Genomic DNA, 72,089 nt, shown 5'->3' with positions numbered 1-72,089 from the left:
AATATTAAATGTAATGCATTAAAAGCTACAATATTAAAATTAATGCTTCAAAAGCTATAATTACATCAACTTAGATCAGTTTTTTTAATACAATAAATCGGCTATAATAAATTATTGTATGTATTTTCTGTATTAAAAGTTTGCAATTAAATTTTTTCCTGTTTATTTTGTAAAATATTAAATGTAATAACCTAGATCAGTTTTTTAAATACAATAAATGGACTATAATAAATTATTGTACTTTTCAAATGAAAAATATTAAAATCCCGATGCACGGAGTCTTATTTTCTAAAATATTAAATGTAATAACCTAGATCAGTTTTTTAAATACAATAAATTGGCTATAATAAATTATTGTACTTTTTTCATATGAAAAATATTAAAATCCCAATGCACCGAGTCGACTACAAGAGACAGGTGTAAGATAAAATTTAAATCTAAATATGAAAAAAATAAAATAAGAGATCACAAATACTAAGATTTTGTAGTATTTAGAAAGATTTTATAGTTTTGAAAAAAGTGTAAGCTAATCATAGGTAAAGATTAAAGACAAGTGTAAGCTAATCATAAGGAAAGATCTCACATGCTAAGGTTTTGTAGTATTTAAAGAACATAGGTCTTGAGTATTTCAGTCTGACAAGCAACGAAGTTTCTTACTACCCTGTGTCTTTCTTAACAAAGTTTTTCTCAGAGAAAAGATCTGATACGAGGAATTTTCAGTTCCAGAGAGCAGTTTCAAAAGGGTATGTATCTTCTCTCATGACTTTCCTTGCAAAGTTTTTGCTTGAAGAAGTTGAGCTAACCTTAAAAAAAAAGCTTTCTGAGGTGAATGTCATTTCAACCAGGGACTTGATAAGGTACAAATATATTTTGAAATAGTTTTTATACAATACATAGTGAGCTTTATTGTAGAGAAAATTACTATTATAGCATTATATGAAACGGTTACATCAAATTTTATCTAGCTTATAAGGCCATTGTGCTTCACATTTTTGATGCAGAAACATGGATAAAAATGGCGCTCAGAAGTTGACTGTGATGTCAAAGAGATGCAAACGTGGTGACATCAAATACAAGGGTGTTTACCAACTCTCACCGAATTGTTACACTGCAAAAATTTTAGATCCATCAACCAAAAAAAGAGTTGGTCTTGGAACTTTTGCAACCCCAGAGTCGGCTGCATATGCTTATGATTTTGCTGCCAGAGAATTGAGAGGTAACCGAGCAAGAACCAATTTTTTCTATGCAGATGACAATTCCCACTCAGCCAATTTCTCCAAATCTAATCTCAGCCAACTATTTAAACCCAATACGCCTAAGCTCCCAGGCTTCAATTCTAATTTGGCCTTCACAACTTCCTCCAACCAACCCCACTTACAGTTTGGCTCCAATGCCAGCTCTCCTCCATTCTCTCCACCATCCTCAATCTCATCATCACAAAATTTCTCTGTTCCAAATTCAAACGGCCAAAATACCAAACAGGAGCCTTCCTTAACTAACTTTTCTCCTTTTTTCAACAAGCCTTCTTTTCTCAACGCTACAACCACCATTAATGCAGTCCCCATTGGTCAAAGCTTTCCAAACCTAGTTGAAAGCTTTTGCTTACAGAGCTTCACAGAGCACAGGATTTTGGACCCTTTTAGTCAAGACTCTTCGAGTTCATTGAGATCCATTTCTGGCATTGAAGGGAAGAACGCTATAGATGGTATTTTTTCAGGATCAAGTTTGTTTGATCCGGCAGTTAAGATCTCAATGGACCCATTGAGCTCCAATGGTGAACATGAGAAGAAAAGCTCTTCAAGTAGTGTTGGTTTGGATTCAGATATCTCCCAGCAGAATAATTTTTTGTTTCTTACTGATTCGATCATTTCTTCATCAGGTGTTTCTGCATCCAACTACGACATCAGAAATAGCAACAGCAGCAGCAATTTGGATTGTCATTTTGTTGTACAACATTATATTGACAGTAATGATCTGCTCGATTCAGATAATGGTGATCTGAAAGAAATGAATTATGGATGTTTAGATCCGAATTCACAACAACACATACAAGGACATGAGCAACAACAAGAAATGAATTATGGATGTTTAGATAGGTGTGAGGGATGTGAGATCTGTCAACTGATAGCCTCCTATGATTCTATACCAGACTCTTTTCTTGAAGAGCATTTGGAGCCTTGAATTGCTGTGTATATTGTGAATACCCGGTTTGATTTTGGGGCATGATTTTATACCAGATTTGGCTAATATCATTATCAGTTTATTTGAATTGCTGTGTATATTTTGAATACTCGGTTTGGTTTTGAGACATTATTCCATACCACCATTTTAAAAATTAATTGGTTTTTTTCTTATTATACTAGACATCATAACCAGAAATTGATCTGCCTTAACCAAGTTACGTACATAACGATGAAATGCTATTCTCGTAAATAAAATATTCATATTTGTTTTTAGGTCATTCTAGAACATAGAGAAGTGGAGACGCTACTTATTATGTATTCCTCATAGATCTATAAAAGCAGAAATTATGCAAACATTCACATGTTTGTAGATCCATATGTCTATGGAGAGTAGTTCTATGTTCTATTTTTTTATTGATTAAATTCTGTTATTAATTTTTTTTTTTTTTTTCTAAATTATTAAATGTTATGGTTTCTGACAGTGTAAGCTAAATCTAAACTTAATATGAAAAAAAGATAAGAAATCACAAAAGTTAAGATTTTTTATTATTTAGAGATTTTATAGTATTTATGGATCATAGATAATATCTTAATTAATATGAAATTACAATGTACGACCTTTTACTAAAGACAAGTGTAGCTACATCTAAACTTAACTATGAACAAAAAATAAAGACAAGTGTAGTTACATCTTTAACTTAAATATGAACAAAAGATAGAAAGATTCCAAATGCTAGGTTTTATAATACTTCAACAACATAAGAGATAGGGGCAGATCATAAATACTAAGAGATAGTGATAGATCACAAATATTAGGGTTTTGTAGTATTTAAGGAACATAGGGCTTGAATACTTCTGTCTATTGACCTTTATCTAACAAAGTTGTTTTCAGAGGAGAAAAAAAATTGGTACAAGAAATTTTCAGTTCCAAACATAATCTTAAAAGGGTATATATTTTCTTCATAACATAAAATTCCAATGCATGACATTTTATTAAAGACAAGTATAAACAAGGTCTCAACTTAAATATGAACAAAAGATGAAGAAGATTCCAAATGTTAGGTTTTGTAGTACTTCTACAATATAAGAGATAGGGAGAGATCACAAATACTAAGACATAATGTACACAAATGCTAAGGTTTTGTAATATTTAAGGAACATAAATTGTGAATAGTTCAGCCTATCAAGCATATTTAGAGCTTAATATATTATATTTTTTTATAAAGAGAGATGTGGAGAGTGGTTCTATGTTATATTTTTCTATTGATTAAAGTCTGCAATTAAAGTTTTAAAATATCAAATGCAATGCTTTAAATGCTACAATTACATCACATAGATCAGTTCTTTTGATACAATAAATTGACTATAATAAATTATTGTACTTTATCCATACAAAAAAAAAAAAAAAAATTTTACAGCTGCTTATAACAAAAGACTGATATAAGCTAAATCTAAACTTAAATATCAACAAAAGATAAATAAAGATCACAAATATTAGAATTTATAATATTTACATTTTTTTTTTTGTAATATTTACTAATCATAGATAATAAATTAATCCTCTTCTTTAAGAGATGGGGACAGATTCGGAAACATCTCAAATACTTAAAAGAACATAGGTTCAATCTCTCAACCAACAAAGTTTGTCCTTTGTCTTTAACAACTACTTTTAGAGGGGAAAAGAGTGGATACAAGAATTTTCAATTTCATAAGCAATCTTAAAAGGGTATTTTATTTCGTATTCATAAGTAATCTTAAAATGTAGCCATGCAAGAACCAATTGTTTTTGTGCAGACAACAATTCCCAGTCAGCCAATCTCAGCAAATTATTTGAACACAAACCCAATCCGCTAAGTCTCCTGGGCCTGTATTTGGCCATCACAACTTCCTCCAACCAACCCCACTTACAGCTTATCTCCAATGCCGGCTCCCTTCCATTCTTTCCAACGTCCTCGCTCTCATCGTCAAAAAATTTCTATGTTCCAGTTCACACCAAAATGCCAAACAGGAGCCTTCCTCAACTAATTTTCCTTCCTTTCTCAACAAGGCTTCTTTTCTCAACACCGTCACCATTAACACAGTCCCCATCGCTCAAAGATTTCCAAACCCAGTTGAAAAGTTTTGCTTGCAGCCATTCCCAAAACACCCAGTTTTGTAAAGAGAAATGAAAACATCACAGTAAAACTTCTGAACCTATAATATCATGTCAAAACAGAACAATCGAATCCAGAAGCAGTTCATATCAATCACATGGATGGATTGTGGAAATCTACGGGTGACGCAGGCCCAGCAGGGATTTGAACCTCAGTGGCCGCTTCACCAACAAAATATTTTTAAACCGCAACACTACATGTCCGAAGACACTAGCATTAGATTATAACATGTTAATACAAACACATATTATTATATCATCAAACTGGAAACAGACAGTTGATTTCCCACCATGATTAAATTCTTAAAGAAAAGATCATACAATTTACAGAAGTAAGAAAATTCCAGCAGCATTATGGCAAACAGATTCAATAATTTAGAATCGTGAAATAAGAAGAAAGAGATGGAAAGAGAGCACAAATATACATGGGGAAAACCCTTTTGAGTAAAAAACCCCACACTCCAAAACATTGAGCCAATGTATTATTCAGCAACAAGTTACAATAAATTTCCAGGCTCTAAGCCTTTGCATGGAGATTTATATCATGTTTCATCCTAGAGAAAAATTGGCAGTGTAACCTGAAATAAACTCATCTCCTCTCACTTCAATCGACTAAGGTATCAAATACATAGGCACCCATGGTTTTTAAAACCATCTTCAACACCTAAGAAGTAAGTTGTGTCATAAACAACATCTTGCTAATCCCATGACACATTGCGCATAGTAACTTCGAAGGCAATAACATTGATCTCATCCATAATGGCCATATTACCAAAGTCCAACTCCAATACATAATAAAAATCAAAAACCAAGACTCTTTAATCAACATAGAAAATTGCTAAATCAATTTCCACTCGAAAATGAAAATATATGACAATATCTTCCCAAAACATAGCATCTTCCAAGCGGGTGCCAACTTCCTAAAAGAAGGGAATATGTCATCTCACGAAGAGGCCCCACAAAGTGAATGACAACTTAAGAAGTTAATGACTTAGGATAAATGAACTAGGAAACAATTAGTTAAATAATTCAACATGTTACAAATCTAAGGTTGAGATACCTCAATCCCAACATTCTCCCACCTTTTAAAGACTTGTCAAGAGTCTACAACATCAACTTCTAAGGAGCCAAAACGATGAAACCACATCATCACTGCCATCCATGAATTTTCATAGATCTCGAACATGCTCTCATGCTCCAATCAAGACATTTACAATAATATTTATGATGTTTGCCATCTCTTTTCATCCTCCAACGTGCCACCTATGGAAGAAAGGAATGAGCTAATTAGGTGAATATGCACTAGTCCAAAAAACACAAACATAAGATCCGAGTGATATCATGGGCTAAAAGATACTGCCACCACTCCCCTATGCTCACAAGCTATATAGAAGCATCAACAAAATCAACATCATAGCTTGTAACCAGTAAACAAGATAGAACTAAAACCAAAACAAAAATCAAACTAACTACTCTCATCCAACTGATAAACTAGTGCAGGAGCACCTAGTTTCAGGAGGTTACATGAGGTCAATAGTGATGTCATGAGTAATTTCAATAATGTTTGAGTTTATAAGGTCTATTTGAGTCATTGTAAATCATAATTTATGGCTATGTAAGTCATTTGTCATAAATTTTCTAAAAGGTCCTCATGAGGTTGAAGTGTTCCAAAGTGTGATAAAAGACCCAAAAAGGGGTAATAAGGATGTAAAATGCTTGTTTGGGTCCATTTCAATATGTTAAGTATGTTTATACCAAGTTGGAAGGCTATTTATGTAAAAAATGCAAAGTTGATTAAAAAGCTGTAAATGCAACATTTGTAAAAGTTGCACAAAGGTAGATTTCGGTCTTAAACCAATTGTAACTGTCAAAACCAATCATGGAGGGTATATATATTATGTATTGGTCGTGTTTGAGGGGTAGACATGATTAGAGGTGTGTTTGGAAGGAATTGACTATTAAACCCTCTAATTGTCACAGGGTTCCTGCAGGTTTTGAAAGTGGCAGTCAGAGTTTTGGTCATTAATTTGATGTATATATATTCATATGAGACTTTCTAAAAGAAGGAAGAAGGAATGTATGTATTACTCTCCACTGGTAAAATGAATTGAATGAAGAAATATTGTTTTGTGTAACCCTCTATCTGATGTTATGTTGACAGTCATGTTGTATTTGTTGCTCTAATGGATATTTGTCTTATCAAATGGATTGGATGGACCCTAAAATCGATTGGTAATATTGATACAATGAATCAAATTTAATTTGAACTCAATTTGAGCCCTTGTTGTGAAATATAAAGAAATTTTGAAGGTATTTCTTCAAAACTGTCACAAAACCCTTGTTGACAGGGTTGCAGCAAAAGATTTGATCACAACTCTTAATATAACTGATCAAGTTTTCTTATATTTTATATTCTAATATTAAATTTAATTCTCTTTCATATGAATTTGGTTTCATGTTGATTGTTTGTATAAATTACAAGAAATCTTGTGCCCTAGCAGGCTAAATATTGAATTTTTTGAGTTGTTTATGATAGTAAAAATGGGTTTCATTATGGGGGGCATAAATCTCAAATGAACCATTAGATCTGGCTATAGTTTTATATGATTTTGTAAACCTATTTCTATAAATCTTCACCAAGGCAATTTTCCAAATAGTTTTTGGAATGAAAGTGATCAATAACAGACTATAGTACTTTCAAAACTGTCTTAATCATGATAGTCATGTGATTGGAAGTTGTTGCTTGTCATTTTTGGACTCATAAAGAACTTGATGGATTGGAGATAGGTTATAGGGATGTTTTAACTTGTTAAATGGAAGATATTTATGTTTAAAGTGGTTTGATTTCCCATGTGTAACCTGCTAGTCTGAATATGAGGTAAAAACAGTCTATGAGCATGTGTGATGTTGTAGGATTATGGAGTTGTTATGATTGGGCAGATTGGACCATGAATTGATGGAGTAAGATGACTTTTGGAAGGAATTTGGAAATTGGTTGGGACTCATGATAGGTATGATGAAAATATATGCTCAAGGTATGGTTGTAATAAGTCGATGAGATATTGGGTATGTTGAAACTTGTGGATCTTGACATTGTTAATGTTCATGTTGGAGTTAATGGATCTTGTGTTAAGTGGATGGTTGAATGTGGATTGGTTAATGGTTGGTAAGTTGGATTGATTGAATTTTTTTAGATGCCTCAAACCTATCAAGGTTGCAGATTAATAATTGTTTTGCGTCATTGAGCACCTTAGGATTGGGACTCCAAGGTTGATTTGGGGTTCTTGATTGGTTTTTCATGATGCTCTCCATCATAAACCCACAGAACTAAAAATGGCACCTACAAGAAGTGATAATCCATTCAATCACCCATAACTCTAAGGTATCCAGTTCATCAGTAAATTCATGCCACCATCTAAACCAACACATAAACTATAACCACAAGCTCCATGTACAAACCGGACAATGAAGACCAAACACATCAAGAAACTCCCACTCCACATGGGTAATACCAAATCTTAAAAGATCAAATGCACACAGAGTCTACCAATCACAACATATAGAAAGTTTGATCATGAAGTACCAACGACCATCCACAAAGATATGCACATCTTGCAAACAAAAGATTGTTGCAAGAAATATCTCTCTCAGTAAGTCTCCATAGCTCTCCCAAGTTCTTTACATTCAAATAAAAAAGAGATAGAGGAACCTCCATGTTTTCACCCAAGTGACAACACATGACCACAAACTAGTGATCACTATAGCTCCACATAGAACCTCACATCCAATATCAAGTGAATCCAAACCTCTAGGAAGATCACCAAGACCGAAAAGAGAAACCACAAGCCATAAATATGTAGCATTTCCTTATTTGTGGTAAGACATCCTTTACAACCCCAAGAAAGAATCAATAACAAAATCCAAATCCATTTAACCTCAGGAGATCAAACATAACACATATATAATGCACCTATGGATGTAGGCCTCTCAAAGAAGATCATACTAAGTTCCAATTCCCATTTCAGAAAATCAACCTAATACCATCCCCTATGATCATTATAAATAAAAATGCATCCCAAGGAGATAACGATGCTATCCATCTCTAACAATGAAACCTCCAAAACTATCTAGCCATGGCTCAATATCAATTAATACAAAAGAAAAGCATAAAGAACCCAAGAAAAACAATGTGCTAAGTAGACGAGGAGTGTGGAATGAGAATCCTCCTCCAAGATATCCAAATCATCATGACTCATTCAAGAGCAATCTCCTCATAGGTCTCAATTGAACTCACACCCAACCAAGGTGTAGGCTACTAGGACTTCCTGCTAAAATATCATTAAGAGTAACCATCTCAAAAGTATGTCTCTCATCTCAATAGAGCTATAGCCTCACCTATGTCTCCATGTATCCATGAGTACCAACAAATGATCAATCCATGCTAAACTACAAATGCATCTCTACACTCTCATGAAGCTCTAAAGCATATGACCAATGCACCCAATACATCAACTACATCGAGTTTATTCAAAAATCTAACACATATAGGAAGCAACATCCATAGAAACATTGGCATTACCTTTTTTGGAAGACTTAGCTAATGAACTAGTAGAACCCTCCACCATCTCATCTCTCTTGTTCTTGGAATTCTTCCTCTAAAATTCCATCTGCAAAACCTACATCAAGAGCTTTGTTTTATTGACTATCTCCTTTCTAAACTCCACAATTTCCTCCATATTTTTAAACATTTTGTTCCACACTTCCTAAGATTGGCAATGCTCTTCTCAAGATTCTTCATGTCCTATATAGAGACTAAATTGGCCTTGAAGGAATTCACCTCTTCCTCTAGAGTACCCCACTTATCAAAATTTTCTTCCAACCCTTTTGCAATTTCCTGAATTAGCCCATTAGTAGTTGGGTATGTGCACAAAGATGGTGGTCAGAAAAGTGGACACCACCAAAAAAAAACATGGAAAAACATGCAGCATTTACGTGGTTATAAAATTTGAAATCACTGCGTACGCGTTGAGGTTCGTTGTTCCTGAGCCTAGAAAAGGTAATGCGTATGCGCTGCTTTTAGGAAAAGTGGCGCATACACGCTACCTTTAGGAAACTGAGCACGTATGCACTACTTATAGGAAAATGAGCGCGTACACGCTAATAATCCCTAAAAGACCACGTGCATGGTACCTGTAAAAAAAAGTTTTTTTTAAAAAAGTAGTTCTTATTTTTCGTGTGACAACTGCATTTTTACTACGTTTTTTCTTCATTTTCTTTGATAAACTACAAACAAGGTGCTATATTTCTCCTCCAAACTGTGAATGGGGTGCCACATTTCTCCTCCATAAACTATGGATCAAGGTTAGTTTTTGTTAAATTTTGTCTTTCTTTCCTATTTGTTCAATTTGTTTTATGTTTTAAATTTAATTTCATTAATTTTGATTAGGTTTTTTCATTTTTTGTTTCAAAAACTAGATTCTTAATCCAGAACAAGAACAACAAAATGCACCCCCTGAAAACCCACAAGATACACCCCCAATTCATCCTTTTGACCACACACCTAAAACACAGGAGCAATTAATTAATGAGTTGGGGCAAAATACGTCTAAAATCAATAAACTGATTGATAAATTGAAAACATCTGAACTGGAGCATCATAAATCCCTCACCACTAGCCTAGAAACATTAGCTAGTGGTGCCATAGCTGTTTCCACACAACTTACCAAATGGGGAAACTTTAGGGATAGGTGTCATCAGTTCTATGCTAATGGGTTATCATACAAGGGAATAAAAAAATAAAATTAGTAAACAAGAAATATGTGGCCTTTTTGTTGATCCTAAAACTGGTCACTCGTTACCGCTTAATGCAAAGAGGTTTCGCATACATTGGTGTACCAATGTGCAGATGAAAAATCTTTTTTGGGAGAGGTGGTGGATGGTCTTTGAAGATCCACCTTGTAATAATTATGAGGTGCCATTATATATTTTGAGAAAAGTATACTGTGAGTTTGTGGTCAATGTGCGGCCAAACTATTTTGACATGAGAGAGTTCCATGGTAGAGGTGGCAGCTCTAACCAAGATAGACCTGGAGCCTATAGTCAATTAACCTCAGAGAGTCGTCACCCCCTAGCACCCAAACCCAAGGTGCATCAAGTTGTCCCAGTAGAGTTGAAAGAGCTGATGGAGCTACAGACTCTTCAGGCAGCCACAACATTGACTGGTGCCATCATCCAGCATGGGATGTCATTAGCACACCCTATTGTACTAGATGATGAGCCATTAGTTGCTTCAGGTGGCGACAGAGAGCCCATTCAATATGTGTGTGTCAGTTACTCGGGGATATGCTCAAGGATAGATGATGTAGTTGGTGCATATGGATCGACATCTCATCTGTGCATGATTTGCGAGAGTAGATGTCAGGCCCACACAACTAAGGATTTCGCGCTGACAAATGAGTTGATGGACATGGTGTTTGCCCATCAATGATAGACACAAGTGTGTTGATTTGAATTCATAGCATTTTATTTATCAGTCACTTTAAATTTGTAATTACATAAATGAATTTTTTATTTATACATCGATTTAAATTGAGATAAATAATATGCATTTCAGGATTCTGCAGTGGTATCCCATACTTCTCCCCCAGTTACTAACTGCAACTGCAACTTTGATGCCTAAGGTATAAATTTTGTAACATGTTAAAATAGAATAGTACACTTTGAATTCAAAAAAATTACAAGATATACTAACTATCTTTAATTCTTGGTCCAATTTTTGGTTTGTAGGTGTGGACAGGGAACCAAATGTCCCAAATTGATGACATCACAATCTCAGTGATCGATTTTGGCCTACAAGGCTATACGGTATCATATTTTGTACAACCCTTTTTATGTATTGTTTTGATGGAATATGCAAGTCATTTCATTTTAGATTTTTAAAATTATATTTAATATATTATCTGTACTAATATCTCATGTTAATTTTGTTTTTTTAGGGTACCCCTCCACATCTAGGCCTCGTCCTAAGAAAAAGAATTCCTCGAAGATGCCAAAACGTGGGAAGAAGGTAATTGAACACATTTTTAGTTGTATAATTGTTTGAAAACATTGAAATCAAGTATTAGTTGGGGTTTATAGATTGATTAGTGTTTTTTGTCTATTTTACATGTGCAATGGCCATTGAGCTATGTGGATTTGTTGAATGCACCTGATTGGCCTGTTTTCTCAAGACCTAAATGCTATTAGACTCAGTTATGTTATAGTTCATTTATGTATACCAAAATCAATCACCCAATGGAAGGAGGCACTGATCATAGTGTGTTATGAATCCTTATAATCATTTATGTGATTTGTTCACCTATGTTTGGTGCATAATTGATTGCAATAAAAAATTGCATTATCTTGTATGTATTGTTGTATGTTTTGTCCATCTCAAAGCTCCATCTAGGTTCAGGATCACTGGAGGATTAGCCATCTTTGAGAATTCTCCTTCTTGTTGAGCATGTATTTAAGATTTTTTGCTTAAATTTGATGAAAGTATAAGTATGGCACAGAGATTATAAGTTCATCAAAGGATCACCCTCCAGGGTTTTGCAGAGCCCGAAGTGTAGAAGGATTAGCAAAATCCTTGTCATATGTTGGTCCAAGTCCTTGAAGCTTTTAAATAGTCAGAGATGGCTCCTCCTTTGATAAATCTTAAGAACTGGCTTGGTTTTTGCCTGCTTGCAGTGTGAAACCCACTTTGGGGTACCAACACCTTATTTTTAGTCTTCTACATGTGCATTATTGACCATCAACAAGTTGGTCCTTCTTGAGGTTTGAGTGTTTTTTCTTGATTGTGTTTCATATGTGGAACTCATTTACTTCAAAAACAAAAATCCATTCAACCCTTCTATGTTTTTCTCTTTCCCTCTAAAGTTCCTTGGTGGGCCAATACAATATTTGTCACCCTTTCTAGTTTTCCTTGATTCTTAATCATATCTCTCTCTCTAGTGTCTTGATCTCCCTAGATCCCTTCGACCATACATTGATATTTCTCTCCCTATCTCTCCCTCTCTCTTAATATATCCCTGAAGTCCTCTCTCTACATATATCTCACTATATTCCTCCCATCTTACCTATGTCTCTCTCAAACCCTTCCCTCTCCACTTTGACCCTTTCCATATTACCTTCTATGAATCATTTCTTCATCAATTTTATGAACCCATCCATAGCAATAGTTTGGATTGTATTGGTATTCTTAATTTTCTCTCTTCAAATAATAAAATTCTGAAAGAAATAATTTATCAATGTTTAGGTTCGAATTCAAAAAAATATATACAATAGTATTGAAAAGAACATGCTCTTACTTAAGTTGTAATGTATATTGTGAGTACCCAATTTTAATTTAAGGAATGATTGCATGTCATCACTTTAAAAATTAATTATATTCTTTTCTTACTCTAGACATCATAACAAAAATTGAATTTGCCTAAACAATGTACCTATATAATGAAGAAATTGTGTTCTCATTTATTTTTATGTTATTCTAAAACATACAAAGTGAGGACACTAATTTTTATGTCGTCCTCATAAATCTATAAAAGGATTAATTATGCATGTTTGTAGAGCATTAAAATCCCCATACATAATTTTCCACATGGCTGCATTGGCCCAGAAATTGCTTTAGATACAATGGACATGTTTTACTAAAGAAAATTGTAAGCCACATATAAACTTAAATAAGAACAAGAGATAAGATAGATTATAATGTTGGCATGCTTCATAATATTTAAAGAACACGACAGATCACAAATGTTAGGGTTTTGTAGTATTTAATGAATATAGGTGGGGAATGCTTCAATCTAGTTTATCAAGTAAGAAATTTTGAATAGGACTGTGTCTTAACAAAATTGTTTTTAGAAGAGAAAAGATATGATATGATATGATAAATTTTCATTTCTAAAAGTAATTTTAAAAGGATATATACTTTCTTTTGTAGTTTTTCTAAAGTAATCTAAACCTTGTAATTATTAGTGAACATAAGTAATAATAATCATATTATGTTGTTAATTTATAGTTGAAATGAAATTTTTACTTTATGTAATATAATTATACTGAAAATTAATAATATTTTTAAAAAATTTAACTAGATAGTCACTTAATAATTAAAATATCTATATTTATTTATTTTCATTTAAATAAACATAACAACAAAATGTATAAAGATTTTTTTTTTCATAAATATAAATATCTATATGTATGTATGTATGTATATGTATGTATGTATGTATGTATGTATGTATGTATGTATGTATGTATGTATGTATGTACACACGCACATGCCTAGTTGAAGATAAATTTTGACAAACCCTCTCATGGAAAATTGGGTCAAGTGGGAGGGGGTGGCATGGTCAGAGACTCATGTCGTGGCCTCATCCTTTCCTATGTGGTAAACTTTGGTATCCAAACCTCTAGCGTGGTTGAATTCATTGTGGCCTATCATGGGTTAATTGTGGTCAGGGATAAGGGACTTAGATGCATAATTGTTGGAGGAGATTCTCTCAATACAATCATGATGCTTAATGGGATGGCTCAACTAGATTGGAAGTCTTTCTCTCTCATCGCCAAGTGTCATTCTCTCCTTCATAGTCTCGACAATGTTAGCTTCTGCCACGTGCAGTGGGAGGGCAACTATGTGGTGGACAAGATGGTTGGGTTAGGTGTATTTTTTAATAATTTTAAAATCTAGACTCACCTGCACAAAATCTCGATTGCGGCTTGTGCCATGATTTTGAATGACATATCTATTGGTGATTTATAATCCCAATATTAGCATTTTGGTACTTTCATTCCTTTCCTTGTTGTATAAGGCAACGAGAGTTAAATTTTGTTGGTACCACCTACCATTGTATCCCTCAAACCTATCACTTTCTCAACCTAGCTTCATCTTCTACGGATATGGGTGGTAATTTGAATCAGATCGAACTAGAAAAATGATTAGAATTTAAGAACAATGGGGAGCTTTGGAGTAAGGTGATTCAAAGCAATCTGGATACTTATGTGGAGGGGATCACCAACCACGATCCTAAGTTTTCTACCACGTTCATTTAGACCTAGGATAATGGTGTTCTTAATATTGGGAGTGTTGTATTTGTGATTTCTATAGAGACCCTTGTGAAGGTGATTAGGCTAGCCCTCAATGGCATTTCCTTTCCCAAAAAGTCCAAAGGGAGCTATAAGGAGGATTTTGAATGTTTCTTTGAACCTGATGAAAGGGTTTCCAAGCTTCAAACCAGTTATAACAAGGAAGAAATTTTTGGTATCTAGAATGAGGCAGCCCTATTATTCATGTACTTCACCCTAGATTGAAGGAAAATATATTTCCACTTGCATATTTTTCCCATGTTAAATCATCTTTTCTATGGGGTAAGAATTAATTTTCCCTACTGGCTCTTGTCCTCTTTATCTCAATTTGTTTCTAAAGTTGTTGCTAAGGGTAAGCCCCCTCTTCATTAGGGCCTCATTCATATGTTGTATTATTTCCACTTGGCTTTATCCCCTTCTAGTGGAATCTCCTTTGTTGAGATTGGGTGCACTTATGATACTAGTTTATATATTGATCTTATTTTTACCCCTTCCAATTCTAGAGAAGTGTCACATTTGGATTCAAAAATGTTCACTAGGAAAAACGTTGTGAAAATGGCCAAATTTAAGGCTATTGCCACCTCCGAAAAGACCAAGATGTGGATACCCTGCCTAAGATGCAAAAGAATGTGGATATTATTGAGGATATTAGCTCTAAGTCTGATTAGTATACCATACTTCACAACAGTGCAGCATTATATGCGTAGCAATAAAGCTTATATATGGGTTTATGATAGGGTGTGCAAGAAGAGATGGCGGGCTACTATCTGAGTGCCTACGTCGGTTAGGGATAAGCACAAGACTCAAGTATCTACCTACGTCAACTTTATTCATCAGAAAGATGCATTTATCGCTATGAAAGTGGTGGAGCAATTGACTTTCCGGAAAGCGCCGGTGTACACAATACACGATAATTTCATAACAACAGCTATTTCTGCTGTTGTGCTTCCTACAATCTATACCAAAGTGTTGATAGGGAGATTGAGTGAAATAAGCCTAAATTGGTTTAATTTATTAAGTTGACCCAAGGATATTATTTTTCTTTTGTATTCAATTAGGGTTTGGAAACATCAAACTCCAACACCCAGACCTCTCCTCAAACAACCACCCAATTGTGTGTTATGCAACTTTGTTCTAGCTTGCTTCCTCAATGTTACTCAAATCATCAACCATAGGTCCATACCCAAAAATGATGTCTTTACTATCAAAATTGATTGAATTAGGCCCATTTGTGTGTGTTCAACTTTCTTTCAAAATTTTTGAGGGTTCTAGAACCTTTGAAGCAATCGGGTTCAACTTTTAGTGAAAACAGGGCTAAAAGGCTACTAGTCCGTGGAGGCCCAATTGAGTGAGTTTTGCTTACATAAGGAAATGATGACCATAACTGTAGCATCCTAAAATTGTGACACTTGCAATTTCAACCACATTTGGGTCTTCATGATGGAGATGCAACATGAAACCTGAATGGAGACCCTGAAACTTGCCCATGACATCAAAAACTGCATTTTTAGCACCCTGGCCTGATCCTCCTTGCACCCTGCTATCCCTGGAGGTGGGACCATGGTGCCCAGCGCCCTGGTCCCCCAGGACCAGGGCGCCCAGCGCCCTGGTCCCGGGCTCTATTTTGGGCCCAGTCTCTTATGGGGCTTCGGGTCTTTTAGTTTGCAAATTGGAAAATTTTGTTTCCTGGTCAGCCTAAGGTCGGAAAAATCAGTCTATCAACCCTAATTGGCAAGTATATAAACTACATTTCCTCTCCCATTTTGGAAGATGGAAAAAAGGCGGAAGCGACATTCAAACATTCAAACATTCAAGCATTCAAGCATTTCTTCAAGCAATTGAGCATTCTAAGTCTCCATTCAAGGCTAAGTGTTGCATTCAAGACAAAGGATTCAACCATTGAAGAGGAGATCACATACAACATACAACGTACAACAACATCTACACCTTCGCATGTAAGAATACAAACACTCTTACAACAAGGTACTAGTACTTGTTTTACATTACAATCATTTACATTTACAACATTTCTCATTTCTTGGTTAATTCCAAAACCGGGGTTTGACCTAAGGGCAAACCCCTAATCCCTAACCCCCCAATCGTCTTCACTTTTCTATTTGTAGGTTGCAGGTACATGACTGTAATTGAAGATCTAGAATCCTTGTGCAGAGACAAACAGATCCCCCTTCGTTTCGCGGATTTTTCGGAGGACCGTGTGCACACCGGGCGCCATCATCCCGTCAACTTTCGCTCAAATTTGCAGGATAGCGTCGTCTCGACATTTTACTGCTAATTCCAGGTCCGCAGCTTCATCCTATATCCCTATCTCAGTTTATAAGTGAATCTTTCTCACTTTTCATGCATTCCTAGCTTAATCCTTCTATCGACATTCTTCACAAAAGAGGGTAGCCTTGCTATCTTAACCCTTGAAACTCATTTAGAATCCACTCTTGCCTTGTGTGGGATTGGATCTTGTGGGTTTCAACCCCTCTTTTGAATGTAAAGTATCCCCTAAGTGAAAACCGTCAATCCTAAGTGACCTCCTTCCCCTCTCCTCGGAGTGGTGGGGGGAACGCTTAGGGTTCGCTCGCGATTTTCCGCTTTACATTTTGGTGAACCCGACGTGAACATCCTTTCTGATTATTCATGGTTAGAACTGAAAATTGGATGCCTTGATTACATTTCCATGTTTGATCTTTTGCAAATTTTAGAGGTTGATTGCATAAAAACCCTAAATTTTCTTTTTAGTAATTGAGCTTGCGAAATGTTTAATGGTTAATGCTTGTTTCAGATCTACCCTTCTATTACAAATTGTCAATTCATATTTGTGCTTTAATTTTGAAAATTAAGTGGTTAAGTGTTAAAACGCTAATTTTTAAGACCCTCTTGATTCAACCTTTGACCGACAATTGCACTAATCAAAACATTTCCAAATCAGCTGTAACTTTGGATTTCGCAACAAAATCACAATATCTTTCATCCCTAAAAATTTGGAAAAAAGTTGCGAGGACCGTGTGCACCCCGAGCGCCATCGTCCCCGACATTTTTTCTGAAATTTCGGGAGTTAGATCTTACTGTATTTTTCTGCTAAAATCCAGAATTTTGGTTGATTTTATCAATTACAACACTTTCAAAATTAAAGTCAAAGTTGGTCTAGTGATTGCTTGGATTAAGGCTTCTAATCATTCAAAATTTGTTGAAATTGAAATTTTGTGTCGAAATTGTGTTCTTACTGTCCTAAATCTGAAAAGTGTGCTGGCATTCATTCGAAATTTCAGTGCTTTATTCAAATTCTTGCAATTTGTGACTTTTGAAATTAAGTGTTTTACACCAACTTTGATTTCCGCTTTCAAAATTGAATTTTGCGTGAAATTGAGTCAACTTTTAAAATTCAAAACTTTCATTGCTTTTGGTATTCCCTCTAAAATCATAAAATTCAAAATTTCAGTTTCCCTCTCTTTTTCAAAATTCAAATTTTGCATTTTTCAACAATCTGGGTAGGGTTCAATTTTGAGATTGCAACTTTAATTTGGCCTATCTACAGATCATAAAATCACTCAATTTTTTCAGATTAGCTCTAAAATCATCATAACTGTCATCCCTGCAAATTTTGAAAAAAGTTGCGAGGACCATGTGCACTCTGAGCGCCACGGTCCCTGACATTTTTTCTGAAATTTCAGGAGATTGTCGTGATTGCATTTAACAGCTTAAATCTAGGAGATTGGCTGATTTTATTGAAATTTGCTACCTCTAAATTCAAAATCTTCTCTCTCTCTAATGCATGAGTTTTACAACCATAAGCCCTACTTACACTGTTCCTGTTAGACGAAGTCATAGAATTAAGTCTTTCCAAGGTTTAATTACCGAGGAGATGGAACCTAATTTGAATAGCCTTTTTAACGAGGACATGGGTAATTCCTCTAATCCTCTTAATGATGAAGAAGCTCTCCATGAGGTTTCTGTAGAACAACTTTCGAAATTGGATAACCAATTTGATGATTTTCGACAATGGATGTCTCAAGAATACCCCGATAGTCAAGCTCTTCCCTTAATTGAGGGTCTAAAACGTATGGTTCAAAGTGATAAGAATGGAATTGATATTTTGCATGGTATTGCACACATTGTGGATTCGAATGTGATGCCTATGAAGAGTTGTGCTGAAACTTTAGGTTATACACAACCTCCCACTCAAGTCAATCATTCTATTCCTCTGACAACTTCTATTGCTAGCATACCTACTTTTACATCAAACATAATGACTACTTCTATACAAGACATTCCCCCTATGATCACCAGTCATGGGGGCAATCCTTCCTCTTCAATTAACCCTCTTCCTTCATTTAATCCGACTTCTTCATTCATTCCTTCAATAAGTGTTCCTATTACATCTCCACAAATGAACCTGGTGCAAGGGGGAAATTTGTTTAACCATTCCATTCCTCCTTGTAGTGTTCCTCCTTTTCAATCCTCTCCTATGACTAATTATCATAGTGTCCCGCCACCTTACTCTCAATCAATACCTTCTTTCAATAACATAACACCTCCATCTCAATCTAACACATCTAATATGAACTCTTCGACTGAAGCGACCATTAACAATCTTGCACTAACTGTCTCTTCTTTACAGCAACAAATTGCCTCTATGAATCAATCTAAGTTTAGTGTGCCCACATTTGATGTTGCGAGCCCACTTTCTCTTGACATTGTTCGAGCTATCCCTCCTAAACATGTTGAAATCCCGCATTTGGAGCTTTATAATGGTAAAGGTGATCCTCTAACACATGTTAAGACTTTTCAAACAATATGTACCGATTTTGCTTATGACCAAAGGTTGCTTGCAAAACTATTTACTAGAACATTAAGAGATAAAGACCTACAATGGTATTGCTCGTTGCCTTCTTATTCTATTACTTCTTTTGAACAACTTGCAAATGCTTTTATTCAACAATTTCAAAACAATATAAGTCCTAAAGTTACTTTGATTGATTTAATGCATTGTAAACAAGGTGTTAAAGAAAAAGTGACTGATTTCATTGGTAGATATAAGCATTTGCATGCTCAAATTTCTTTTCCAGTGCCTGACAATGATATTCAAAGAATCTTTATTTCTAATTTACAAAAAGATATTCGAGATAAACTTCTGTTTTCTGAGTTTACTTCTTTCCAACAGTTGTGTGCAACTCTTCACAATTATCAACTGACTGTGAGTCAAATGGAACAATCACATCCTATGGCTCCGAGTGATAAGGGTGATAGTAGTCAACAACCATTTGGGAAGTTTAAACCGAACAGAGAGTCCATCAAATTCAATGAAAACATCATCAACAACAATGTGAATGCAGCATCAGGTGTGCCTCCTATTTCTAAGTTTTTCAAGAAAGAAAGAAAGTTTACTCCTTTGAATGAATCATTGCATAGTATTATGAATAAGTTATTGGAACAAAATGTGCTTACTCTTCCTCCTATAAAGCAAATAGATCCTTCAAAGATTAATTCACCCTATTTTGATAACAAATCTTTTTGTCAATTTCATCATCAACCTGGGCATGATACTGAAAAATGTTTTGCTTTAAAGGGTAAAATTCAAGATTTGATTGATAATAATACTATCTCTGTTTCTGGAGTGAATGATAAAGGCAATACATCTGTAGCTCCTCCTAACCAAAATCTTCAGATTTTTACTGATCCATTACCTTCTCATACCTCTAATGCGATTGAGGCTAATGATTCTTCTTTCTCATCTGATGGTCTTGTGTCTATGACTCCGAATGTGATTAACTTTGTAGAGCAGCAAGAAAACCCTAAAGAACCTTCCATCACATTTGATTCTAGTGAAACTATCAGGGCACCTGATGGTCCTTTATATATAGTTGCAAAAGTCAAGAATACACCTTTCTATGGAGTGCTTATTGATCCTGCTTGCATGGTTAATGTTATTACTGAGGAATTTCTTTTTACTTTGCAATTAAATCAAGTGGTCTATGACAAAACAGATGTGGTTGTGAAATTATTTGATGCATTTTCTTCTCCTACAATTGGTTCTATTACATTACCTATTGAGGTCCATAACAAATCCCTTGATGTGAACTTTGCTATTATTCCTTCATCCGAACAATTTCATGTGAAGCTTGGCTATCCTTGGCTATCTTCCATGAAAGCTATTGCTTCTCCTATTCATAAGTGTTTGAAATTTCCCCATAATGGTGAAGTTGTTACTGTCAATCATAGTCTCTTTAAACCAGCTAAAAGAACTTCTAGCGTTCCTATTGATTATTTTTGGCCTAAACAATTCCAATCTCTTCCTTCACGAAGTGATCATCTTTTCAAATCTTATCAAAAGTGGAAAACAGATATGATCCTATCTTTAAGTGAACCTAGAACACCCAAACTTGATATTCGTATCGTTCCTGAGAAGGAAGTTCTTCCTTTGAAAGATAAAACTAATGTCTTTCCTCAAGAAGATTCCCAACCCATCACTATGGATGTGACTATGTCTATGCCTAATAAACTTTCTAAAAGTAGACCTATACCTCCTCGTAATGATGGACTTAGTCTCCTTCCTAAAAAAAATATTCCTCCTTTATACGGAGCAATTCCTCCTCCTTCTTTTTATAGAGAGAAGAGACCTTCCTCTTCTCCTATTATCCAGCCTAAGAGACCACAACCTAAACACCCAAGTGATAAGGATGAGAACATTCCTCCTCCTCAATCTTCTCCACTTCCTACTAAGACTAGACGAAATCGTTCTGCACATGAACGCCGACGAAAGCGTCATCTTAGAGCTCAGGCAGCTACTTCTCAAACTTTGCAATCTCCAAAAACACCTTCAACAAGCATTATTCCATTTTCTCCAAAATCTCCAAAACATCAGATGCATGATGGTCTTGATCCTGTGCGAGTTAAAGACCCTATTTTTATAAATCTTGATGATGATATAGATGAAAAAGTTATTCATGATGAAAATGTTACTCCTCTTGCTTCTGATAGTGAATATGAACTTGTTGATATTGATAACCATCTATCTAACGAATTTTCTAAAGTACTTATCCTAGCTCCTAGACAAGAACAACGTGGCTTGGAACATGAACATAGCCCTTTTTTGGATCTTGTGATAGCTCCATCTGTTGTGTTGGATGTTCCTCCTCTAGCATAATCCCTGCCTTCTCGAAACATTGATCAGCAAGATCGGGGGGTAGATGGCGTGCTAGACTAGTTTCATTAGCATAGCAGATTCTCTCCTCCTCTTTTTCTTTTGTTACTTCTTCCATGTGTTATTCTCATTCTTCTATTTGTATTCCTTAGTGTTGTCTACTTGAGGACGATGTAAAGCATTGAGACCTCTTTTGGTCTCTCTCATGTTGACTCAAAAGACACATGTGTTCCCTTCTTCTAGGTGACCTTCCTTGATTGGGGAATGAAGAACAATTATGCATACATGAATTATGATATACATGAATTATCATATAGCATACTGACCCCGAGGAAAGCGAATTCACCTCGTGCTTGTGCTTTGTGTCTATTATCCTTGGGTTTATCTCACACTTGGGGGCTAAATCTTTGTGATAACATGCTCCTTTCCCTTCTCATGTATCACTACCTTAAAGCAATCACCCCCATTGAGGCATGTGCGATCGCTTTAACGTAGGGGGGCATACACCCCGTCTATCCCTTCAGGATACTTGAAAATTTCTTGGCGAACTTAGCTTTGCCTTGAAAATTTTTGCTATTTCTCTTGCATGACTCATAGTGAGGGAACCTTACTACTGATAGTCATGGTTCTCCCTCGTGATCTTCCCTTTTACTTTGTCAATTGAAGTCGTAAGATCCTTAGTCCACTGGTGGCTTGGTGTATCTTGCCTCCTTGACGTGGTGAAAGTTTTTCAATGTTGTTTCCTTGTACTTTACCGAAAGTATGAGCGTACGCTTATACTCCCGCTAAAGTGGGGGCTAAATGTTGCGTCCTAAAATTGTGACACTTGCAATTTCGACCGCATTTGGGTCTTCACGATGGCGATGCAACACGAAACCTGAATGGAGACCCCGAAACTTGCTCATGACATCAAAAACTGCATTTTTTAGCACCCTGGCCTGATCCTCCTTGCACCTTGTTGTCCCTGGAGGTGGGACCATGGTGCCCAGTGCCCTGGTCCCTGGCCCTATTTTGGGCCCAGTCTCTTATGGGGCTTCGGGTCTTTTAGTTTGCAAATTGGAAAATATTGTTTCCTGGTCGGCCTAAGGTCGGAAAAATCAGTCTATCAACCCTAATTGGCAAGTATATAAACTACATTTCCTCTCCCATTTTGGAAGATGGAAAAAAGGCGGAAGCAACATTCAAACATTCAAACATTCAAGCATTCAAGCATTCAAGCATTTCTTCAAGCAATTGAGCATTCTAAGTCTCCATTCAAGGCTAAGTGTTGCATTCAAGACAAAGGATTCAACCATTGAAGAGGAGATCACATACAACATACAACATACAACAACATCTACACCTTCGCATGTAAGAATACAAACATTCTTACAACAAGGTACTAGTACTTGTTTTACATTACAATCATTTACATTTACAGCATTTCTCATTTCCTTGTTAATTCCAAAACTGGGGTTTGACCTAAGCGCAAACCCCTAATCCCTAACCCCCCAATCGTCTTTTCTTTTCTATGTGTAGGTTGCAGGTACGTGGCTGTAATTGAAGATCTGGAATCCTTGTGCAGAGATGAACAGATCCCCCTTCGTTTCGTGGATTTTTTGAAGGACCGTGTGCACGCCGGGCGCCATCGTCCCGTCAACTTTCGCTCAAATTTGCAGGACAGCGTCATCTCGACATTTTACTGCTAATTCCAGGTCCGCAGCTTCATCCTATATCCCTATCTCAGTTTATAAGTGAATCTTTCTCACTTTTCATGCATTCCTAGCTTAATCCTTCTATCGACATTCTTCACAAAAGAGGGTAGCCTTGCTGTCTTAACCCTTGAAACTCATTTAGAATCCAATCTTGCATTGTGTGGGATTGGATCTTGTGGGTTTCAACCCCTCTTTTGAATGTAAAGTCTCCCCTAAGTGAAAACCGTCAATCCTAAGTGACCTCCTTCCCCTCTCCTCGGAGTGGTGGGGGGAACACTTAGGGTTCGCTCGCGATTTTCCGCTTTACAATAACCATCATTAAAATTGACTTGGAAGGTGTCAACAAGGTATAAAATCAATTATTTTCATGGTTTTAGCCCCTGAGAAGTTGGTATAATGACTGTCCACGTTTTTAGGCAAATAAGTAGGGTTTTGAGAGGGTTTTGTCCATGCAACAAAGGAAGTCTCTTCTAGACTCCACACAAAGCTTATAAAATATTGTAGAACCTCTTCCACATCATTTAGAACACTCCCTCAATACTTTCCTACATGACATTACATCGAACACTTGCCATACAACAACAAAATGACTATTAAAATGCATTATCACTGCTAATTCACTATTATTGCTACACTTTGAAGGGTTAGAACTTCATAAATAAATTCACCAAAGAATGTAAAAATATCCAAACACTTTTTCAATACTTGACACAAGATTCCAAGAATGAATGTGTTCATTTATCAACTTTTGATGCAAAAGACATTAAATTCCCAAAAATTGGGTACTTGCTACCAGTCACAACTCCACACATTTACAAGATGTAATACACACTATTTGGTGCTCTAAATACTTCTAAAAATCCAAGAAAACTAGTGCAGACCTCTGCCTAAATTTTTCTCACACAAATTGGTCTTTAAGCACAAACAAGTTTGATCTTATTCACATTGCTAGCCAAATCCATCTCCAACTTGCCTAGCATATGCTCAAAAGCACTTCTTTTTCACAACCCTGACCAAAAAATGAATTATTTAAACTTTACATGAGAAATAAAACTTTTCTAAGTCCATCCATGGGAGCCCAAACCTGGATTAGACAAGTTGATGCATTTTGGAGGCCAAAACCCTTGACAGGCCAAGGAGCAAAAAATGAAACTTTTTTGTACAACCAACTTCCAAATGCAAAACATGCAATATAATTACACAAATAGAATTGAATATACATTAAAATAACTTTCCAAAAGGTATAGTATGTAAATTAGGAGCCCCATTACGGATTGTTGTCCAAAATGGAGTCAAACCATGAGAAAAGGCCAGAAAATTGCTTGCTCTTGAATTGATTTTGATAGAAAGTACAAAAGACAACCCTATAAAAAAAAGAGGGAGGAATATAAATAGAATTTTTAAGGTGTTTATCAAGTCCTGTATGGACATAAGGCATTTTTGTCTTCTTTTTACAAAAAGTGTCCAAAATGACAACTTTTACAAACAAAATGACAACTTTTGTTGCTCCAAGTGGCAATTTGAGCAACCTAACACAACAAACCTTCCAAAACCACCTAGGACTGATTAAAAAAAAAATTATAAACATGTTTCAATGCTTTTCAAAGCATGGCTAAGCCTATAAGGCAATTTTCCACTTTTTAGCCCATTTGGCCTAGAAGCACAAAATGACAATTCAAGCCCTAAGAAGCAAAAATTGATCTCTCAAGCACAAAATGAGATCAAAAACTTATGAAATGACTAAAAAAAACCTATGAAAACATTAAAACCCTATTAAAATACTTACAAATACTTAAGCATGAAAATACTAAAAATGGAGAGTATAAGCAAAACTAGGTGCTCCTGCAACAGAGTCTCTCTCCTTGGATGATTTGGATTCTTTGGAAACCATGAGGTTGGATTGGTCCCCTAATAATAATGGTGCTAACTATAGCCCTTCCCCTATAAACCCTCCCCCATCTGCTAATGCACAATGCGTCCCTATTGGTTATCTAGGCCAAGATAGAAAGGAAAAGGGTGAAAAAAAGAAAACATGTGGAGTCCCTAGCTATGGGTTATGGCCCCACAGAATCTTTGGTTAACACCACCCCCAATTCCATGTTAGTATCTTCTAGTATTAGGATACGGTTGACCAAAACAATGTCTTTTTCTGATAAAGTGCTTAGTTTGTGCAAAGATTGCTAAGAAAAGGGTGCCCCCATGTAGTAGACCATCTCTTTATGTTTGTGTTGGGTCCAGTTGTTCTGTTTTTTGTGGTTATTTCAGTTCTCCCCTATTTTGTTGGTTTTTTAGTTTAGTTGATGTCTCTTTGGTTGCCCTGCTGAGTTTTTGTTGTGTTTTTTGTTGTTTGTTCATCCCTCATGCACTCTTGGTCTCTCTTTGTGGATATGTAATGGTACGGGACTATCTCATTTTTATTAATCAAAACATATACATATACATACAAAGAGAGATGTGTGGGGAGTGGCTTTATGTTGTATTTTTTGTATTCATTAAATTTTGCAATTAATGTTTTTCATCTCTATTTACCAAAATAGTAAATTTAATGTGTTAAACATTAAACAACTACATAAATGTAGATCAATTTTTCTTTTCATACAATAAAATGACTATATTAAATTATTTTACTTTATCCATACAAAAAGTCTTAAAATTCGCATGAATTTCTACCAGCAACATACATAAGCTAAATATAAATAAAAATATGATTAAAAGACGACAAGAGATTAGAAATGTTAAGAAATAATGATTTAAACCCACTTTCAAATAATCCATTTTCTACATATCCCATGAGATAAAAGCATGCATACAAGCTTATGAAATCACCATAATGCAAAGATCAAAATACACAAGCCACAAGATAACACAAGATATATCCTAGTAAAACCCTCATGAGAGAAAAACCTAGCCTTTGAAAGCATTCATACTCCATTGTATTAATCAACCATGAAGAAACATAGAGTTATAATCAATACCTTCGAACCATCAGGCCTCCAATGCATTCACATATGTCCAAGCATGAATCCAAACATCCCATGTCATGCTTCACATATCCAAACCTCCAAAGGACCCAATAAAATGACTGCCCACAACCACTAGCCAACCTTAACCATTAAACATGTTCTTACTTATATAGACAAAAGATCACACAAAAACAACTAGTGGTAAAGTAAAACCATGTGCTAACTACTCCTTGAACCCAAATTTAATATTGGGTACTAATTTTTCTCTTTTTAAAAAAAATACTTTTCCCCAATATTAAATAAATACAATATAAGAATCCCAATGTTATAATACAACTCATCAAGTAGCCCTGAGAATATTCCCAATGAATCTCTACATGTTACACATCCATGTGCAAAATCACAAAATAAATAATATATTACAATTACAATATTATTATGCAAGGCATAACACCTATTTTCCTAACATTATCCCACTTGTTGTATACATTGTATAAGGGTCAATAAATGAAATACATCATCATAACCATATATTTAACCACCTGAATCTCCAACATACTCTCATGATCCAACAAGATACTTAATATAAAACTAAGTGACAGCCATATCAAGCAAGATCTCCTCTCATCCTCCAACATGCCACCTATTGAAGAAAAGGAACAAGCTAAGGTGAAGATGCACCAATCCATGAACACAAGCATAAAACCCAATGTGAAACAAAGTCTCCAAGTTGAGCTTCCAATGAAGTACATACATATCCATGAACTCCCACTATATGGGTAATACCAAATATGAAATGAATCTCAAAGCATATAAATTCTACCAATAACCACTCATATCAAGGTGTGATAAGTGAATCAAAACATGTAGTACCAAGAGAAGTCACAATGATCCACACATGCAACCTAATTTCTACATATTCTCCCACAATTTATCACCATCATCCCAAAACATGAGAGAAAACATAGAAGGAAGAGATACAACCTGTAAACCATAAACTGTCTTCTACCAACACCTCAAATAAGCGAAATTTTGTCAAGTATGATCCTCTTCAAAATAGCACCCAAAAGAGAAGCCAAAACAACACCCAAAACTACGTTTGAACAATATCCTAGATCAAAACAATATAAGTATGATGTAATGCCAACATGGATGTAAGCCTCTCATAACCAAGAAGATCAAACTCACAATAAACCATGCCCAATAAAGGAAATCAGCCCACTAAACCATCTCCTAACATCCTCAAAATGATATCATAATATCAAACCATATGCACAAGGAGATAACCAATGCTATACATCTCCCAAAATGAACCCTCTAGAACTAAACATATCCATAGCTCAAGATCCATATCTATGAAAGATAAGCATAAACATAATGCACCTAAAAGGAATAATGGGCAATACCTCTCATGTAGTAAATTGTTTCAGAGTAGACCAAGAGTGGGGAATGAGAATTCTCATCAAGCTATCCAAGTCATCTTGAATCACACTAAGAACAAACTCCTCTCAAGTCCATACCAAGTAAATGCTCCTCAAACTTCCTACTGAAATCAATAACCATATCAACACATATCTCACAAGAGAATACTAGCATCACCTACATCTCAATGTATCCATGATCAGCTGTAACTGATAAATTGATTCCAAACTCCAAATGCACCATAGCACCATCATGAAGTCATCAAGAAAATGATCATACACTCAAGACAAAGAGAACCACCAAAATCAATATCAAAGCGCCAGCTGTGGAAGCAAGAAAATAAACATGACAACATGATCTAACCATCTCCTCCAATGAGATAACATGCTCCATATGAACATATCAAATAACCATAACATGCCAAAACACTAAATGCATATCAAGAGTAAACCATGACATAATAGAAAACCATGATAACATGTCAAATGGAAGCATAAAACCACACCTCAACCAATAAATCCATGAGTCCTTCAAGATGTCCACATCCTCAAATTCCATCAAGATCACCATCTTCTACTAGGGTACCTACAAATGTGAAGAACCCTTCTATAGCAATAATATCTAAGCCATCCTCCAACATTTTCACAGTAAGTAGATCATCAACTGTCCAATGGTGAATACACATCACTACCAACAACTCCCACAAAATTATGATACCAAGTCACACATGGCATCATAATAACCATCTCCTCAATGAAAAACGTCTAAGTCGACACACATACAACTAAAAGTCAATAACATCAAGTGTAACCATGAACTCCAAGCCAAGAAGATACACACACTCCCAATAAAACCACTAATCAGGAATCAATCCTATATTGCCAATACATCACTGTCAAAATATCCCACTGAAAGTGTAACCAATGAATAACCAAGATATCATGACATCTTTATAAACCACATGCTACAAGTCCCAACACCAACTATCTAGCTACAAAAAACATCATCCATCCTCTCATCTCAAAACAAACATACCAATGCACTAATGACCATAGACAAGGTCAACTAACAAGTATGCACTACAATGAATCAAACCTGGTGGATATAGACAATCCACATCTAAGTCATCCTACCACAATCAATAGGTCATGTATCCTAAAAATCACATAACTCGTAGATCCAATCACTGAACATGCAAACTCATTATCACATTAGTAAACTAAAATTGAGATATAAAAGAGAATAATCCTATAGATAACATGACTCAAACACCAAATTGACATCCGATGTGATTTTCCAAACATGTCCACAACCTAGTACCATAGTCAAGGAACCAAATAAGCATCAAGGAGATAATCAACAACCTCCTAAAATCAAATAAAATCACCACAAACATGAGTATATCGTGTCAATGCAAAACAGGTACCTACATACCCATGACACAATAATCATAACCATCATTGTACCTACACTCAACTATCACCCATACAAGACTCCAAGTCTCAAACCATGTCCAACCATGTCCTGAAATCAAAGACAACCTATGTACCTATCACCATCAAAGTCCAACTTAGAAAAATATATGTAAAATAATTAGTTGTAGCATCATATCTAATAATTAGTTGTAGCATCATAAATATATCATAAAAACATGTACTCCCTCAACGTTTTCCCTCATGAATCATCTAGATGCACTCCCACTCACACCCTAAATCTCAAGAACCTACAAGTCATCAATCAAGTACACATCTCTATGTACCCATTAAACTGATAAAATATTTGCACCACTAAAAATTCAATAGAACACTCTCCAATGCCTATTCAAAATCAAAAATCCAATTCTATATGAAAAGTTATGACCAAAATTGTGAAAAAGAGAATATTTGGCTTCCAGGATCCAAAAACATGTCAAAATAGAAAAATCAAGGAACCAAACCTATACCAAACTCTAGTGCTTAGTGTTAGAGTTATCTTGTATTAGCTAATAATTATTTATTTAATTATTAGTCTATTAAGTCTATGCTTAAGCTAAACTTAGGCATTTAATAAATATTTTAGGTATTTAATAATTATTCTAATTATTAAATACACATTATCCCTTTAGGGTTTCTTTTGGGTTGCATATCTTTAGGGTTTCTATTATCCTTTTATAAGGATTTTATTATACTTGTTCATTCAATTGATTCCCTTTCTGAATGATAATCTTCTTCTTCAGAGAATTTATGCTTTTTTGCTTTATGTGCCTCCATTATTCTCTTGTGATGGGTATTTGCATGTAGGTGTTCTTGGGATCTCTGAAGTTGTATTTCCTCAACTTCTTCATGGTATCAAAGCCTACATCTGCTGCTGCTTGTTCCTGATTTTTCAGAAGATTTTTTGGAGGAGGGTTTCAAGCTTTTTCAAAGTTTTTTTATTGGATCTGGGGTAGCTGTTTTGTTTTTGATCATTTTGGGCTCAAATGGACCTCACCATTGAGCTCAGAATCTTCAAAACCCCCCCATTTCCACATAAAATTTGTCAAATTTGGGTTCTGGACATTTTTTGGCACGAATTTTGAGAAATTCATTTGAAAAATCATTAAAAAAATGCAGAGCAGTTTGGGCCAAAACAGACCTCATTGTTGGCTTTCAAAGGGCATTTTCAGTCATTTTGATATATAATTCAACCTATTTCTGTGACAAGGGCATCTGGGCCATGATTTTTTCATTGGCACATTTTACGAGGCAAAAAATCCATATGACTGTACCTGCAATTGCATCTAAAAATTTTAGAAATTTTTTTTTTTTTTTTAAACCCTTTTTATGTCCTAAAAGAGGGGATTTTTCTTTTGGCCATAACTTGGTCATACGGAGGCACTTTTTCAAAAAACTTATATTGTCGGAAAGCTCTTTTCGAGATCTATCTAGATCTAGAGGTTTGATCTTCTCATTTTTCAGTTTTGATGGTTTTGTTTTTTTGTCAAAGCTAGAAGTTCCTTTTTGCACTCTGGGAGACATAACTTGAGCATCTGAACTTCATTTTTCAAAAAATATATATAGTACAAAAGTTTGTTCTGTACACTTTCCAGCCATATGAGTTTTCTTTCTAGGTTCTGCTCCAGAAATATTTTATTAAATTTTTTGTTTTTCAGCACTCTGGTAAATATCTTGGATGTTTCAGGTCCTGGGATCTCTTTCTCTGAGTAGGATGTCGCATTTTTTGGATGTTCTTTCTATTTCCAGTATTTTTATCATTGTAGTTTTTTATTTATGAAAACACAGAGATAAAGTGCCATCATTTATTGTTTACTTGGGATCTTGCACATCTTCTGCCTTATTGTACATGCACTACTTATAAAGTGCCATGGGGGGGTTGGTGTTTGCCTTTTGTTTGCCATCTACCTTTTTCATGTGAGTGTTCCTTCCACGACATTAGCCTCATGATGTGTGTCAAGTGAGTGTTCAATCCATGACACTATGTACTTTCTCTGCACCTTCGATGTTCTTGGTTCTTCATCATGCAATTCTTGTTGGTTGTTCTTTTCAGTGTACCTAGCACTCTCCCTTTTTAGCATTATGGGGAGGTTTGTCCTATTGGTTCTAATGCTTCCTTGGTTCGATTGATCAGCTCTTCAGGCTTTGGTGTCTCATTCCATCTCTATCGTCGAGTTTAGTTGTTTGTCTTTGTTTGCCATCTAATTCGAATAGGGTCATTTGAGGGCACTCATGTAGATTACAGTCTTCTTTACTTGGTCATGTTCTATTTCAGTGGAGGTTCTTCATTGTTAGCATTTTCACAAAGGGAGATTATTAGCATCTCAATAAGTTTGTTGGTATGAGGATATTGAGAAGGTTGTTGGATATTGTTGATATAATTGAGAAAGGATGATTACTATCTTAATAATATTATTTTGTCATTGATGTCAAGCAGTTGATTTTCTAATTCAGTATGACGTTGCCATATCATAATGAGTATGTTTTGATAAGTATAAAGATGTCGGTAAGAGACACAGAATGAATGTGAAAATAAAAGGGGAATAATAAGTTATTCAATGGGCAACTATTACCGTGTTAGACAATGATGAGATTATGTTGTTTTTGTGAGATTCTGCGAGAAGTGAGAGTCGAACCAAGATCTGATGTTGGTCATAGATCACATGCAACTCCTCACACAACAGATGATCGAAGATCAAAATAGCTGAATGAAGATAATTTCAATATGAGAGATAAATAGAGACAAATAAGAGAATTTGGAGAAGACTCTCACCAAGCTATCACTTCACCTGCTTGACTAGTGAAGGTGAGAGTATAGTGCTTATTATATAGAAAAATATAAGCATATACATCCAAGGGGTGCATTAACTCCTATTCCCCATAAAAAGTGGGAGGTTTTACCTTCTTGGTAAATGCCAAAACATGTGGCATAATCTCCTTACATGAAGACAAAAAAGGAGTTGAGAAAGTTGGCACATAAGGCCAAAAGAGGGTGTGAAACCCAACTACCCCATAACCCACTTAGGAAATGACAAAATAGTGGTTATGAGAGGTGGCACAATAAGCCAAAAGAAGGTGTGTAACTCAACTACCCATGTGAGGTGGAGAGTTACACATGTAGCTGAAGTATTTCACCACGTGTCCTCATATAAACCACTCCTATTAACCTAAGCAAGCTTAAATAATATATGTGTAGGAAAAACTAAATACCCCCTAATATAAGGAAAATAAAAAACCTACACTAACAGTTTTGATTGTTTTGATATCCTATATATGAGTATTCAAAGACTAAACAAGAAGGAGAAAATATTTCAAGCTATAGAATTAGTTAAGGCTTGATACTATTCTATGTTACCGAGCAAGATGCTAGTCGGTAAACCCTAAGGTTGTCACTATTGGTTAAAGAAGGCAGAATATCTACCAAGTGAAGTTCAGTATTTACCGAGTAATAACAAAATGCATTGGATGGATAAATACATTATTAAATGTAGAATACCAATGCGCTAGAGTTGATCAGATTTTTGGTATGTCGTGCGAGAAGTTTGTTGAGGATCTACGACATCAAAAATACAAGAGATAGATCTACAGTGCAGATTGAAAAGGTCATAACCTAGCACAAGTTCCAAGGCAAGGTAAAACATTTTTAGATCGAAGGATACAATGAACCTAGTCACGTTTTAAGATCTGATGGCTAAGATTTATCAGGGGAAATGTGACTAAGGAGATTAAGTGGTTAGGTATTGTTCATAAATAAGAAATTGTTAATGAACAATGAATGCGGGCAAGATAGAAGAACAGTGACACTATAGTAGTGATCACCAAGCATAGAAGATTGAAGATATGATTGAAGAATGGATTGAGAAGCCCAACAAGAAGCAAGATAAGTCTCATGAAAAGATTGTTTTGAGCACATAGAATCTACTTTAGCATTTCAAATGTGAAGTTGCAGATATATTTTATTACTGTTATTTATTTTGTAAGTGATAGGAAATCTCTTAACCGAGTGGACTTAACAGTCTTATTTGTAAACCCTCTAGCAAGCTAACATTCTAAATGAGTGTTTGAAATCCTTTGACAAGGTCACTTATAACAAAGTGCAAGACTCTAACAAGTCTGAGGGAAATCCCTTAACTGTTAGAGTAAAGTAATTAATTAACTTTGCTCTCCTCTTAAGATTTCCCTTTATGCACATATTAGTCATTTAATAATTAATATTTAATTATTAAATGCTCACACCTTAGGGTTAGGTTTTCCTTTTGGTGTTGATCTCCTTTATAAGGATTGATCTCTTGTATTATTCATATTCTTGATTCATTTTTTCTCTGATAATACATCTTTTCTCTTTGTCAGAGCCAAAACCCTTGTATTCGTTCTCTCTCTTTCTCTGTGACAAGTTTCTTGCATGCAGGTTTCTTTTGGGTTCTGTGGATTTCTATTTCTCAAATCCTACATGGTATCAGAGCTAGATCTGCTACAGCTTGTTTAGACTTTTGAAAGAATTTGAGATCCAGGTTTTGGTTGCATCAGATCTGTGTTTGTCTTTTGTTTTTTATTTTGGAATAGGGGGGTTTTTTTTTCGGTGCACTTTGAGCCCAAACGGACCTCACCGTTGAGCTCGTAGCGCCCAAAAACCCCTATTTCCATATAAAATTCGTCCAATTTGGACACAATTGCACCAGGAGGCAAAAAAATTTTGCCCTAAGGCCGTACGGCCCTAGGGCACAAAAACCGAGGCTGCAAAATTCAAAAAAAAATAAAAATAAATATTAAAAAAAGCGTTTTTTAATTAAACGCAGGGTGCAGCCAGTGAAATTGCCTGCACCGCCGCTAAGCAGCCCAGCGGCCACCCGGCGGCCACCGCCGCCGGTGGTAACCCGCCCACGCGCCGCCCTGCGCTACCCTGCCGCCTGCGCGCCGCCAGCCGCCCGCCCGCCACCATAGCGCCGCCCCTGCGCCGCCGCCCCCTGCGCCCGCCCCTGGTCGCCCAGAGGACCAGGGGCTTATTTTTTTTAAGCCCTTGAGGGCTTAAAGGGCCTATTTGGGCTTTTTTGGAGCAGTTTTACTAAATCGGGTATAACTCGGGCATTTTAGCTCGGATTTTCGAATGAAAATAGGTGTTGGAAAGCTGGTTCCAAGCCCGATCTAAAAGATGTAGATCTTTTTTTCTGATTTTTCCGTTTTGTAGTGTTTTTTGCCAGTCGAAGTCAGAACAAGTTTTTTGCACTCCAGGAGCCATATCTTTTGCCTACGGACTCCGTTTTTCGAAAGCGAATAGGCGTCGGAAAGGTGGTTCTGTGCTCTTTTCAGATCTACAGTCTATTTCATCAGAAAAATCTTCAGGTGCTCCAAATTTTGTCTCAACCCGTTATTGCTTTCTATCATTTTCTGGCTTTCAGTTTGTACTGGGGATTAGTTTTTTGCATTGTGGGGGGGTGTTTTCTCTTGCTTTCTGTTATTTACATCAGAAAACTAGAATTTACAAACACCAATACAAAAAAAAATCAAACCCCCTTCTGCATCTTCTGTCTAGTTCTGAAAGACCACTTAATAATAATTAAAAATTCAGAGCAGTTGAGGCACAGTTTACAGGATGGCAGACAGACCTATTGAATCTCTCACACTGCATAATTACCACACTTGGAAGGGTCCCATGATGACTCTTCTCCAGTCAAAAGGGTTATGGTCCTGTTTGGATGAGGTTCAGCCTCAGTTGACATGTCCTTTTGAGATTATACAGCACAGGAACAATATGGATCAGGCTATGGGATTGATGGCTTTACACATTTCTGACAGTCTTCAGTTTCATCTTGAGGGTTGTCTCACTCCTCGAGCCATTTGGACCAAGTTTGAGGGACTTTTTGGTATTGTCAACGAGTTCAGAGCTTTGCAGCTTGAGGTAGAGTTAACTTCCTTGGTACCTGATTCATTTCCTTCTATTGAGGACTTTCTGATGAAGTTCAAACAGCAAAGATCTATCTTGCAAGGTTGTGGTAAGACTAAGACTGATACAGAGTGCATTTTCCTGATTCTCTCTAAGCTTCGGGGTCCATTTCAGATCTTCTCTTCGACCTTCTATTCCACCATGGATGCCTTGGGTGCTCGACATGTCATGCCTTCTTTTGAGGTCTTTTGTGATCGTCTGACTCATGAGCAAGCTAAGCTTAAGCAGTTGGATTCACTTTCAGGTTCACAGAACCAAGCATTGGTAGCCCAGTCCTCCAAAGGAAAATAGAAGTAGAAACCGAAGCCTAAGAAAGATTCAGAGGCTAGTGAGAATCCCTCCAAGCCACCACCTAAGTCTGATTCAAAACCACAATTCAATTCTAAACAGGGCAAATCTTCAAAGTCTGGTGAGTCTTCCTCCAAGACTAAGAAGAAATCAGGTGATCCTTGCAGTTTTTGTGGCAAGGAAGGACATCCCGTTTCCAGGTGTTGGAAACGTTTAGAGGCTTTGGAGGAAGCCATGCAGCAGCATAATATCAGTGCACCACAGCCTCCTTCACAGCCCACAGGGAAAGGTCATGCTCTTTCTGCACGAGCATTGTCCTCAGCGTCCACTTGGATTCTAGATTCTGGTGCCTCTCACCATATGACACACACACAGGATTTGGTCACCGCTCTTGCTCCTACAGGCACTCGACATATTGCAGTTGGTGACTCAACACAACTTTCCGTTCAGGGTTCTGGTACTGTTTCATTGGATGGTGGTTGTCTTCAGGATGTGCTTTTGGTTCCTGACATTTCGACAAACCTTCTATCTGTTTATCAGATTTGCCACTCTGGCTTTGGTAAGACAGTTGAGTTCTCTCCACATGATGTGGTTATTCGAGATCTTCATGATCCTGACTTGGTTGTAGCTACTGGGAGTGTGGATTCTACATCTCACTTATATAGTTTTGATGGCTTTGAGAGTTCAGACACTGTTGGTTCCTCTCTTATAGCACATAGAGATTCAGTGAGCAGGCTTTGGCATGAGCGTTTTGGTCATGTCAATTACAGATATCTACAGCAGATGAGTACACAGGCACTTGTGATTGGGCTTCCACAGATTTCCTGTACAGATGGTGTATGTCGTGGTTGTGTCCTTGGCAAACATCATCGAGATCCTTTTCCTAAGGGTCGAGCCTCTCGTGCTAGGGCAGCCCTAGAGTTGGTACACAGTGATCTTATGTCCTTTCCGACTCCTTCTTTTTCAGGGGCCCGTTATGTACTCACTTTTATTGATGACTTCTCCAGACATACATGGGTGTACTTTCTCAAGTACAAGTCTGATGTCTTTGACTCTTTCAGGAAGTTTAAGACATTTGTGGAGAAGCAATCTGGACTTTCTATCAGGAGGATACGCATAGATAATTGGGGGGAGTATGTAAATCAGGCTTTGAGAGATTTTTACACTGAGCATGGTTTACAGCATCAGTTTACAATTCCTTATACCCCTCAACAGAATGGTGTTGCTGAGAGAAAGAACAGAACCTTACGGGAGATGGAAAATTGTATGATATAGTCTCGAGCTATGAGTTCTTCATTTTGGGCTGAGGCAGTCAATTGTGCCAATTATATTCAGAATCGGATGCCCCATAAGGCATTACGACATATGACTCCTGAGGAGGCTTGGACCCATGTCAAGCCTGATGTTTCTACATTTCAAGTTTTTGGTAGTGAGGCTTGGGCATTTATTCCTGATGCTCAGCGGATAGCCATGGAGAGGAAGAGTCGACCACTCATATTTGTTGGCTACTATGAGGATGTTAAGGCATACAGGTTGTTTGATCCTGATTCCAGAGAGGTCTTGTTTCGGCGGGATGTCCAGTTTGATGAGTGCTATCCTCAGATGGATTCTCCATCACCAGCTTCTCCCTCATTGCCTACTCCTTCCTCTTCATCTCTTGAGGATTACTTATCTCTTGAGGATGATGTAGATCATGATCCACCATCTCCACCACCACCAGTTGCTCCGTCTTTGCCAAAGTGGGCCCGTGATACTGTTGATGCAGCTGGTTCTTTGGCAGGTGATCCTTCAGATACTCGTCACACTCGTGCTCAGACATCTGGTTCTAGTCTTTTGAGTCATACCCTTTCAGATGATCCTCAAAAGTTTTCAGAGGTGACAGGACACCCAGAGTGGGATAGGGCCATGGATGAGGAGTATTCTTCTTTGATGAAGAATCATACTTGGGATCTTTGTCCTCTTCCTAAGGGAAGAAAGTTGGTTCAGTGCAAGTGGGTGTATCATACCAAGTATGCTGCAGATGGTTCTATTGATAAGTATAAGGCCCGTCTTGTTGCAAAGGGGTTTTCTCAGGTAGAGGGTATTGACTACTCCGAGACCTTTGCTCCTATCGCCAAGATGAATTCTATACGCCTGGTACTTTCACTTGCAGCTTCACAGGGATGGACAGTGTTTCAGATGGATGTGAAGAGTGCCTTCTTGCATGGAGACCTACATGAGGAGATCTATATGGAGCAGCCTCAGGGTTTTGTGCAGGACACTTCTTTGGTTTGCAGACTTCGACGTTCATTGTATGGTCTCAAACAAGCCCCCAGGGCTTGGTATGAGAAGATGGACTCCTTCTTGCTTTCCTCGCAATTCACACGCTGTCATTCCGATCACACAGTCTATATTCAGCGTCAGGATGGTGATCTTTTGATTCTAGTGCTATATGTAGATGATCTCATCATTACAGGTAGCTCATCCTCCATGATTCAGAGTGTTCAGAGAGCTTTGATGGAGCAGTTTGAGATGACAGATCTTGGTCTCTTGCACTTCTTTCTGGGTCTACAGGTTATTCAGTCTTCGGATGGGATTTCCATTTTTCAGGAGAAGTATGCTCTTGATATGCTTCAGCGATTTGGCATGCTTGATTGCAAGTCTGCCCCCACTCCATTTCAGTCAGGTGTTGTTTTGTCTTCCACTTGCTCTACTCCTTCAGTAGATCCCACCTTATACAGGTAGTTGGTTGGCAGTCTGTTGTACCTGACACATTCTCGTCCTGATCTTTCCTTTGCGGTTGGCCTTGTCTCTCGGTTCTCCCATGATCCTCATGAGAGCCATTGGCAAGCAGCCAAACGTATTTTGAGATATATTCGGGGTACCACACATTATGGCATTCACTACTCTTCAGGATCCCCTCACATCATTGGCTTCACTGACTCCGATTGGGCTGGTGATGTCAATGATCGGAAGTCTACTTCTGGCTTTGTTTTTTGCCTTGGTTCTGGTCCTATCACATGGTCTTGCAAGAAGCAATCTGCTATTGCATTATCATCTACAGAGGCTGAGTACCGTGCAGCAGTGTTAGCCAGTCAGGAGGTTTTATGGCTTCGGCAATCGATGACAGAGTTTGGGTTTCCTCCAGATTGTCCCACTATTCTTTGGTGTGACAACCAGAGCGCCATTCACATTTCTCGCAACCCAGTGGAGCATCAGCAGACAAAGCATATTGAAATCCACATGCACTTCATCAGACAGTTGATTCAGGATGGTTCTCTCATCTTGGAGTATATTCCTACAGAGGAGCAGGTTGCAGACATCTTCACTAAACCCTTGGCATCTCCGCGCTATCTTCAGTTGCGCTCAATGCTTGGGGTGAAGGAAGTTGTCCTTGGGGGGTCTCAGTGAGGCCTTCCTTCCTTCATATTTTCTTTTCAGCATGATTCTTTATCTCTTTTTGGAGAGGAGTTTTTTCCCACTGGGTTTTCTCCTTTACTCCGCTTTATAGAGATTTTCTTGTATTCGGGTACCTCATCAGGCCTTGTTGTCGGGACCCTCTTTTGCATTGTAGTTCCTTTGCTTTTTTCTGCATTGTTTGTAGCTGCATTATAGCTCATCTTAAGGGGGGGTGTTAGAGTAAAGTAATTAATTAACTTTGCTCTCCTCTTAAGATTTCCCTTTATGCACATATTAGTCATTTAATAATTAATATTTAATTATTAAATGCTCACACCTTAGGGTTAGGTTTTCCTTTTGGTGTTGATCTCCTTTATAAGGATTGATCTCTTGTATTATTCATATTCTTGATTCATTTTTTCTCTGATAATACATCTTTTCTCTTTGTCAGAGCCAAAACCCTTGTATTCGTTCTCTCTCTTTCTCTGTGATAGGTTTCTTGCATGCAGGTTTCTTTTGGGTTCTGTGGATTTGTATTTCTCAAATCCTACATTAACCGGGTCACATCTAGCAATGTGTTTTTGTAATTTGTAACTGGATTGGCTTTTAACCGAGCATACTCTAGAAGGGTATATTTCTTAGTGGTCTGAAATCCCATAGTGGTTTTTCCCTATTTGGGTTTCCACATTAAATCTGGTGTTAAATGTGTTATGATGTTTTAAGTGTATCTGTTTATGAGTAATGAATGATTTACAATCATAGTTGCATATCAGTAAAGGCTACCGAGGTTGAATCCGGTGAATATATTGTATTGTGTTTTTTATGATTCACACCCCCCTCCCCCTCTCATCTTAACTAACAATCGGTATTAGAGCTTTGGACTCCGAAAGAAAAGTTTAAAGGTACTTGAGGCAAGATCCGAAGATGTATAAAAGGGATGCACCAAAGTTGAACAAGTCAAGTTTCTCCACATGGCAGAAAAGGATGAAGCTGCACTTATCAGGAATTGGAGAATATGCAACATATTATCTGGAGAATGATTACATAGCACCTAGCACAAACCCGGTGACAATGGAAGAGATAAAGGAAAAGCAAGAACACATTCAAGCTATGATTTAAATAACATTGGCATTAACTGACTCAGAGTTTAATGATATAGAAGGCTGCAATGATGCCAAAGCAATGTGGACCAAGCTTATGTCTATGTATGGTGGTGATGAACATGTTCAGAGAGCAAAAGTAGACAGTCTAAGAGGTCAACTTGAATCCATGAGAATTAATGAAGGTGAGAACATAACCCAATACAGTACAAGGTTAAAGGAAACTGTCAATCAAATCAAAGGAGTAGGAGGAACTATTGAAGAAAAGGATGTAACAAGTAAGTTGCTTAGAACACTTCTACCTGTTTATGTAATTCAAGTCTCTGCAATCAATCAATCAAGGTCTATACCAAACATGCCAGTCTCTTAGGATGCTACTATTGGTAAGCTACATGCATTTGAGTTAAGTAATTTTGATAACAGTGGGTCCTCGGTAAATAAAGTTGAATCTGCATTCAGTTCTTTTCATATTGGTGAATCTGATGATTACAATGATAGACTGTATAAGTATACTAAAGGAAATCATAGTGGAGCAAGTGAAAGATTTTGCAAAAACATGGAAGACGTACACAAACTATACGAAGAAATCAGAAAGCAAGAAGAGTTTGAAGCATTATTAGCTAGAAGGTTATCGAGAGGCAAAGGTAAGTATAAAGGAAAGTTACCTTTAAAATGTTTTAACTATGATAGAATAGGACACATGGCTTCTAACTATCCTAACAAATAATCTAGTGAAAAGAGAGAATACCGAGATGACAGACAGAAAGACAACCAATACAGAAGACACTGAGACTTCAGAAGAAAAGATAGAAAGACATGCCTAGTATCTGATGAGGAATCCAATGATGATAAATCTAATGGGACTGATACAAAGGAAGTTATTTATGTGGCTATCAAAGATGGATCAAATGAAGAAAGGTATGAGGAAAAATCCCTAATATCTCACATAAATAAAAATGATTCTTGGATCATAGATAGTGGATGCTCACATCACATGACAAGTGATAAACACAAGTTTGTTAAATTAGAAGACTATGATGGAGGATATGTAAGATTTGGTAATGATGCACCATGTCCAGTGAAAGGTAAAGGATCTATAACACTACTTGACAATGCTAAATGTGATGATGTATACTAGGTTGAAGGTTTGAAATACAATTTGTTGAGTGTAGCACAGCTAAACAATATAGGATACTGAATAGAATTCTAGAAAGGATGTGTCAAAGTTCATGACAAACATGGAAAGCTGGTTGCTACCGAGACACAAACAAAAGGTAATACATTTCATCTTGACTCAACTCAGAACAATTGTATATATGCTAAACTAGAAGATACCTGGTTATGGCATAAAAGGTTTTGTCATGTAAATTTTGATAACCTGGTCAAAATAAGTAAGAAGCGTCGAGTAAGAGGTCTACCAAACCTAGAAAAACCTGAAAATGCAATATGTCGAGAATGCCAGATGGGTAAGATGACAAAGTCAAGATTTACAAGTAAGTCCTACACTTCTAAAGGAATTTTAGATCTAGTGCACACTGATCTTTGTGGTCCTATGAAAGTACAAAGTTATTATGGAGATAAATACTTCATATTATTTGTGGATGATTACTCAAGAATGATGTCAGTTATGTTTTTAAAAGAAAATTCAGAAGCCTTTCAAATGTTCAAATGGTATAAGGCTAGAGTTGAAAAAGAAACAAGAAGACAGTTGAAATGTCTAAGATCTGATAGAGGAGGAGAATTCATTTCTGATGAATTTAACCTATTTTTCAATGATCATAACATAAAGAGACAAGTGTCTATACCGAGAACACCTCAGCAAAATGGGATAGCTGAAAGAAGAAACATATCAATTGTAGATTTTGCCAGAACCCTGATGATAGAAAAGAGGGTACCTCAAACATTTTGGAGAGAAGCAATCAGCATTGCAGTTTACACCCTGAACTGAGTACAACTGAAGAAAGGAACTTTGAAGACACCATATTAAATCTGGTATGATAAGAAACCTAATGTAAGTTATTTTAAAATATTTGGAAGTAGATGTTATGTTCACAAAGATGACATAGATCGAAAGTTTGATCAGAAAAGTGAGGAAGGAACATTTCTTGGCTATTCTTCTAAAAGTAAAGCATTTAAATGTCTGATCAAATCATCTAACAAAATAGTGGAAAGTGAAAATGTAAAAATTGATGAATTTGCAGAAAGAAATGATGAAAGAAATTCCAAATGACCAGAAAATTATGAAGAATTTGTTTATGTTCAACCGAGAAATCCTATCGAGAAAGTTGATGAAGAAAATACTTAGTTACCAAGTGATGAAGAAGATTGAACAGAGCATACCGAGCCCATATTAGCCAAGTATGTCAAAAGAAATCATGCATCAAGTCAGATTATAGGAGATCAGGATGATCCAGTGATGACAAGGAACAAACTGAGACAAAACACATGTCTGATATGTGAATTTGAACTGAGGATAGTAAAAGAGGCATTTAGTAATGAAGAATGGATAAATGCTATGACAAAAGAAATTGAACAAATCAAGAAGAATGAAACATGGACATTGGTCCCAAGACCAAAAGAGAAAAATGTAATCGGTACAAAGTGGATTTTCAGAAACAAGCTAAATGAAAAAGGAGAGGTCATTCAGAATAAAGCAACACTAGTTTGCAAAGGATATGCTCAAGAAGAAGGAATTGATTATTGTGAGACTTTTGCACCTGTGGCAAGACTTGAAGGAGTGAGAACATTGTTGGCATATGCTACTTACAAAAATTTCAAGGTATATCAAATGGATGTTAAATCTGCATTTTTTAATGGTATACTAGAAGAAGAAGTTTATATTGAACAACCTAAAGGATTTATTGAAGACATGAATAAAGATCAGGTATGTAAGCTGAACAAAGCATTATATGGTTTAAAGCAAGCACCTAGAGCATGGTATGAGAGACTGCACTCTTATTTGATCAAGATTGGATTTATAAGGACAACTGAAAACAGCAACATGTATATGAAAAATGATGAAAACAATGCTATACTACTTTCAGCCATATTTGTTGATATTATTTTTTGTGGAAATGACTCCTTATGCAAGAAGTTTGGAAATGAAATGTGCAAAGAATTTGAGATGTCATTAATTAGTGAAATAAAGTATTTTATAGGTTTATAGATACTACAAATGAAAAATGAGATTTTCATTACTCAATCCAAGTATATAAAGGAAATCTTGAAGAAATTTGGAATGGAGGATTCTAAACCTATAAGTACTCCTATGACTACCAATTGTAAACTATCAAAGAGTGATGAATCTGCACCTATTGATGAGACAATTTACTGATCTATGATTGGAAATTTGCAATATGTGGTTCACAACAGGCCAAATATAGCACATGCAGTAGGTATAGTTGCAATATTTTCTGCAGATCCCAAAGAAACTCATTTGACAGCAATCAAGAGAATTTTCAGATACCTGAGAGGTATTAAAGATTATGGCTTAGCATATCAAAAGAGAAATGTTTTTGACTTAAAATTATATACTGATACTGATTGGGCGGGAAACATTGATGAAAGGAAAAGCACAAGCGGTGGAGCTTTCTTTTTGGGAGATAGACTAGTAAGTTGGCTTAGCAAGAAACAAGGATGCATTTCACAATCAATAGCTGAAGCTGAATATGTCACTGCAGCATTGAACTGTACCAATATAGCATGGATCAAACAATTGTTGAAAGGTATGAATGAGAAAGTTACGGAGCCAATAACTATATTCTATGATAATACTAGTGTCATTAACATTTCAAAGAATCTGGTAATGCACTCTAAGACAAAGCATATCTCTATAAAGTATCATTATCTCAGAGAAGAAGTTCAAGAGAATAAAGTTGTGCTGGAATATATCAGTTCAAAGGAACAAATAGCAGATATTTTCACAAAGCCATTGCCAAGGGATACTTTTGAGTATCTTAGAAGTTAATTAGGGGTCCTACCCCTATCTAGTACTCACTGACAGAGTTCAGTGAAAGCATAAATTCTATGAATCTAAAAGATAACTATTTATGAGTTGATGTTGCTTTACAAACTTTAGGAGGTTGTCTAAATTTGTGCAAGAAAAAGTGATTAAAGACAAAGATGCTCTGACCGTGAATGAGACTGCAAGGAAATTACTTCACAAAGGAAAAAATCATGATTTAGTTTTTCTTTTTGGCATTGTTGTCAAAGAGGGAGAAGACTAATTTGTAAGGAACTAACAGAAGAAGTTGGGAGAAGACTAGTGACTGGGGGAGAATTCCAGAAAATTTCAGAGAAGTTTAAACAGAAATCCGAATCCGAATCAATTGAAATAAATCATGTTGGTATTGCCATTAAAGTTGGTTTTGCCATCAATGCCAAAGGGGGAGATTGTTAGCATCTCAGTAAGTTTGTTGGTATGAGGATATTGAGAAGGTTGTTAGAGATTGTTGATATAATTGAGAAAGGATGATTACTATCTTAATAATATTATTTTATCATTGATGCCAAGCAATTGATTTTTTGATTTAGTATGATTTTGCCATATCTTAATGAGTATGTTTTGATAAGTATAAAGATGTTGGTAAGAGACACAAAATGAATGTGAAAATAAAAGGGGAATAATAAGTTATTCAATGGGAAACTATTATTGAGTTAGATAGTGATGAGATTATGTTGTTTTGATTGTTTTGATATCCTATATATGAGTATTCAAAGACTAAACAAGAGGAGAAAATATTTCAAGCTATAGAATTAGTTGAGGCTTGATACTGTTCTATGTTACTGAGCAAGATGCTAGTCAGTAAACCCTAAGGTTATCACTATCGGTTAAAGAAGGCAGAATATCTACCAAGTGAAGTTTAGTATTTACCAAGTAATAACAAAATGCATTGGATAGATAAATACATTATTAAATGTAGAATACCAATGAGCTGGAGTTGATCAGATGATTGGTATGTCATGCAAGAAGTTTGTTGAGGATCTACGACATCGAAAATACAAGAGATAGATCGACAATGCAGATTGAAAAGGTCATAACCTAGCACAAGTTCCAAGGTGAGGTAAAACATTTTCAGATTGAAGGATACAATGAACCTAGTCATGTTTTAAGATCTAATGGCTAAGATTGATCATGAGAAATGTGATCAAGGAGATTAAGTGGTTAGGTATTGTTCATAAATAAGAAATTGTTGATGAACAATGAATGCGGGCAAGATAGAAGAATGGTGACACTATAGTAGTGATCACCGAGAACAGAAGATTGAAGATCTGATTGAAGAACAGATTGAGAAGCCCAGCAAGAAGCAAGATAAGTCTTATGACAAGATTGTTTTGAGCACATAGAATCTTCTTTAGCATTTCAAATGTGAAGTTGCAGATATATTTTATTACTATTATTTATTTTGTAAGTGACAGGAAATCTCTTAATCGAGTGGACTTAACAGTCTTATTTGTAAACCCTCTAGTAAGGTAACATTCTCAATGAGTGTTTGAAATCCTTTGACAAGGTCACTTCGAACAAAGTGCAAGACTCTAACAAGTTTGAGGGAAATCCCTTAACCGGGTCACATCTAGCAATGTGTTTTTGTAATCTGTAACTGGATTGGCTTTTAACCGAGCATACTCTAGAAGGATATATTTCTCAGTGGGTCTGAAATCTCATACTGGTTTTTCCCTATTTGGGGTTCCACGTTAAATCTGGTTTTAAATATGTTATGATGTTTTAAGTGTATCTATTTATGAGTATTGAATGATTTACAATCATAGTTGCATATCAATAAAGGCTACTAAGGTTGAATCCAGTGAATATATTGTATTGTGAGTTTTTTAAGATTCACCCCCCCCCCTCTCATCTTAACTAACACTTCATATCAGCAGTTACTCTTTGACAGTGTTTGCAATTGTTTCCTGCTTCAATGGTGTTCTTCTTGCTTTTCCATCTCTTTTTGGAGTAGAGTTTTTTCCCATGTGGTTTTCTCTATTTCTCCAATTCATAGAGATTTGGTTGTGATTGGGTACCTCATCTAGCTTTGTTGTCGGGACCCAAATTTGCCTTCATCATGTAGTTGCATTTTTTACTTCATGCATTTAGTTTTTTAGCTACTCCCTAAGTTCATCTTAAGGGGGGTGTTAGAGTTATCTAGTATTAGCTAATAATTATTTATTTAATTACTAGTTTATTAAAGTCTACGCTTAAGCTAAACTTAGGCATTTAATAAATATTGTAGGTATTTAATAATTATTCTAATAATTATTCTAATTATTAAATACACATTATCCCTTTAGGGATTCTTTAGGGTTGCATATCTTTAGGGTTTCTATTATCCTTTTATAAGGATTGTATTGCACTTGTTCATTCAATTGATTCCCTTTCTGAATGATAATCTTCTTCTTCAGAGCATTTATGTTTTTCCTTTATGTGTCTCCATTCTTCTCTTGTGGCAGGTATTTGTATGCAGTTATTCTTGGGATCTTTGAAGTTGTATTTCTTCAACTTCTTCACTTAGAATCATCTCTCCAAGGAGTATAAGAAGTCCAAATTTTGACATCTTAGGTGAAAGTTATGCTAGTTGGAAGAAATCATCCAATTTCACTATATGAGCAATACATGGACTTAAAAAAATTGTCCAATTTCTCAAAGTCCAAATTCCAAAAGAATTTCTCCAATTGGACTAAAAATAATCTCAAAAGTTTTTATAAAATCATTTTTATTGGTGGGGCACGCTAGCTAGATCCCACCTCTCATCTCCCAATCATTGGCAATTTAAAATTTATTTATATTATTTGTATTGCAAAACATTAAAAATGTTTAATAACAAATATTTATAAAAAATCACTATTTTTTTATGTTGGCGATGGGGAGGGGGCCCACCCGAATGGGCATCAGTGGGGATCCCACCAGTTGGGCCCCAACAATTGTTGAGTACTCGCAGTATTGTGGATTCTATAGCTATAACTGCAGACCCTACGGTGATGGGGGTGGATTCTATAGGTATAAACATAGACCCTATTGTGATGGGGGTGGATTCTATAGGTATAACTATAGACCCTGTGGTGATGGGGGCAAAGGGTGGTGGCTTACCCCCCATCAAATATTATTTATTTATTTTTCAAAAGTGTAAACAATGTGCTCCCCCCCCGCCCCCCCTCCAATTTTAATTAATTAATTTTGCGAGATGAAATTTTTTTGATGGGCTGCATAATATTTTTTTAATTTCTATAAACTGTGCCTCTAAATCTTATGGTCATCATGGTCACAAAACAAAAAAAAATTGCCTTTTTTTTCAACTATGACCAAAATAAAAAAACATTTATATCAATTTCCATTTCTCGGCCAACCTAGACCCAATGGTGAGGTCCATTTTGTCCTAAGGGATCATTTCTGTAAACTCCCCTCAGAAACCCTCATTTAAATGCACATCCAAAGGAAACCCTTTTGACCCAATATTTTCCAAACCCCAAATCTGCAAACAACCCATCACAACAGCAAATTTAAAACTCTTAGATCTACAATAATAAAACCTACAAGTGTGTCTCATACCTTGTAATGTCCCAATCCTTTCATGCATAGTCGGGGCTTCCACTTTGCATCTCTTCCACACAAACTAGGGTTATAACTTCAAACCAACCATGAAAGCTCTAATACCACTTGTCAGGAAATAATTATTTAAGACCACTTTCAAGTAATCCATTTCCTACATAACCCATGAGAGAAAAGAATGCATACTGTTAGGCCCAATATGGAAAGCTAATGTACTGAGAGGGGAGGGATGAATCAGTACTCCAAAACATTTCTTTTGTAATAACCTTATTATTATACATAAATAGGATAGTGCAGTAACATATAACAAAACTATAATCAATAGATAACATTCATACATGATTCACTCCATAACACATATATTTTGGTCACGCAGAAACTCTTGGTTAGAGAGAAAAACTGGGGTGGGGATGGCACCCACAACTTCACTACTGCAATAATAAAGAATGCTTGGTTAGAGCTACATTTAGCTACTTCTAATAGCTTACCCTTTTAGGAGTATTAAGATCAGTTAGATCTACCTAGCTAAAGGATTTTACAACACTATATAAGTGCAGCACCTAGTTAAAGGATTTACAATTTATAGACTTGGTTAGAGTTTTTTACCTTGTTAAAGGTTTCTCTTACAACTTCAAAATATTACAATAGAATCATTACAAATTTCTGCAACTTTACATCTAAAATGTTGTAGCAGATTCTATGTGCTCAAAATAAGATTACCTTGCCTATAGCATACCTTGGTAACTCATAAAGTAAATCAGTAAACCCTTCTGTTTACTCTGTTCCTCAACTGTTCTCTGATAACCTTCTCAATGACCTCTGTGTCTCTGTAATAGTCATAATACTATGTGATTTCTCATGTATCACATAAGTCTTGCTTCATACACACATGTACACACATTTCTCACATTCACATCTCTTTTTTTTTTTTTTCTAACCCTAAATTCATGTTGTATAAATAGACTTCTTATGTCCGTGATCCGATTCATTGCTTCGATCTTCCAAATATGATTTCTTGAATAAATAACCATGCAAAATATTTCATTGGTTAGATGACCTCAAAATTATACAAAATCTGTATGTGCAATTTCCAATGTGATAACAGTTCTGTGTGCCTTGATCTTGTAACACATTTTCATATGTGTGTTCAGGTTCAATGAATCTAGTAACACGTTTCACTTAGTGTATATCAACTCGGTGTTTTATCTTTACCGCTCAGTAGACATGAAATAACACTTGATAGATAGCTCAGTGTATACTGGGCTTTGTGACTATTTTCTTTCTATAACCGACTAGACTGTTCATACCAACTTCTCTGTGTGTATTGACTGCATGATTCAGTAATACTAACCGACTAGAATATAGAATGACTTTGTATACAAAACTAATGGCAATTTGATAAGCAGTTGCAATCTCCCCTTTTGACATTAGTTGAGATGTTTGACAAAACTACTTTCAAAGTCATTACTAAAAAAAATCTGTATACATTACAAAATTGACTAAACATGCAGTATATACATTAGTCATTGAAATAGTATAATCAAATATACTCCCCTTATCAATATGCTATACAAAACTCTGTAATCACTGTTCTTTCCTCTATTCATGCTCGATTCACTGCTCTTGGATACTCTGCATATTCTACTCATTCTCTGCTTGGTATACTCCCCCTGTATACTACACTTTGGTTGTTTGATACTTTGAATACTATACACTTATGATGATATATTCTGATATACTCCCCCTTTTTGACAAACATCAAAATTTAGTTACCATTGGGAGGTGGCAACTGATCAAAAATGGATTTGTACTTTGTCTGGGCATCGATGAGGGCGACAAAAAGTGCATCCTTGACACTATCCATTAAAGAATTCTAAGCATTAATATCAGCCAATAAGGAAATTAAGCCATCTAAAGTGCTTCCTTCTTTTGTAGTAGAGAGAGAAGTGGCTTGGTTTAGCTATTCTTGAATGGATGAAAGATGAGGAAGGAATAATGTTTGAACTGTCATTATGTCCATTCTGATCTTGTGTTCTTCATTCCTCAGTTCCAATTGTTGAGCCATGAGCTGTTGTAGCTTAGTATAAAAGTTCTTAACTGAATTTGACTTGGGGGTCAACTTATTTAAGAGATCGGTGATCTCTTTCTCAATTTCTTCTGTTTTATTCTTAATGTCCTTAAGAAATAAAGAAAATGTGTAGAGTTTCTGAAATAATGAAAGAATGTGCTTAAGTTGAGGGGACAACTCAACAATAAATTTGACAACTTTTACCTTGCCAACAGCAATTGATTTCTGTACTTCCTCTATCATTTTAGCAGTTAGCTCCTTGTCTTTTAGTTTGCTCAAGTATTTGGATGCATCTACTCCAGATGTCTCAATCTGATTGAGGAGTTCATCCAATTGAATATGGATGGCGGCATCGGTTGATACTGTAGCTGAAGGTAGCATATCTGATAGTAAGGTCTTTACCTTCTGAAGTACTTTATTCTTCCTCTGAATGGCCAGTTGCTTCTCCTGTTCAGCCTTTGCTTTGCACAATTCACCGAATTCATTGAGTGCTTGCCCTTTCAGTTTGGAGATGTGTACATTGGGCAACACTATCGGTTTTGTTAAATCAATTTTGAAACTATGCTTTTTCAGCTTCTTTTCTTTACCTTTCACCGGGTGAACCACTACTATAGCTTGAGAGGCTTGAGGACCCTCGGTAGGTTGCTCGGTAGAGACAACACTTAGGTCGGTTTCTTTAGCCTTGGTAGTGTCCTTCAGTGTCTCGGTGCTTGGTGTCTCGGTTGTAACATTTTCTATGCTAGAAGGTGCTTGAGAGGTTGGTTTTTGTGAAGAACCTTCTATTGTAGACTTTTGACCTTCAGTGCCTTCACCTGTAGCCTGAGGAGCTTTGGTTTCAGCAGGTTGATTGATCGGTTGGTAAGGCTGAACTTGTTCCAAAACAGATTCACTGGAGACAAGTTTTGCATAAGCATTGCCTTCTGTCATTTCTTGTTCAGGTACCTCTGCATCCATGATATCTTCATCTATTTGAATGGTGTCTGCAGGGTCTTGCTCAGTGACATCAGGCCCTTGGTTGGTGACATTGACTATTTCCACTGTAGATTGTTCACCAGCATTCTTTCTTCGAAAGATGGTCTTCCATTGCTCTTTTGTTTCCTTCTCTACCTCTATATATAGGCCATTCATCAATTTCAAGGCCTTTTGTTTTAGTGTAAATTGAGTTTGGTTGTTTGTCAGATGTTCTTTTATTTCATCAACTGACATATTAGGAAAGAGATGCACCAAACTTCTTTCTCTGATTTATTTCTCCGAGTCTAGGGCATATTGCCATCTGGTTTCAATATGTGCATATAATTCCTTAGGAATACAATTACATACTTCTAATGGTACCACTCAGAATTTGAGAAGTGTGCAAATGACAGCTTCTTCAATTTGCCTCTTTTCATCAACTGACCTGGATTCATATTTAACAAATCTGAATCCACCAAATCCACCATATTCCTTTAGATTATTATAAAAAATTTCTACACTATGTACATCTACCTTCTTGCTTTTCACAATCTAAAATTTATTTGCATCTTCAGATTCGGTATCACTTGACTCTTTTCATAAAATGAGTCTTTGAGTAAATTTCTTGTAAGTTCTAGTTACCTTAGGAATGGCAACAGTCTTTTGTTTCTTACTCGGTGATGCAGCAGATGCCCTTGTGTTAGGTCTCTTTGTTGGAGGGGTCAGTAGGACCATTGTGTTGGCATATGGACACTCCAATGAGACATTGTGTGTGATTGAAGGTTTTGTCATTGATGGCAACTTTGCAATCCTATTGCACCGGCAAGACATTATACCGGCAAAGCATTACACAGGCAACCTTGCAATCTTATGGCAACCGCAAGACATTATACCGGCAAGACATTATACTGGCAAAGCTTACACAGGCAACCTTGTAATCCTATGGCATCAGCAAGACCACTCTACACCGGCACAGAAGAAAAGATGTACACTGGCACAGAAGAAAAGATGTATACTGGCACAGAGGCCGACAAGATTTTTGATATGTAATATTTTGTTTATTATTGTAAGCCGACTTGGCAAATTGTAAAATGACTCTTGTATATAAAAGAGATCATTGTAGACATTTGTAAGATATGGATAAAAAGCATAAAGAAAATTATTAGGCAAACCTAATGTGTGAATTATAGGTCAAGGGTATATGTAAAGAATAGAGCAAGAACCGGTACTGAATCTGGCATTGAAGATGCTATTGTAAAGCAGTACAGAATATTGGATTTGTATAATCCTCATTGTAAGTCAGTGTGACTTCTTATTGAGCAGTGTGCTCTAGGCAGTTGGCCTTCCTACATGTGCAGGCCCCTATTATAAGTAATATTCTCTTATTGGCCAGTAAGTGAATATTGTGGGTCACAAATCCCATCGAGGTTTTTCCCACAGTAGGTTTCCTCGTTAAACATCTTGTGTTATGGTGTTCTTTTCATGTGGATGCTTTTGATTCTGTTAATTACATTAATTCTTGCATACCGATATACTATTACTTTATGTTTTGCATGTTCTATCTTAATAAAATTTCATTATCGGTCAGATATTGATTCACCCCCCCCCCCCCTCTCAATATCTGTGGGAACCCTAACAATTGGTATCAGAGCTTGGTCCTCAATTTTCAAAAGCCTAACAGCTTGAGGAAGATCTTGACACTGGTAAAGATGGAAAATCTGATGAAGCAACTTGAAGGAGCTCTTACTGACTATGATGTAGAGAAGTTAAAAAATATCAAATTAGAACATGATTTAAAAGAAGCCCAGAATATTATTCAGGCACTTCAAGAAAATCTTACTGTTACAAGAAATAAGAGAAGAGAACTTTGTGAAAAATTGCAAAATGAGAATGATGAAAAGGAATCACTTAATGATATGATAAGCAAATTGAAACAAGAGATCATGACAACAAAAAATGAAATGCAAGATATGACTATGAGATTTTGCAAAGAGATTGAGGATAGAAAGAAGAATGAAGAAGAATTGACCAGAAGACTAAGTGATGTAGCAAATGAGAACACAAGATTTAGCTATGAAAATGACATATTGAAGACAGATCTAATGCATACTCAGAATGACTCGAATGAACTAATGAGACAAAAAGAAATCTTGGAAAGGGAATTGGAAACTGCAAATCAACACAAAGAAAAATTCAAGAAAAGCTCAGAAGAACTTGGTACCTTATTGAAGAACCAAAAACCCAAAAGTGACACTTTTGGAATTGGATTTGAAGTTGGAGAAAGCTCTGGTACTGCAAATACTCAGGATCATAGCAAACTGGTAAGACCTCCTAATACTTACAAATTCAATGGAAAATGCTTTAACTGTAATAAATATGGTCATAGGGCAAATGAATGTAGATCTAGGAATTATCAGAATATCAATCCTCCCACCAGTCAATGCTCCAAATGCAACAAAATTGGTCATAACTCTAAAAACTACAGAATGAATGTAAGATGTTATGTTTGTGGAAGATTTGGACATTTATCAAATCAATGCAAAACACAAATTGGCATAGGTTATGGGAAAGCTATTCAGAAAAATAATGTAACTTGTTATGCATGTAACAAAATTGGTCATATTGCTAAATTTTGTAGAAGTAAAGGTACACCTGTAGACAACAAAAGTACTAGCTTGAAAGGTAAAGAAAAGGTTGAAGAGGTTAAGCAAGAATTCTCAAAGCAATGGATTAGAAAAGCTGATCTAAAAATTGGCGATACTCCTCCACCGGTAGAACCAACAAATGCTCCACCGGTAGGACAATGTGATGCTCCACTGGTAGGACAGAGCAATGCTCCACCGACAGGAAGTTCTTCATCTAAGTGAAGAAAATTATCTTGAGGGTTTGGCAATCTAATGACACATGTGCTATTATTCTCTCGGTTAGAGAAAAGAAGTTGAAAATCACTCATTACCAGCAAATAAAGTTAAGTTAATACATTACTAGCAAGCAATTAATGTGGTAGGTAGTGGAAAAGACTTTATAAAATAAGGTTTTGGCTCCATTTCACTTCACCAAGCATTCAAACATTTGAAGAGTGCGAAATCTCCAGAGCTAAGGCATTTCGAGCAAAGAGGCAAAGCATTTCAGCGATCAATCCATCCAAAGGTAGAAAAAGGTATTTATCATCATGGCATCCTCCTCTGCACCTGAATTCATAGCAAACCCTATAGTAGTTGAGGTTATAAAATTCCCTAGGCCCGTATTTCAGTTAGTTCCCGAGGTAGCTAAGAAAGATGACAATATAGGTGCTTTTTCCCAAATTCCAAAAGGAGTTGTTTATGCAAAAGATCCTAGAATCTATATCCATTGCAACATAGAGGAATTAGGAGATGAAGAAATTAAAAACATGTATAAGACTGTTATATGTGACAATTCCGGAAATGTAAAACCTGAATATAAAGTTGTTGAAACCCTAGGATTCACTGAAATCCTCTGCATTCCTGAATTTCCCAAGGAAGTGATTAGGATAGTTTTAAGCAGGGTACATGGTTCATTCTTTTGGCTTGATTCAATTCACAAAATTACAAAGGAAGCTATGAAAGTAGTAACAAGGTTACCTTCCACCGGTAATAGACCCGACAAGACTAAGAAGGTCTCCAATGACCTAGTAATGAACTTAACTGGTGCAACATCAGACATAAGGTCTCTAAGGGTTAATGATGTGATCGATATAAATGTTAGATTTGTTAGCATGATTTTAGGGTACAAAGCAACTCATGCAAACAGACTTAACTCAGTTTCCAGTTTATGCATTAAGAGTGCTCATGATATGGTAAAAGAAAATGTGAAAATTGATGTATGTGAATGGTTAAAAGATGAGTTGATTGATAACTTAGGCAAAATCAAGAAGGATAAGAAAGGAACTTTTAGATTTGGAAATTTACTTGTATGCTTAATGCTACATATAACCAAATAGGTTCCTAGTATAGGCAACAAAGATTTTGGATTTGACATACCGGTAGGAAAACAATTATCAGACTTATTCAACAACATGGGTGAAAACAAGGAAAAGAATATCAATGAGTATTTTCAAGCACTAAAGGTCAGAATGAACAAAAGAATCAGACTATCACAGGAAATTTTCAACAAATACAAGGATGATATATGTTTTGTAATAAAAAAGGATGAGATCTGGATGGAAGCAGTCATCCCAAGAACAATTTGGGTAACAGAAATGGGCTATGAAACAGATGACCACATAGTGGAAACTTATGCCAAATCACTTTTGGAAGCCCCCAATGAACCTAAAGAAGAAGTATTTGGTAGTGCTAAGACCATAGAAATTCAAATTCAATCTAAGAAGAGAGTGAAAAAGGTTGAGGCATTTGTGAGAAAAGGATACAGACAAGCAAAAGCCATAAAAGAAGATATATTAAAGAAAACTGGCATAACTGAAGATGAGTTGGCAAACCCACAACCTGAAGCTCATCTATCACTAGTAGGTACTTCCTCAGAAGGAGATATACCAGCAACTTTTAAAAGAGTTGTTAGGAAAAGAGATCCCTCACTGGCAACCACTCCTTCACCTAGAAGGACAAGGCAGAAGCAACAAGATGTGAGATCTCCAATCAGAAAGGTCACACCTAAAAAGAAGTTGACCCTTAAGAAAAAGAAAAAGACAACAACTAACTTGGCACCTCTAGAGATTTTGTTAAATGAAATCACAGAGGAAGGTAAATTGAAGAACATAGAGAAAATATATGACACTTTAAGAGCCGATGAGAAAGAACAAGTAGAAAATAGTGTTATATTACATATGGATATGTACAAGAAGTTTTTGATGGAAGTAGTCAATGAAATTCTAGATGAATTATTTCAAAGACTAGAAGCAAGAAGACAGGCACTGATAGAATTGGATAAGAAAATAAAAATTGAGAAATTACTTGTTGTATATCCGGTAAACTCACCTAAAGAAATTGATGACCTAATTGCTCAAGCAAACTGGTTAGTATTCTCTACTGCACACCGGAAGATTTCACTAATGGCAGGGAGAGTTAATGAAGTGACAGAGGAAACAAAAGATGGATGGGATATATTCTTGGTTGAGAAAGAAAAACAAGAAGAGTTCAAGAACCCCAAACCTATCAAGGTTTATCAGAAAGATAGAGACAAGGGGAAAGATAAAGTTGGTGGACCACCAAGTATCAAGGTTAGAGACAACTTACCCCGACCTCCTTTAAATACTCCACCAGTAAAATCAATAACTACTGAAGATCAATCAGCAACTGAGAGCATGGATACAGTGGATGGAAATACTAATCCTGAAGTCCTATATACTGTGAATGTTGATACTCAGAAGATCAACATAGTGGTAGATAAAGATACAACAGATAAATCAGATATAGCCAAAGAGCCTCCGGTAACAAGAAATGCAGAGCAACTGACAGTGGATACAGGGAAAAAGATGGAATCTGAAACACAAACAGAGAAACCGACAAAGCTAAAGGCTCCAGAACAGATGCCACCGATAAGAAATGAAGCAGGAAAACCAGTGCTTAAAGAAATGCAAACACAAATAGACATACCAGAGGTCAATACAAGCATGGTCACTTCCACCGGTACTCAGTTTGTTGGGTCACCATCAAATGTGACTGAGGTATTACTTGAATCTATCAAGAAAATAACTGACTATAGCTCACAAGCTTACAAAGCAATAGATGATTCAATCCCATTTTTGAAATCAATAGCTCCTAATTGTAATATAGATAATAAAGATTCTTTAGGACAGTTGGATACACTTTGTAAATACATTTCTGGAAATTTTGAGCAAATAAAGGTAGAATCTGTAAAGGAAATTGTAGAAAAGGAGAAACAGAAATTCTTTGAGGAAGGAATAAAGAAGTGTAACAGAGATTTTGACACACTTCTACCAGAACTGTGTAGTTTGTTAAAAGAATACAAGAATCTGTATAAAGATACATGTAAAACAAAATTTTTTGACTGTAGATATTGACAAGAAAATAAGCAAGGCACAGGATGAGATAAATAAACTTGCAGACAATTTTGTCAACTCACCTAATTCATTATCAATTTTTGAAGAGAAGATAGCAAATTTTGAGGAAGAATTTCTCAAATTGGAAAGAGAGAAAGAGAGAATAATAAACAAGGCAAAAAATTTGAGATCTAAACTAAGTCCAAGATTGGACTATTTAGCATCTCTATGGAAGGAAATTTCAGAGGCATTAACACAAGGAAGCAAAACACCGGCAGAGCATTTGCAGTATCTCACCGGTACAGTTAAAAGAACTGAGACAGCAATAAAAGACAGTAAGAAGTTTATGGATGGTATAAACTTGATTTTGGGAGATCTTCTTCAGATAATAACTACCCAACTACAAGGTTGAGGTTATGGACCGGTACAACTACAAACTCTACTAACCTTTGTCATTGATGCCAAAGGGGGAGTAGTAGGATCAGAAAATTCAAAACACAGGGATCATATGCTCAGGGGGAGTCACTCACTTTTTTGGTAAATTTTTTGGTCTACACATTTTTGGATATCTTTTTGAAATTTCTCATGAGTGTTGCCATCAATGCCAAAGGGGGAGATTGTTGGCATATGGACACTCCAATGAGACATTGTGTGTGATTGAAGGTTTTGTCATTGATGGCAACCTTGCAATCCTATGGCACCGGCAACACATTATACCGGCAAAGCATTACATAGGCAACCTTGCAATCCTATGGCACCGGCAAGACATTATACCGGCAAAGCATTACACAGGCAACCTTGCAATCCTATGGCATCAACAAGACCACTCTACACTAGCACAGAAGAAAAGATGTACACCAGTACAAAAGAAAAGATGTATACCAGCACAGAGGCCGACAGGATTTTTGATATGTAATATTTTGTTTATTATTGTAAGCCGACTTGGCCAATTGTAAAATGACTATTGTATATAAAAGAGATCATTGTAGACATTTGTAAGATATGGATAAAAAGCATAGAGAAAATTATTAGGCAAACCTAATGTGCGAATTATAGGTCAAGGGTATATGTAAAGAACAGAGCAAGAACCGGTACTAAATCTGGCATTGAAGATGTTATTGTAAAGCAATACAGAATATTGGATTTGTATAATCCTCATTGTAAGTCAGTGTGACTTCTTATTAAGCAGTGTGCTCTAAGCAGTTGGCCTTCCTGCATGTGTAGGCCCCTATTGTAAGTAATATTCTCTTATTGGCCAGTAAGTGAATATTGTGGGTCACAAATCCCACCGAGGTTTTTCCCACATCGGGTTTCCTTGTTAAACATCTTGTGTTATGGTGTTCTTTTCATGTGGATGCTTTTGATTCTGTTAATTACATTAATTCTTGCATACCGATATACTATTACTTTATGTTCTGCATGTTCTGTCCTAAGAAAATTTCATTACTGGTCAGATACTAATTCACCCCCCCCTCTCAGTATCTATGGGAACCCTAACACATTGAAGTGTCCTATTTCTTTTTCTTCAACACTTTTCCCTTAGGCAATTTAGTGCTAAGTGTTATGGCTACTTCTTGGGCTTCTGTCTCCTCTTCGGTGATGGCTAGAACTCCTTTGACAGGTGTGGAGGAAGACTCTTCTCCAAATTTCTCAATTAATGCCTTAATCATCTTTGTGGCTTTTCTTGTATCCTTAGGTACTACAATGCTCATTTTTACTTTTTCTCTCCTTTCTTCATACGTTCCATACCTCAGCTCGGTAGTATGCCTTGGCAATGATAGATAGGCATCAATTTGCTATTGTGTGATATCAAAATCAATCTTGTAACCCATAGGTGACAAAGATTGAGTCCTTGGTTCCACAGCATTCACATAACAGTAATCGATGTCTACCTCAAAACATATTTCATCTTTGTATTTTTCTTCCAGCTGTGGTGGAATTTAATACCTGTTATGCATTTTTTCTTGGAACTTGCTGAAGTAATCATCCATTAGATCATTAAAGTTATCACCTAACTTCTTGATGAAGCCATTGATCTGATGGGTCATTGGTCGGTGTATTTCCCAAACAACTTTACCGACTGTTGGAAAAAACTTCTCAAAGTAGAAAAACATACACACAAGTAGTGATCCAAATTTTAGAGTGTTTGCCGAGTTGTTCTTCTTCGGCTTCCTGATTGTGTTCAGATTTTCAAACAAGTTCTTCAGTAATACTTCACACAAGTCAACTTTCATGCCTTTCTTAACAATTTTGTATGCTAAGTCCACTACTGCACAGGGTACATTGTTTTCCCTTGCCAATAGGAAGAAACAGTAACCAATTACTCTGATGGCGAATTTGAGTTCAGGATCAATAACATTGTTCAACTTCAGACCTCTATAATCCGATTCAACTCCAATCAAACTGATCAATTCCTTCTATGATATCATTTTCTATGCTCGGGCATGATCATAGATAGGGTAACCGGTGATCAGATGAATGATTTCTTTAGTGATCTTAAATGGTTGCTCTTGTAGCCACATGAAATCATCATGCACTCGGCTTAGTACAAACTTCACCCACTGGGGTTTGAACACACGGGGATAGGTTAGGGCTTCAATCAATCCCTTGATTTTGATATGCTCATACTTGTTATCCATTTTACCATCTATGCACAATTCATCATATGCATCTCTGATCTCAACATGACCGAGTTCTTCAACACGACATTTTGTGAAGAATCTCACATCCTTGACTAACAAGACTCGATCTGGGATGAGTGAAAAAGTAGTCTTTTCATCCAGTTCAGATGCAATTTTGGGAGTCATAGAGTATTTTAGTGAGGTATTTTCTACATTAGTGACAACAATGGGGTCTTGGATCTTAGATGCCATTTTGATTTCAGATAAAAATTGACACAGGAACCTTAGGGTTTGAGAACTTAACAAACGGCAGACGCTTCACACTCAACAGATAACAACTTAATGAGTTTGGTAAACCAACTTAGCAATGTGATGAGATTCGATGTAAATACCTTGGATTTTGCTTTGAAGATGGTTTGTTCTCCTTGATTCGCTCTGCTCTGCTTCTCGAAAACATGGTGAATGAAAATGACCGCGAAAAACCTTTTAAGCACTCAAAAATACCTTATCAGGCTCCGTGCAAGTTAGGTCAAAGACATTAAATGCACTCGGTTCACTTAACTTTCTTTCCCTTTTTTTGTGCTTTAACCGGGTAACTAGATTTCCTTCATATACCGACTTGACAAGCTTCCTAAATTCACCGACTTAACAGTTTTCCTATAAAGTACTTCAAAAACTTTGATAGAATTTCAAACTTACTCCTACATCTTACTATGCAGATTTTGAATTCAGTACATACTTAAATAGGAATTGTTTAAGATTTAACCTTGTGAGAATGCAGTCCCTTCATACCTTTACCGATTAATTTGGAGTGGGGGCACCTAACTCGGTAGATAAGGTGCTTTCTTCATTTGACACAATTTCCTTCTTTCTCCAAATCATCTTTAATTTCTCTTTTATTTCCTCAGTGTCTTCTCTAGGTTGATCTCTACAATCTCTAGCTAAATGTCTAGCTTTGTGACAATGAAAACATGCCATGCCAGGATTTCTCTATGATCTTCGGTTATTCATTCCAAACCTTATAAAGTAGTTGGCACTTATATGTCCATATCTTCCACAACATTCACACCATATCCTTGTATTGTAATCCCATGGTACTGCAGAATATTGTCGATAAGGATCTGTGTGAGTTCAGTAACCTCTAGTATTTGCTCAGTGTGCAGACCATGTGGTTCTTTTGCTTAAACCAACACTTCTCGGTACCATGTCCATAACTATTGCAGTTTTTGCAAAACCCTTTGAATTTTGCCTTCTAATAATTGTTAACAGACTTTGTCCTACATTGATTAGATGTGTGACCATATTTATCGCAATTGTAACAATAACCATTGGTCTTAGTGGTATTCGATTGCTTACCTTTTCTGATTTGACACATATTGGCATTATGACCTTGATTTCCATAGTAGTAGCAAGTAGGTTTCTTCCTTTTGATGTTATTCCTTTTTCCAGCTTGTTTTGATGATTCTCCTCTCTCGGTAGTGCAGATTCCCTTCTCGGTAGAGTCTTTTCCTTTGTAACCGAGTCCTCCTTCTTTGTAGGGTCGTCTTGTGTTCAATTGCTTATCCAACATCTTTGATGCTTCATAACTCTTCTTCAATGTTTCCTTGGATTTCTTTTTTGTTTCAAGTTCATTGCTCAACCTTGATACTTCAAGTTTCAATATTTGATTCTCATCATCTTTCAGATTTGCTTCATGATGTGTATAACCTTGTTGATCTATCAAATTTTGTTGAATACCAGTTATCCTTATGATTTCATCATTCTTATCAGATACTAAGACTTCAAGTTGTTGTTTCTCTCTTTGTAGATCTCTTGCTTTATCCTCGGCTATCCTTAATGCATCTAGATTTTCAGTCATCTGTATACTGAAATGTTCATGTTCTCTTTTCATTGCTTTTAGTTGATCAGCCAATGCTTTGTTCTTTTCTTTCAACATTCCAATCATTTCTTTAGTCTCTTCAGATATATTGTTGTGAGATGATGTCTCGATTTGTTCCACTAACTCTTGAGAATCCTGCAAGTCATCAGATAATCTTCTCCTTACTTTCAGAGATTTTTGCATTTGCCTTTGCATGTCTGCAATCACTTGATTTGCATGATCCAGCTCTTCTTGTAGATACACAATCCTCCGAGATTTCTTATAGCCTTCCATTGATAAGATATTTCTCTTTAGGTAGTTAAACCCTTTTCCAAGATTCAAGCTCTGATACCAATTGTTAGGCCCAATATGGAAAGCTAATGTACTGAAAGGGAAGGGGTGAATCAGTACTCCAAAACATTTCTTTTGTAATAACCTTACTGTTATACATAAACAGGATAGTGCAGTAACATATAACAAAACGATAATCAACAGATAACATTCATACATGATTCACTCCATAACACATATATTTTGGTCACGCAAAAACTCTTGGTTAGAGAGAAAAACTGCGGTGGGGATGGCACCCACAACTTCACTACTGCAATAATAAAGAATGCTCGATTAGAGCTACATTTAGCTACTTCTAATAGCTTACCCTGTTAGGAGTATTAAGATCAGTTAGATCTACCTAGCTAAAGGATTTTACAACACTATATAAGTGTAGCACCTGGTTAAAGGATTTACAATTTATAGACTTGGTTAGAGTCTTTTACCCTGTTAAAGGTTTCTCTTACGACTTCAAAATATTACAATAGAATCATTACAAATATTTGCAACTTTACATCTGAAATGTTGTAGCAGATTCTATGTGCTCAAAATAAGATTACCTTGCCTATAGCATACCTTGGTAACTCATAAAGTAAATCAGTAAACCCTTCTGTTTACTCTGTTCCTCGACTGTTCTCTGATAACCTTCTCAGTGACCTCTGTGTCTCTGTAATAGTCATAATACTCTGTGATTTCTCATGTATCACATAAGTCTTGCTTCATACACACATGTACACACATTTCTCACATTCACATCTCTTCTTTTTTTTTTTCTAACCCTAAATTCATGTTGTATAAATAGACTTCTTATGTCCGTGATCCGATTCATTCCTTCGATCTTACAAACATGATTTCTCGAATAAATAACCATGCAAAATATTTCATTCGTTAGATGACCTCAAAATTATATAAAATCTGTATGTGCAATTTCCAATGTGATAACTGTTCTGTGTGCCTCAATCTTGTAACACGTTTTCATATGTGTGTCCAGGTTCAATGAATCTGGTAACACGTTTCACTCAGTGTATATCAACTCGATGTTTTATCTTTACTGCTCGGTAGACATAAAATAACACTCAGTAGACAGCTCGGTGTATACTGGGCTTTGTGATTGTTTACTTTCTATAACCGACTAGATTGTTCATACCGACTTCTTTGTGTGTACCGGCTGCATGATTCGGTAATACTAACCGACTAGAATATAGAATGACTTTGTATACAAAACTAATGGCAATTTGATAAGCAGTAACACATACAAGCTTACAAAATCACCACAATGCAAAGATCAAAATTGACAAGCCACAAGATAGCACATATCCTAGGAAAATCCTCATGAGGGAAAAACCTAACTTTCAAAAGCATACATACTCCATTGTATTAATCAACCATAATGCAACATAGAGTTACAATGAATAGATTCTAACCATCATGCCCTTCAATGCATTCCCATGTGTCCAAACATGAATCCACACATCCCATGTCGTGCTTCACAAATGCAAACCTCCAAATAATTCAATACAATGACAGCCCAAAACCACCAGCCAACCTTAACCGTTCAACATGTGCTTGCTTATATAAAAAAAAGCTCACACAAAAACAACTAGAGGTAAAGTAAAATCACGTGCCACAAAACAGTGGGACAAAAGCATGTGCTAACTACCCCTTGATCCCACAATTAATATTGGATACTAAGTTTTCTCTTTTTTAAAAAGATTTTTCCACAACATTAAATAAATACAACATAATCCCAATGTTACAATAAAACTCATCAAGTGGACCCAAAAATATTCTCAAGGAATCTCTACATGATACATGCACGTGTGCAATATCACATAATAAATAATACATTACAATTACAACATTACCTATTTTCCCACCAAAAAAATGCTAAGATTTTGTAGTATTTATAGATCATAGATAATAAATTAATTGATCTACATTTTCTATAAAAGGAACTTAAAATTTTAATACACGGCCTTTTACTAAAGCCAAGTGTAAACTACATATAAACTTAAATATGAACAAAAGATAAGAAAAGTTCCAAATGCTAGTAATATTTAAAGAGCATAAGAAATAAGGATGAATAACAAATGCTAAAATTTTGTAGTATTTAAGAAACGAGGGTCATGAATAATTCAGTCTATTTTGTTAATCAACAAAGTTTTAAAACCTTGTAATAGTTAGTGAACATAAGTGACAATAACTGTATTATGTTAATAAATAATGTAAATGAAAATTTTACTTTTTGTAATATAAGTATATTGAAAACTAATAATATTTTGAAAATATTTAATTAGATAGTCATTTGATAGTTAAAATATCAAAATTTTATTTATTTTTATCTAAATAAACATAACAATAAAATGTGTAAGGATTTATTTTACTCATAAATATAATTATTTGAAGAATTTCAAAGCACATTTGGTTTAATGGCCATGTCCATGTTGTAGGAACCTAAATGGTGTTGAGTTGAAATCTTCTTCAATGATCATATCATATACTTATTTACGACTATGTCATATTAAGAACTTAATAAATTATAATTATAATTTTATACACACACAATGTGAAGAGTGGTTCTATGTTATATTTTTCTTATTGATTAAAAGTTTGCAATTAAATTTTTTCCTTTCTATTTTCTAAAATATTAAATGTAATGCATTAAAAGCTACAATATTAAATGTAATGCTTTAAAATCCCAATACACGGACTTTGCTCCAAGAGACAGATGTAAGCTAAATCTAAACTTTAATATGAACAAAAAAGAAAAGATCACAAATACTAAGATTTTGTAATATTTTAAAAAAATATATAATATTTACAGACTATAAATGATATTATGATATTTTTTTATATGAAAAACTTAAAATTGCAATACATGACCTTTTATTAAAAACTAGTGTAAGCCAATCATAGGTAAAGATTAAAGACAAGTGTAAGCTAATCATAGGGAAAGATCACACACTCGAAGGTTTTGTAGCATTTAAGGAACATAGGTTTTCAATACTTCAGACTGACAAGCAACACAGTCTCTTACTACCCTGTGTCTTTCTTAACAAAGTTTTTTCAATAGAAAAGATCTGATACGAGGAATTTTAAGTTCCAGACAGCAATTTCAAAAGGGTATGTATCTTTTCTCATGACTTTCCTTACAAAGTTTTTCCTTGAAGGAATTGAGCTAACCTTAAAGAAAAAAGCTTTCTGAGGTGAATGTCATTTCAACCAGGGACTTGATAAGGTACAAATGTATTTTGAAATAGTTTTTATACAATATTTAGTGAGCTTTGTAGAAAAAATTAGTATCATAGCACTATCTGAAACGGTTTCATCAAATTTATCTACCTTATAAGGCCACCCTGTTTCACATTTTTTATGCAGAAGCATGGATAAAAATGGCGCTCGGAAGTCGACTGTGATGTCAAAGAGATGTAAGCGTGGTGACATCAAATACAAAGGTGTTTACCAACTCTCACCGAATTGTTACACTGCAAAAATTGTAAATCCATCAACTTAAAAAAGAGTTTGTCTTGGAACTTTTGCCACCCCAGAGTCGGCTGCATATGCTTATGATTTTGCTGCCAAAGAATTGAGAGGTAGCCGAGCAAGAACCAATTTTTTCTATGGAGATGACAATTCCCAGTCAGCCAATTTCTCCAGATCTAATATCAGCCAACTATTTAAACCCAATTTTTCCAAATCTAATATCAGCCAGTTATGTTCTAATCTGGCCTTCACAACTTCCTCCAACCAACCCCACTTACAGTTTGGCTCCAATGTCAGCTCTCTTCCATTCTCTCCACCATCCTCAATCTCATCGTCACAAAATTTCTCTGTTACGAATTCACACCAAAATGCCAAACAGGAGCCTTCCTTAACTAACTTTCCTTCCTTTTTCAACAAGCCTTATTTTCTCAACGCCACCACCGCCATTAATGAAGTCCACATTGCTCAAAGGTTTCCAAAACCAGTTGAAAGCTTTTGCTTGCAGCCATTCTCAGAACACCCAGTTTTGGACCATTTCAGTCAAGACTCTTTCAGTTCCTTGAGACCCATTTCTGATAATGAAGAGAAGAAAACTGTAGATGGTATTTTTTCAGGATCAAGTTTGTTTGATCCGGCAGTTAAGATCTCAACGGACCCATTGAGCTCCACTGGCAAACATGAAAAGAAAAGCTCTTCAGGTAGCGTTGGTTTGGATTCAGACATCTTCCAGCAGAATAACTTTTTGTTTCTAACCGATTCAATCATTTCTTCATCAGATGTTTCTGAATCCAACTACAACATCAGAAATAGCAACAGCAGCAGCAATTTGGATTGTCATTTTGATGTACAGCATTATATTGACAGTAATGATCTGCTCGCTTCAGATAATGATGATCTGAAAGAAATGAATTATCGATGTTTAGGTTCTAATTCACAACAACACATACAAGAACACCCAGTTTTGGACCCTTTTAGTCAAGACTCTTCGAGTCCATTGAGACCCATTTCTGGCATTGAAGAGATGAACACTATAGATGGGTTTTTTTCAGAATCAAATTTGTTTGATCCGGCAGTTCAGATCTCAACGGACACATTGAGCTCCAATGGTGAACATGAGAAGAAAAGCTCTTCAGGTAGTATTGGTTTCGATTCAGACAACTCCCAGGAGAATAACTTTTTGTTTCTAACCGATTCAATCATTTCTTCATCAGGTGTTTCTGAATCCAACTACAATATCAGAAATAGCAACAGCAGCAGCAATTTGGATTGTCATTTTGATGTACAACATTATATTGACAGTAATGATGCACGCTTCAGATAATGATGATCTGAAAGAAATGAATTATCAGTATTTGGGTTCGAATTCACAACAATATATACAAGAACAGGAGCAACAACAAGAAGATAGGTGTGAGGGATGTGAGATCTGTCAACTGATAGCCTCATATGATTCTATACCAGACTCTTTTCTTGAATAGCATTTGGAGCCTTATACCAGATTTGACCTGATATCATTATCAGCTTACTTGAATTGTTGTGTATATTGTGAATACCCAGTTTGATTTTGAGGCATGATTTTATACCAGATTTGAGTAATATCATTATCAGTTTATTTGAATTGATGTGTATATTGTGAATACCCGGTTTGATTTTGAGACATTATCCCATAACACCATTTTAAAAATTAATTGGTTTTTTTTAATTATGTCATCTGCCTTAACCAATTTACTTACATACGAAAAAATGCTATTCTCGTAAATGAAATATTCATATTTGTTTTTAGGTCATTCTAAAACATAGAGAAGTGGAGACGCTACTTATTATGTATTCCTCATAGATCTATAAAAGCAGAAATTATGCAAACAAGCAAATGTTTGCATAACCATATTTATAACTTAATAAATTATATATGTTTGTGGAGAGTGATTTTATGTTGTATTTTTTCTGTTGATTAAATTTTGATATTAAATTTTATCATTTTTATTTTCTAAATTATTAAATGTAATGCTTTAAATGCTACAGTTACATCAATCTAGATGAATTGTTTTATACAATAACTCTATTATAATAAGTTATTGTACTTTTTCAATGTAAGCTAAATCTAAACTTAAATATGAAAAAAGATAAGAAATCACAAAAGCTAAGATTTTATAGTATTTATGAATCATAGATAATAACTTAATTAATGTAAAACTGCAATGCACATCTTTTACTAAAGACAAGTGTAGCTACATATAAACTTAAATATGAACAAAAAATAAAGACAAGCATAGCTACATCTAAACTTAAATATGAACAAAAAATAAGAAAGATTCCAAACCCTAGGTTTTCTAATACTTCAACAACATAAGAGATAGGGACAGATCACAAATGTTAATGATTTGTAGTATTTAAGGAACATAGGTCATGAATACTTCAGTCTGTTGACCTTTGTCTAAACATTGTTTTCAGAAAAGAAAAAAAAAATTGGTACAAGAAATTTTCAGTTCCAGAAATAACCTTAAAAGAGTACATTTTCTTTCATGACATAAAATTCTAATGCACAACATTTTATAAAAGACAAGTATAAGTTAAATATAAGCTTATTTTAAGAAACATATATAAGCTAAATCTAAACTTAAATATCAACAAAAGATTTAAAAAAAAAAAAAAACATATAATGGGGACATATTGGGAAACAATTCAATCTGTCAAGCAGCAAAGTCAGCCAATCTCAGCAAACTATCTGAACCCAAACCCAATCCGCCAAGTCTCCCGGGCTTGTATTTGGCCATCACAATTTCCTCCAACCAACAACACTTACAACTTGTCTCCAATGCCGGCTCCCTTCCATTCTTTCCAACATCCTCGCTCTCATTGTCACAAAATTTCTATGTTCCAGTTCACACCAAAATGCCAAACAGGGGCCTTCCTCAACTAATTTTCCTTCCTTTCTCAACAAGACTTCTTTTCTAACCACCACCACCATTACCCCATCGCTCAAAGATTTCCAAACCCAGTTGAAAACTTTTGCTTGCAGCCAACCCCAGAACACCGAGTTTTGTGAAGAACATCACAGTAAAACTTCTGAACCTGTCTTCAAAACAGATTATAACATGTTGATGCAAACACATATTATTATATCATAAAAGAGGAAACAAATAGTTGATTTCCCACCATGATTAAACTTTTAAAGAAAAGATCATGCAAATTATAGAATTAAGAAAATTCCAGCAGCATTATGACAAACAGATTCAATACAATAGATTCATGAAATAAGAAGAATGAGATGGAAAGAGAACACAAATATACATGGGAAAACCATTTTCAGTAAAAAACCTCACACTTCAAAACATTGAGTCAATGTAGATTTACATTATGTTTCATCTTAGAGAAAATTTGGTAGCGTAACCCCTATGAAATGAACTCATCTCCTCTCACTTGAATCGACTACGGCATCAAATAGGTAGGCACACGTAAGAGGTAAGTTATGTCATAAACTACATCTTGCTAATCCCATGACACATTGTGCATAGCAACTTCAAAGGCAATAACAATGATCTCATCCATAATGGCCATATAATCAAAGTGCAACTCCAATACATAATAGAAATTGAAAACCAAGACTCTTTGGTCAACATAGAAAATTGCTAAATCAATTTCCCTCCAAAATGAAAATATATGATAATATCTTCTCAAAACATAGCATCTTCCAAGTGGGTGCCAACTTCCTAAAAGAAGGGAATATCCCATCTCATCACCTGTCATGTAGGATGCCACCTCACAAAGAGGTCCCGCAAAGTGAATGACAACATAAAAATTTAATGACAGGATAAATGAATTAGGAAACAATTAATTAAATAATTCAACATGTTACAAATCTAAGGTTGAGATACCTTAATCCCAACATTCCCCCACTTTTTCAAGACATGTCAAGAGTCTAAAACATCAACTTTTTAGGAGCCGAAATGATGAAACCACATCATCACTGTCATCTATGAAGTTGCATAGATCTCGAACATGCTCCCATGCTCCAATCAATACATTTACAATAATATTTATAATGTCCAACATGCCACCTATGGGAGAAAGGAAAAAGCCAAGGTGAATATGCACTAGTCCAAAGAACACAATCATAAGATCCCAATGATATCAAAGGCTATAGGATATTACCACTACTCCACTATGCTCACAAGCTATATAGAAGCATCAACAAAATCGACTTCATAGCTCCTAACCAAAATACAACTATGAAGTAATCCTCCAGAAAACAAGGTAGAACTAAAACCAAAAAAAAAATCAAACTAACTACTCTCATCCAACTGGTAAACCCACACAACTAGAAATAGCATCTACAACAAGTGCTAATCCATCCAATCACACATACCTCTAAGGTATCCAACATTAGTAAACTCGTGCCACCATCTAACCCAACCCATAAACTATAACCACAAGCTACATGTGCAAACCAAGCAATGAAGACCAAACACATCAAGAAACTCCCACTACATGGGTAATGCCAATTTTGAAAAGATCAAAAGTGTGATCATGAAGTACCAAGGATCATCCACAAAGATATGCACATCTTGCAAACAAAATATTGTTGCAAGAAATATCTCTCTAAAACAAGTCTCCATAGCTCTCTCAGGTTCTCTACATTCAACCAAAAAAAAAAGAGATAGAGGAACCTCCATATTATCACCCAAGTGACAACACATGACCACAAACTAGTGATCACCATAGCTCCACATAGAACCTCACATCCAATTTCAAGTGAATCCAAACCTCTAGGAAGACACCAAGACCAAAAAGAGAAACCACAAGACATAAACATGTAGCATTTCCTTCTTCGTGGTAAGAAATCCTATACAACCCCAATAGAGAAGCCATAACAACATCCAAATCCATTTTTCCTTAAGATATCAAACATAACATATATATAATGTATCTATGGATTTAGGCCTCTTAAAGAATATCATACTACTCCAATTTCCATTTCAGAAAATCAACCTAATACCATCCCCTATGATCATTATAAATGAAAATGCATCCCAAGGAGATAACTATGTTATCCATCTCTAACAATGAACCCTCCAAAACTATCTAACCATAGTTCAATATCAATGAATACAAAAGAAGAGCATAAATAACCCAAGAGAAACAATGTGCAATAACTCTCAAGTGATATACTGCTAAGTAGACCAAGAGTGGGGAATGAGAATGCTCCTCCAAGATATCCAAGTCATCATGACTCACCCAAGAGCAATCTCCTCATAGGTCTCTATTGAACTCGCATCCAACCAAGGTGTAGGCTCCTAGGACTTCTTGCTAAAATCTCACTAAGAGTAACCATCTCAAAAGCATGTCTCTCATTTTAATAGAATTGTAGCCTCACCTATGTCTCCATGTATCCATGAGTACCAGCAAATGATCAATCCATGCTAAACTCCAAATGCATCTCCACACTCTCACGAAGCTCTAAAGCATATGAACAATGCACCCAATACATCAAGTACATCGATTTTGTTCAAAACCTCTAGCTCCCTATTTACACAAAACCTCCTTAGAGGGAGTACCATCCATAGAAACATTGGCATTCCCTTTTTTGGAAGACTTGGCCAATGAACCAATAGAAGCCTCCACCATCTCATCTCTCTTGTGCTTGGCATTCTTCCTCTTGAATTCCATTTGCAGAACCTACATCAAGACCTTTGTTTTATTGACCATCTTCTTGCTAAACTCCATAATGTCCTCGATATTTTTAAGTATTTTTTTCTACACCTCCTAATATTAGCAATGGTCTTCTCAAGATTCTTCATCTCCTATGTAGACATTGCATTGGCCTTGATGGAATTCACCTCTTCCTCTAGAATAGATCACTTATCAAAATTTTCTTCCAACACCTTTGCAATGTCCTAAATTAGCCCGTTAGTAGCTTCTAAATACCACTTCATAGCCTTGGCCTCCACTTCGAGAGCCTCCAATTTAATATTTTTTCACTTTGTAGTGTGAAATTGAACCAATAGTCATTTTATGATTTCATTTTGCAAATTATAAGCCTTGCATAACTTATTGACGTTAGATATAATCTCCTTAGCAACTCTTGTAGCCAAGCTAAATAATGGGGTATTGAGCTAAGTCATTTGAATTGGGGAGTGTTTGCTTGGGGACAAACTCGAAGTTTTTGGAAAAGGGTCTTCAAGGGGCCATTCTAAAGAAGGGGACCAAATGAAAGTGCAATAATTGTATTGTGTTGTTACTAAACAATTTAAATGAAGATTTTACTTTATATATCATAAGTACATTGAAAATTAATCATATTCTCGAAATATTTAACTAAATAGTCACTTCACAACTAAATATATAAATTTATTCATTATTTATCTAAACAAACATAATAATTAAATGTATAAAAATTTGTTCTTATCATATAAATAAAATATCTAAAGAATCAATTTGACTAAGGATGATGCATAGTCTTATCATATATGCATCTTTATGTATGCAATTTATATAATTTAATTAATTAATTATATATATGAAGAGAGAGAGAGTGTTCTATGTTTATTTTTTGTATTGATTAAATTCTGTAATTAAATTTTTTCTCTCTATTTTTAAAAAAATTAAATGTAACGCTTTAAATGCTAAATTAAATCAACATATGTTGGAGAGAGACAGAGAAAAAGTTAAATTTTTTCTCTCTATTTTTAAAAAAAATAAATGTAATGCTTTAAATGCTAAATTAAATCAACATATGTTGGAGAGAGAGAAAAAGGGGGTTGAAGGGGTTGAGGAGGGAGAAGGGGGGTTGAGCGTGGAGTTCTATGTTGTATTTTTTGTATTGATTAAAGTCTGTAATTGAATTTTTTTGTTTCTTGGGTTCTATGTTGTATTTTTTGTTTTGATTAAAGACTAAAATTAATTTTTTTTGTCTTCATTTAAATTAAATGTAATGTTTTGAATACTAAACCAAATCAATAGATTAGTTTTTTCGATATAATAAAGTGTTGTATGCTTTCCATACAAAAATCTTAAATTTCCAATGCACCACCTTTTACAAAAGACAAATGTAAGCTAAATCTAAAGTTAAAAATGAATAAAAGATAAGAAGAGATCACAAATGCTAAGATTTTGTAGTGTTTGCAGATCATAGATAATAAATTATTTAATGTACGAAAAAAAATGAAGAACAAAAAATGAGAAAAGGTTACAAATGCTAGGGTTTTGTAATACTTAAAAGAACATAAGAGATAGGAACAAATCATAGATACTAAGAGATAAGGACATATCACAAATGCTAGGGTTTTGTAGTATTTAAAGGTCATAGGTTGTGAATACTTCAATCTTTAAGCAACGCGGTTTCTTACAAAGTTGTTTTCAAAGAAGAAAAGACTTGATACTAGAAATTTTT

The sequence above is a fragment of the Cryptomeria japonica genome, chromosome 1 (assembly GCF_030272615.1).
Source record: "Cryptomeria japonica chromosome 1, Sugi_1.0, whole genome shotgun sequence".
NCBI classification, from domain to species: domain Eukaryota; kingdom Viridiplantae; phylum Streptophyta; class Pinopsida; order Cupressales; family Cupressaceae; genus Cryptomeria; species Cryptomeria japonica.
Note: the sequence above shows the minus strand (reverse complement) of the source record.